This window comes from Solanum dulcamara, chromosome 10 (genome assembly GCF_947179165.1).
Source record: "Solanum dulcamara chromosome 10, daSolDulc1.2, whole genome shotgun sequence".
NCBI lineage: Eukaryota > Viridiplantae > Streptophyta > Magnoliopsida > Solanales > Solanaceae > Solanum > Solanum dulcamara.
Genome location: NC_077246.1, coordinates 61,554,863 through 61,626,951, shown reverse-complemented (window position 1 = coordinate 61,626,951; position 72,089 = coordinate 61,554,863). Strand labels below are relative to the sequence as shown.

At 35.6% G+C, this 72,089-nt stretch overlaps 2 protein-coding genes, 1 long non-coding RNA gene and 1 pseudogene across 3 annotated transcripts; 1 reads left to right on the top strand and 3 right to left on the bottom strand.

Moving 5' to 3' along the window:
* Positions 1-9,476: 9,476 nt before the first annotated feature.
* On the bottom strand, positions 9,477-11,432 carry LOC129870601 (uncharacterized). The gene is made up of 6 exons (XM_055945419.1): positions 10,770-11,432; positions 10,608-10,666; positions 10,409-10,488; positions 10,199-10,278; positions 10,019-10,111; positions 9,477-9,907 (listed from the first exon to the last, which is right to left on the bottom strand). Exons 1-6 carry the CDS (start codon positions 10,855-10,857, stop codon positions 9,753-9,755), a joined length of 555 nt encoding a protein of 184 aa, XP_055801394.1. The 5' UTR covers positions 10,858-11,432; the 3' UTR covers positions 9,477-9,752.
* Positions 11,433-18,806: 7,374 nt separating this feature from the next.
* On the top strand, positions 18,807-20,486 carry LOC129870853 (uncharacterized). Its single transcript, XR_008762140.1, has 2 exons — positions 18,807-19,042; positions 19,922-20,486. It is a non-coding gene; the product is annotated as an uncharacterized LOC129870853 (long non-coding RNA).
* Positions 20,487-38,194: 17,708 nt separating this feature from the next.
* LOC129871581 (uncharacterized) lies at positions 38,195-45,005 on the bottom strand (annotated as a pseudogene).
* An 8,819-nt stretch (positions 45,006-53,824) lies between these two features.
* Positions 53,825-54,867, bottom strand: LOC129871438 (uncharacterized). Its single transcript, XM_055946351.1, has one exon. It carries the CDS (start codon positions 54,743-54,745, stop codon positions 54,032-54,034), a length of 714 nt encoding a protein of 237 aa, XP_055802326.1. The 5' UTR covers positions 54,746-54,867; the 3' UTR covers positions 53,825-54,031.
* Positions 54,868-72,089: the final 17,222 nt, after the last annotated feature.

Below are 72,089 nucleotides of genomic sequence, written 5' to 3'. Positions count from 1 at the left end.
ATAAAACTCCATCCAATCAACTCAATCAAATCATATCGACAAGTCTCATTTACAACCTTGTCAACTAATCAACTCTATCACAATCAAACCTCTCCCAATCATACAATCCGATCAATCCCAATCATATCTTTCAAGAGTAGATTAAATATGCATTTATAACAACATACAAACCTATCCAATCATTCCTCTATTCATTTAACAAATCTTTTGGGACTCATCACAACTCCAAGGTTCTAAATCAACAATTCAAAGTGAGAAATCACATATAAGGAAATTTAACATATTTAGCATAGTCAACGTAGTTAAGAAAAAATCAACGAAATATATATATTCAACCTCTCATCTCAATTAAATCATACCAACATCACTTTCTTGACTCCACAACATCAACATAAAGAAAAATTAGGGTAATAGATGAAAAAGACCTAGTTGGACATAAATCTATCATTAAACTCCATTCTTATGAACAATAAATTTCAAGGAAGATGTAGGGCACATGGGTGGAATCAACCCATATTTTGGGTAGCCTTACATACCTTATTGAATACTTTGAAGAAGACCTTGATGTTGGGTCTCCAATGGAAGGCTTGAATTCTTGAAGCTCTTGGAGGCACTCTTTGTTGGAGAAGGGTTTGGAGAAGAAGAAGAAGAAGAAGAGGGGGAAATGTTAGGTCTTTTAGAGAGAGAGAGGGACTGAAAATGGTCCTAAAAATGTTCTAAGGCTGTGTATATATAATTTGGGGAAATACCCAAATTGCCCTTTCTCCAAAATCTGGAAAATAGGCCAAAAACACTCTTGGCGCGATAGTGGCGCGTCGCACCACTGCAGCTCCAAGTCGAATAGGCTTAAAACCTGCACATCTGCTAGTGGCGCGTCGCGCCAAGGACCAAACTACTGAGGCTATTTTATGGCGCGATAGTGGCACGTCGCGCCCTTACAGCGCCAAGCCCATATTTTTTGGGTTCTGGAAAATAGGCTTAAAAACCTTGCACATCTCCTAGTGGCGCGACGCGCCAGGGACCCAACTACTGAGGCTTGTTCCTAGCGCAATAGTGGTGCGTCGCGCCACTGCAGCGCCAAGCCCAGGTTTCCAGCAATTGTCACCCAGGCCTGAAATTCCTGCAGTGCTAGTTCGTCTTAGGATAGTCATAGCTTTTGACTCTGAACTCCAAAAGTTACAATTTTGGCGGAGTTGGAAAGAAGACTCGAAGACCTTTGATTTAATAGGTCATGGTCCACCCAGATCATCCTATTTCAAAAGATATGGTCGTTAGAAGTCAACCCCTTAAATGAACTCATTCTAAAACTTAGCTAAGACGAATGTTTTGGGCTTAGCTTGGTTCTAGGGATCCTTTATGACCCCACATCACCTCTAACGCTCTTTAATTACTTGGGAACTCATCCTAACTCATGAATACACTTCACAATAATTGAGTTCGACCCTACACGAATATAAGAAAGATCTGAATCTTAGGGAAACATTTTGGGGGGTGTTACAAAGGATTTCACGGGACTATTCTAGTCTATGTCTCAATCGGGAACCAAGAAAGAGGAATAGGAGGGGGAGAACTCTAATCTTGGCAAATACCAACCTAAATCACAAGCAATATATACTAAAAAAATCTCTAATAAAGCGCACTCAAAGTGGAAGACCGTAGCCTACGTCGAAGCTGATCACGAATGCTTCAAAACCACCAAATTAATGTTCTCCACCTTGAAAACACCTCTAATTACTGCCACGCTAACAAAATATCAATCACGACGTCAATACAGATGTTTTGATACCAAAATCATATTTTTCAAAGACAGAACCAAAATCGGGTCTAAAATGGTATTATGGGATCCACACCAGGAATCCTGAATTCGGCTCTATGAGAAGGTTCATTTGAACTTACTGAACTTGTGATCCTAAATGTAGCACAATTTGGTGCTCAAAAATGAAGAAAATAGCCCATGGAAAAAAGGACCATTAAAGCTATAAAGAAAGAGAAAGAGCAATCCCTTTATCACAAAATTACCTCAATACTATGACTTTCGAAGCCCCCTTGAATACTCCACAGTGTATCCATGATCAATATGAAAATACTGGACTTCAAATCACCCAAAACAGAGACTTCTAGCTCTAGTTATCGCATTTTGAAGTTTGGAGGAGTGGCTAGAATGTAATTCTCAGCTATGGTCGCAAAAGCCAACAAATTGCCGCTAAAGTGACCATCACTTTAGCCAACACTTGGTTGCAAAAGCGACACCCGCCTAGGAGGCTCTTGTCTTTAAAGCAACAATAGGGTTGCTAAAGCGGTTGTCACAAAAGCCCTCATTTGTCGCTAAAGAGACTGTCGCAAAAGCCAACTTTTAGTTGCTAAAGCGGCTGTCGCAAAAGCTTCTGCCACAAAAGCCAACATTTGGTCGCTAAAGCCATGGCACCAGAAATCAGAAAAAAGGCTAAGTGTCCCAAAACTTTGAACAAGCATTCGAAAATCATTCGAAGTTCAAATGGCACAAACCAAAAGTGCAAACCACTTTGAAACGACATTTCAGACTCAAAAGCACACACAAAATATCCATACTAGGTCATCTCGATAAAAAGTGGGTCTCACACCTAAGCTTCATTTTAAGCCAAAATCCACAAGAGGGCTCAGAATGAGACTGGAAGCCTTAGGAACCTCACAAAAGGTCATTTTAAACCAAACTCGACATTTAGAAGCTAACCACGCTTATGGAATTTCAATCCAAGCACGTTTCCAAGAATGTTGACCAAAGCAACCTTAGGCCAAATTCCAAAGGCTAAAGCATCAAATAGCCTCAAACTCGCATCGAAAGCATTGATACTCGTGTTAACCATGCTACTGGCCTAATTTAGCCATTCCAGAACTGATGGAATCAACAAAACTCCATTTTGAAATCGTTTTCTTAGAGCTTTGATCGAAAACCGTTCAAACTCCAAGAGTTCCAAAATAGGGAAATGAGCATAAAATCCAAACGAACAACTAGACGACCGAACTGTTAGTGCCATTAAGTCATAATTGACTTGAGGTCGCTATAGAAAAGCTCTAAATGCCAAAAAGATCATAAAACAGAGAAAATGATCTGGAGGGTCATTACAACTCGTCTCTCCTTCCTTTTATTGAATCAAAAATGCCCTTAACCTATTAAGAATAATTCAAATTTTTATGTCCTTCTACCTATTATATAAAAATGCCCTTAACATATTGAAAATGACTCAAAATTATTTACTAATTTTAATTATATTTCAATAATTTCTTCTTCTTTTTTTACTATACTTTGACAATTATATAGTTTTCTTTGATTTGTAAATCTCTTTTTTGAAAATTTCTTGGTTGTTTGTTTTACCAAATATAAGTCTTTGCTTTTAAGTAAATAAAATATATGAACTAACGAGTGAATTAACCGATGTATGGTGTTTAAAATAATATTGTCTTAGTCACGGAGAAAGAGGAATTAATTATGTATGCACACAACAATATAAATTTTTGTTTAAACTTTTTTTTAAAGAAAATGTTTCTTAAGAAAGAGTGTAAATATAGTATCACTTAACATAAGTTATACAAAAATCTCAGTAACTTTAAAAGACTAAAAATATTAATTTATGGGGGAAAGATATATAACTAAAATGCTAATAGTAGTAAAAATGGATTAAAATATTGGGACTTAATTTATTCGAATTTGAAAGGTAAAAATATGTTTTAAAAATATTTTGATATTATAAAAATAGTATATTTATAAATTTTAATAAGATATTTTAAGACCGTATGAAATACCTATAACACCCCATTTGTTTGGAATGTTAAATTAACCCGTACTCTTTGGATGTTGCTCCCCCAACCCATGTATCATCATCAATCTTGATCTTTTTCATAGTGAGCCTTTGTCCTTTAGCAGTGATAAAGGACTGAAAATGTTTACTTTTTTTATCTCAATTTACGTACACTCTTTAACTTGACATAAGTTTATCTGTTTAAGAAACAAATAAGATTCTTTTAAATCGAAAAGGCTTGTCATATTTATTTTTGATATATTTGCCTTTGGATGGTTTAAGTCTCATGTACCCATTGAAATGTTTGTCAGATGGTCAAAATGGAAAATGGCTTTACCAAATTTCATCTTATTGAATTGGTTTCTGTTTGCAAACCATATGTTATACATTTAACTCATCTGTAGCATCATGGTCGATCAACCATTCACATTCAAGCAGAAATTCATTTTTTAATACACAGAAAATACCTTGAGGGTTTTAATTTGAACTAGTGCCAGGAGGTGGTTTTGTCTCTACCAAAAAATCGACTGTCAAAAAGAGGAAATCAAGGCATGAAATGAGGTCTTTGATTCTTCGCGATGTAAATAGATAACACCAAGCACCTGCACAAGTAGTCTATTGAAATCTTAATTCACCACATTAAAAAAATCAGCAGCAACATCACAGCACGTTAAGGCTCAGAGTTTAATGAATATTTTCAGTTAGCTCTCACGTTCATTCTCATATGCCAAACCAAAGAGCATTTTTATCAAAATGGTTCAGTGTACATGTAAGGAAACACATCTATACAAGTGTAACATTGTTGCTGATATGTAAAAAACCTATTCTGCATTGCGCATGATGGTGTGCACAACCATGGAAACAATCATTAGATTGGAAGGCAAGCATATGACAGCTATGTTACCAGCAGCAAATTCCAGGGGTCTCTGTTCGCAAAATGGAAACCATCTCTTCGTACTTGGAAGCATATGCAAAGACCCATAACTGCATGGCACATGATGAATGCGAATTGCATTCAAAGTTAATTTCTCATGTTAAATGCATATTGCACTTTTAAAAGTAAATTCTCATATAACTAACTTCCCTGACAGGTAAATGCATGTACATATACAGACACAGACAAGGCAGAACACAAAACACGCACACACAGATACAGTTGCGAGACTACCTCAACTTCCTTAACTTCAAAGTCTTCAGTATCTGCCAGACAAGAATTTTCATAAGTTTCTGATGTTGCACTTGAACCTGTTAGCCTGGAAAAGTCAACTATTAATTCCTCCATCCTGTATTCTGTAAACTGACAGGACATAGAGGTAGAAGTTTGTTGAGCTACTATATCTGAGTCAAAGATATCTTTAACCTAATAAATAGGATTTTCCTTCCCCCTTCTTTTTAAAACTATGGGCAATTAGAGGGAATAAGTTGGAACCATAAGATGTGATTCTACAATAAATATATTAAAACAAACAGGTGATTTTCATGATGAAAGTTATGAACTTTAGTTCATTGAGAAGGAAAATTTTTAAAATCTTGTCACGGCAAAACAAAAAATGGGACAGAGGAAAAAGGTAACTCCCAAGTGGCTGCGTGGCATTTGGTTTTCCTCTTATTTCTCCCTTTATTGGAGGACATTATGATACGAAGTAGGAAGCATTCAAAAAGAATACATATATAAAGCAATGAAATATGGATCAAAATGAAGGGGAAAGAAATCCTATAGTAGAGAGCAAAATGGCCACCGCCACCCAAAGCTAAATATTCCGTGGAGCAGACAATGAAATAGCGATTGACACCTACTTAGGCAACAGTGTCAATGTCATAAGTAATTGATTGGAATTCCAAACGGTTCTAAGCATTATGAAAAAACATTATCATAAAAAGCAAAAGGAACTGAATAATCAAAGTCAGAAGCAGAAACAGTTCCAATCATGCCAGGATTGGGATAATGAGATAATAAATGCTTAATTAGTGGAAAATATTAAAATTCTTGATCATTTCATCTTTGGTATCCACTAAGAATCTATATTTCATAGCTTGTATGGTTATACTACTATCACCAGCTAAAATTTTCATCATCTTAAGATGACAGTAAATCAGGTAACCAACAGATTAAAAATGTTGAGAGAACCACTATTTCAGTTCTCCTTTTGATCATCAATACCACAAAAATAAAAGGATAAGGACATGCTGAACCAGCCCACTCACGTCTTGATGTATTAAATAAATTTATTAGCGACAGCAAACAAATGGAAATTTGTTCTCCAAACTTTAAACGTCTGGTACAAATACACGGAAAAGAGAGATACCTGTGGGACAAAATATGACAGGTTATTTGTACATTGTCAAATATAAAAATCAAATCTTGATGACAAATCAGAGCTCAAAGGCAAAGATGACATGTTTTAAGTATTCTGCTCAGAATTCCCTGATATCTTCTCTTCGTTGTTGGCTTTAAAGGTGCATCAACTAGCCCACCAAACACAGTACCATTATGGTCCCCCACAACCTATAAGATTTAGACGACCTGAGAGAAACACAATTAGAGTCTCATGCCAGATTTAACAATCTGTAAGTCTCTATGTCTTAATGACTATGTCCACCATTCACAGTGATGAAAAACCAAAAGACACCAGGGATCGATAGAAATATTTTTAACTTCAATAATGTAGAGAGATAGAGCACTCAGACTCATACAAAAAAAGCAACCAGCAAGAAATCAAAATTTATAGAAAATTTCATTGCATTAGAAACTAAGGTCAAACATGATTAACGTAGAATATTACAAACAGTTAACAACAAATTAACATGAACATGAACATGAAAGTAAATATTTCAATCCTCGCCATCTTCTTTTTCCTCTCCATCTCCATCTTCGTCATCCTCGCCATCTTCTTTTTCCTCAGCATCTTTCTATTTCTATTCCTCTTCCTCTTCCTCAGTGTAGTCGTCATAAATAGCATAGTTGAATCCAGCCTTCCTAGCAGTGGTTTCATCAACCATCAAAAAGTTTTCCTCTTGTAATTTATAAACTGCAGTGACTCTCAAACTATCAGATTTCATATTTAATAGCTCCGTAGCTAGTTTATCAAGTAAACCAAGATTGCATTGTTTAAAACATGTGCTAAGGGTGACAAATAGGTCCATAGTTGGGGCCTTCTCCTGTATCAAGCTAATCGCGGTGATGTCTTCCACTACCGACACCTTCACGAATATTGGATTATTTAGACGATTAACTTTATGAAAGATTTCATCCTCCTCAGCGCTTAGATTATTATTAATCTTGGTATATTCTTCTTTTGCTTTTTCTAGTTGTTTTTCCAGCTCACGAATCTTTAGTTTTTTCTGCTTCAACCTTGTTTTATCTTCATCACTCAAATACTCATTTCCCTTAAGTTTGAGGCGCTTGTATTTATGTTTCAAACACCTCATTTCAATATTTTGGACATTCAACAACTCCTCTCGGCATCTGGTACGGTGTTGATCATATTTCATAATTTCAACTCACAAATCAGTCCAAGTAATTGTAGACATCCTGTAAATATATAAAAAATGTTACCCAAATTTGTATTTTAAAAAAATAAAAATGTGTAGATGTAAAGAAAAAGTCAGGCGTGGAAATTGCAAAAATACATTAATAGTATTACTTCTCTTGATATAAAAATATAATGCACTTAAAAATATATCATGTAGTTAGTTAAAAAGGACTCCTAAAGTCAAACGGTATGAAAAGTTAGTTCATATAAGCAAAGGTTTAAGAAATAAAATTGTAGTCAAGCAAAAATACATAAATAGTATTACTTCTCTTCTCGGACTGAAATTTAGAATGAAGAAGCTTTTCTTGGGACTGAAATTTAGAATGAAGAATTAAGTTTTTCTTGGGAGTATTTATAGAATGAGATCTCTCCCCTCACCCCCCCCCCCTCCGCCACCCCCACACACATATTAACACAACACGAAATGTATTTTAACCTTTTTCAAGACACAGTCAACATGATCTCTAAACATGAAGGCTGCATGTGATTTTTGAGCAGTTGAATTTTGACCAATATACAATCATTGATTGGTCAAGAATGTGTTTTAATTTTTGAGTGAGATATAAATTTACGAAATAATTAGTGAAGTTTATAACTTTTTCTCAATCAAGAATTCTTTTGTAAGTTTAGGATCTTATTCTATCATAGATCATACTCGCACAATTTTTATCGTTATTATGATTTGGTGCTAAGAGGTCATGCGTGTGTCTTGGTATTCATGAGTGCTTTAGAATTTTGTCACGATTTTATTGGAGCGGCACTACTCCACACTCATATAGGTTCAATCATCAAGTGTATTTTAAATAGCAATACACCTCCTATGAAAAATTTGAATTGGATTAAGAGTTCTAAGTCAGCCTCACTTTACGTTGTAGTATTTTACACTATATTCACACATCATAGAAGGGACATAATTGATCAACTAATGACTTGTTATTACTCATATGAACCTATTTTCTAGGAACTCCAATCACTAAAAAGAAAAGCACAAACTGCGGGGGTTAATTTTGCAATTTGCGACTATTTAATTTGTTATCACGACGATTTTTAAAATCTTGAAATGAAGTCGCAACTAATTTGTGTTGTTTTTTAAACAACCGTCATAACATTTAGCTCAAATTGCGCCTTAACCTTAGCAGTCGTTTGGTTCAAAAATAAGTTAGGCTTGGATTAATTATTATGAGATAAGTTATGCTATGATTAGTTATACTGAGATTAATTTTTTTTGCTCTTTTGGTTTGTCGTATTAAAACAAATAAGCATTAGATACTTTGTAAAAAATAGTTATTTATTTACAAAACTACCCTTCACCTTACTTAGTTTTTTTATATATTTTTTGTAGAGCTTTAATTATTCACTCTAAAAAACAAAATCAAAAAGAATCTCAATTATAAGAATAAAATGGGAGCAATCTATTGAGGCTAGTGGAAAGCCTCTCTTCTTCACTGTTATAAGCAAAAAAACTAACCAAAAATAAGAATCAACATTGGAGCAAACACTGCGTAAAATAGCCTAAACTGGATTGAAATTTGGTAATTTTGGTAGTATTTCTCGTTGTAAAAATAATATTTCTACCAATTACAACGAGAAACAAAGTTTTAGAAAAGGACGCAAGCAGTTGAATAATTTACTATACTAATTATTAATTTATTTGTAATTTATCAAAATTTCGTCCGATGAGCAACAAAATTTTCAGTGGTCTTTATAAATGTAGTAGAAAGATATGAAAAATGATAAATGAAGTAAATTTCAAGGATATTTTTTTAATTTAATTGTTTTATTTATGGATAAGTTATACTGATATTTTTTCTTCGTTATTCCACCAAGAGGAAGGGATAACTTATCACAGTACTATTTCTTAATCCTGAAATAAATTATCTCATACTTTATAACCAAATAAGAATTAAAAAGGTACTAAAAAGTTGTTCTATGACTATTTTCTTTTATCCATCACACCAAACGAGCCCTTAGGGTTTAATACTATGCTTTTTACAACTTTTTTTTCTTGCTTCAATTTGCTGGGTTAAGACCACCACAATTATTTTTGAAACTTTTTAAAAGAAAATTCTTTTGCAGAGGTTTTATCATCCATAATTTATTAACATTTTTTTTATTAATGAATATATAGATAATTCATAATTAAACCTATTAAATCACTGTAACAAAGCCAAGTACTTTTTTAACAAGGAAACATCACCATTTACTTGAATCATATAAATGTTGAGCAATATCACAGTTCACAAAATTCTAGATATATCTTTATGCCCAAATAAGATAAAAATGATAATACATCTCCTTTATATACACAATGTTTAATTTAGATCGTTATTTCCTTCTGGCACGTCAGTTGTTTCCCCAAGCCGAACCTTCGCTCTTTAGACATTATTTCCCCAAACTGAACCTTGAACTAAAAAACATCTTTACACTGAAAGCACCCCTGAGCTTAAACTGAGATTGAAGTTTTAGATTTACCCCTGGAGCTCTTAGGTTGTCTCTTCCATATGTAAACATGAGAGTCTTCACTTGCACTTATGACATACTTTCCGTCTGAACTAAACGAAGCTGCAATGTGGCTGCTTGTATTTCGAAAACCTGATGCTACCACAAAATACAACATTTGGTTTAGAGAATACATGGATGTTGTTTTGAACTCTCCAAAAGAGGATGTTGTTTTGAGCTCTCCAAAAGAGTATATCAGAGAGAAAATACCTCTAAACTCATACATCATTTGTGATCCATCAAATATTCTGATACGAGAATCAGCTGAAGTTATAAGCACTTGTGATGATTCCATGGAGCAAACTGCCAAATAAATGTGTTCAGCTTTCAATAGAACTTGTAGAAAAGAAAACCGTACATTGACACAGTAGCTCTAGAAGAGAGAAATACCTGTAAACCAGTGATTTTCTTGAGTTGAGAATTCTTCGTAGGTTGAATTCCAATATTGTCTTTTTGTTCCAGTTTGCATTCTGAATAATACACACACATAGGAAATCAGCTACTGTTTTCCACCACTACTAATTTATATTTTTAGAAAGTTCCGAGTAAAAGATTTTTGCAGCAATAAGAAAGAAAAATATAGGTAAGAGAAGGCTTTACCCTCCACCCTTCGTTGCTTCAGGCAGCCTTTCAATAGAGTACTTGTGTTGAGTGATGTACATAATTGGTACACCAGGGACCTGATCATTCAACATTAGATGTCAGTTTCTTTTAGATAAGGAACAGAAGTCAATAGTTAAACAGCAGAAGAGAGGAAAAAGGAGTACGCAAAAAAGGGATACAAGCTAATCTGGCATACCTTGCTTATTCTACGCGTCAAATCTCGATCGCATGTTGCGACAGTATCGCACTTGTGTTATAGACGAATAAAATTATCTACACACACGGTATGACTACAAATTGGTTTACACAACTATATGAATTCGGAGAACATTATGCACAATGGATTAAGATCATACCTGTGCAACTCTCTCAACAATACAATCATCAGCATATGTCCCTTTGTGAGTACAGGGAAGCCTTTCATGGGGACAAAAACCCAAAGCCATATGTTTTTGCCACCAATTTCACTGCTGTTGACAGGGAGATGATGAAGAAATAGATCTGTTCTTTGCAGAGAACTTCCAAAATATTATAGAAACTTAATCCATTGGTACTAGTGTGTGTATAGGACGACCTTACTTGAACAGGATCTATTCTATAGGCCCGTACCACTGTATCCTTGAATTCTAAGGAGTTGGGAAATTTCCTGTGGGAACGCTGGATATGTTTCAATTAAAGAAAAAAATGCATGAAACTTACATTTCAAAGGAATTTGATGTTTGTCCCGTCATCGTATAACCAATAAACAGGACCTGCACAATAAGATTCTTATTTTCTATCACAAATGAAAGAAATATGTTAAATGAAACACATTAAACAAAAATATAGATTTCTAAATGCAGACGACTGCATTCAAACTCCACATAAAGGTTGAATTTCTATCACTCATATAGGTCGATGCCATTTTCCACGGCAAGATTGAAAGTTCGCTGAAGTTCAGAGTCCGTTGAATCTTGATAACCCCAGAGAAACTGTTTGGCCCATATCCAAGTACCAAACCCTATGGAGATACTGTCAATGGTCCCATCTTTACCTATAAATGTAACTCAATTTACATTTATTTTAGGCGGAATGACTTGGGAGACCCCTGTATTTGGCTCCGTTTGTTAGTTGAACCCTCTTATTAATCACTTTACAAACTAAACCTTTAACTCATCAGAACACAATATTTTAAACGTCTCTGACCAATGACCGAGCTTATATGACATTAATACTGCTGAGTTGGAAATATGCATGATTACACGCATTTTAAAGTGAGTTAGAACAATCTTTTACTTTAAAAAAATCAATTTAACAAAACTTCTTTAAAAAAAAATATCTTCTTCAACTCTCCCCCGCCCACCCACAACTTTCTTCTTCTACACCAGCCCTCTCTCCTCGCCCCTCACCCCAGCCCCCAACTCTCTTCTTTCTCCAGCCCTTTCTTTTCTTAATCATCGAATTTACCCACCATATCCACTCTTATCCTCCTTCTCTTCTTCTCCATTCCATTCTTATTCTTATTTGTTGATACAAATCAGTCACCCCTAATCCCTTCGTTCTGCCCCCACCCCCACCCTTCTGAAATTTTTGTTTTTTAGGTTTAAAAGATTGAGATCATTATTTTGTTAGTTGGTTTCAAAGAGGATATGGGGATAATGTGAAGGGTGATTGTGAGTATTGAAAGTTTTAAAACTTCATTGATAAACTTGAAAAATAACAAATGGGTCTTATGAATTTGTAACATTAATCAAAAAATTTGATTGGGGTTCATTGAGTTTGTGTTGGTGAACTTGTAGTTGAATTTACAAGTTAAATCGGAATTTATTTAATTTATTGGACATGAATTTGGTGCTCCATTTGGGGCAAAATATGAAGAAGATGGCTATTTGATTTCAGAAATTACAAAATTGATCCCTTTTATTTTTTATTTTTTTAACACTTAATTTCTTACGTGGCATTAAAAATGACGTGAAATTCCATGTGTAATCGAAATTTATTACACACGCACTGAACGGAGGAGAAAAGGGCTTAAAATGTTGTGTTTTGATAGGTTTAAAGGTTTAGTTGTGCAATGGCCCTCTAGGTCATTTTCGAGTTAATGCATTCATTTCGTCGTTTAGAGTGTTCCTATAGCGATCCTAAGTAATTTATGACTTGCTGGCACTGACTACTCGGTTGTCTGATCGTTCTTTTGGATTTTATGTCTGCTTCTCTGTTTTGGAGCTTTTGAAACTTAAAAAGTTGATTTCGATCAAAACGTCAAGTGCCAGTACCGAGGCTTTTGGTACAAGTTTGGACCATTAGACATTTTAGCCTTTGAATTTTAGCCTAAGTTTGAGTTTGGTCAACATTCTTGAAAAACGAGCTCGAATGAAAATTTTGTCAACGCAATTAGTTTCGGAATGTCAAGTTTGGTCTAGAATGACCCTTCGTGCGCTTCCTGAGGCTTCCAGTGCAATTTCGATGCCCATTATGGAATTGGCTAAAAATAGCACCTAGATGTGGGACCCACTATTTGTCAAAATGGCCTCGTATCAGAACGTCGAATTTGGTGGGGTAAAATATCTCATTTGCACGCACGAATCCCGAGCATCCCATTGGAGGTTTTGGACTTGGACAAAACCAGCTGTTGCAGCATTTTCTAGTGTAGGTGGACACTATTTATCATAATCGTGATATAGCCTTCGCAATCTCGAAACCTGGTCTTCACGATCACGTGGCCATTGGCCATGATCGCGAAGGAGAGTTGACTAGGTTGACCACATTTAGGCATCGCGATCGCGAGGCCTGACCTCCGCGATCACGATGGTCATTTTCATGGGTGGTCACGATCGCGACACTTGTCTTCGCGATCGCGATGCACAAGTTCGTCTGGTGTTTTAATTTAAGACCAGACGCGATCAACTCACAATTTCAAAGTTCAAAGTGCAATATCTCTCTCAGTTTAAGTCCATTTTGGGAGATTCGCACCTTGGGCTGTCTGGAATCTTTGTGGCGTTGGAAAGTGTCGGGGAGGCTTTGGTAGAGGTAAATTCAGTCAAATAGCTGCTGCCATTATTGTTTTGTTAAAGCTAAAATTGTGATTTTCTTGCATGTTCTTGTTCCCGCTGTTCCATGCCCCGAATTGTTTTTCATTGTGGAAAACAAGTTTGGAGAGATAAATTGGACTTTTTCACGGAGCCAATTTCGGAATTATCGGAGCGGGTCCCACATTCCCGTTTTTGACTCTAAAATAGTCTGTCTCCGATTTTGGTAAATTTAGTGTCGAAATGACCGTATTAACGTTGTGATTCTATTTTTGATAGCATGGTAGCGTTTTGAGGCCATGTAGAAGGGAAAAGCTCCGGTGAAGTGATTTGAAGCACGCACAATCGGCCTATAGGTAGGCTACGACTTCCCTCTCTTTAGACTGAGCATGACTAAGTAATTTATGTTGAATTGTGTGGATTTGGGGGTATTTTGGTAGTTGATCATTTTAAATTCCTAGTGATCTTGGGTCCATTTATGTGCCCAATAGCCAGTATAACACATGTTTATAATCAAGTTTGAGAACAAATTCTTATAGCTAGATCATTTTGAGAGTATTTGTGTGTTATTGTAGCTAACCAACATGATTAGACACTTTCAGGGCTAACGAAGAGAAATGGACCTTAAAAAGGACATCATGATGAAAGTGAAGCTTGAAGAGGAAGTGGGGAAAGATGGTGAAGAAAATATGTTGTACTGGAGCATCTCTGCGTCGCACACTTTGCTTCAGGGATTGATGCTTAATTTGGAATTAATTATGTGGCTAGACAGAAAGGTCCGCGTCACAAACCTTGCTGATGATAGAAGGAAAATCATCGAAGGGAAAAAACTGAGAAATTCCACATTGCAGCAACATGTCCACATCGTGGACTTCAGTGCAGCTAATTGATCTTCACATTTTTCGAGGCTATAAGTAGTATACTTATACATTTTATTAAACATCCAGTTTTTATTTCAAGGTTTTGACGAAGAAGAGTGAAGGAAGAACTTCTCTAAGGTTATTTTTCTTCTTCTCTTTCATTTCTTTATACCATTAATTGTTTCTTTGATTGTATTCAAGATTATGAGTGGATAAATCTCCCTATTCTAGAGTTGTAGCCACAAGATGAGGGTTTAATATGATTTGCTTTGGTTAAAAATGGGATTTTTCATACAATTACTCTTATATTCTTGTTTCTACTATTTTAATGTCTGATCACTATTAGAATAATTCGTTGTCTACCTGGAACTCGAGAGACAGAAATGAGATAGAACACTAGAATATAGGGAACATGTTTGTTCTAGAATTGCCTAGGATAATTTGTGTATAGGATGCCCATGACACATACCTATATACCATGTTCGGTTACTAGACAAGATGATAGGATTAAGGCATCTTTATTGGTTCATGCTTATTCATGCTCAACGATGTAGTTAGGTTGTCAACAAAGGTAGACAATTACTGGTCGAGAGACCATGATTGTAAATCCAACCCTGTAAATCAGTAATTGAAAGACCAATTGGATGCCAAAGTAAAGAATATTAGGCTTGAAGTCTATAAATGCTAAAACCCCGGAATTCATTCGTAAATTGATTAAACCTGGTTAAAAAATTTTGAATCATTTTTTGTTTGTGTTTTTAATAGGTTAGAATTAGATATAATTAAAATCAACTCTCTGCAACACACACGAATAATCTAGCTCATTGAGAAGCAAGCAAACGCCTAATTAAAGTCCTTTGGGTTCGATAATCCAGCTCACAAAAGAGCCACTATACTCCTTATGAGACCACGTGCACTTGCGTGTGCTTTGATAGCAACAAGTTTTTAGCACCGTTGCCGGAGACTTTAAATTTGGTAATTGTTTACTTTCAAAGTTTCTTAGTTATTTATGTTAGTGTTAACAACTTGATCTTAGCTGTGATTTTTTGCAGGTATTCTTAAAACAAGCACACTGGAAATGAGTGGAGAAATTGTAGAACCGTTAGCTGAGCCCGAGAGATTCTTACATCAACAAAGGAGGAGAGCGACTGCTCAATATCCGGTACCACAAGTCAATTTGGAGAATAATCAAAAAGTGCCCATAGAGGTCCCTGCAAATTTGGCAGCGAGAATTGTTAGGGATGTGGCAAGCAAATGTTACCAACAACATCCAGAAACCGCCTGCTGGAGGTAGATTCGAACTAAAGCAGAATATGGTGCAACTCTTGCACACTAATGGCCAGTTCACTAGATTGCCACATGAGGATCCACAAGTTCACTTGCAGAATTTCTTGGAGCTCAGTGACACCTTTACACCAATTGGAGTGTCACATGACTATGTAAGACTAACCTTGTTTCCATTTTCTCTGCTATGGAATCAAGAAGGTGGTTGAAGACGGAGCCACCAAACTCAATCACTACTTGGAATAATTTAGCTGGCAAGTTTCTGATTAGATTCTTCCCGTCAGGGAAGACATCTAAGCTAAGGAGTGAAATCCTGAATTTTAAACCGAAGGCTAGAGAGAATTTGTACCAAGCCTGGGACAAGTTTAAATCTTTAGTTGTCCTCACCATCATTAAGCTAATGAGGTGTTGGTCCATAACTTCATTGAAGGATTGGAAACCCAACACCAAAATTCTTCTTTATTCTGCTGTAGGTGGACATGCTCTGGAGAAGACTTATGATGAGTTCTTTGCACTGCTAAACCGCATATCTCAGGGAAATCCTGAGTGGAATGGGGGGAGCTCTAGACCTGTAGTCCAAAAACAGGCAGGTATGCTTGAAGTTGATGATGTGACATCCTTAACAGTTCAGATTGCAGCGATGCAAAATATGAAATCTACACACTTTAACAACTTGGCATTGGAGCAGCAACAGACTCCAGTAAATGCAGTACAACAGCATACAACGTGGTATGAGGTGTGTGATAGCAGTGAGCATATGTCAAAATATTATGGAGCACATCCAGAAGCAGTCAATTTCGTAGGTAATGCATAAAAGGGTGGAGGCCAAAACTATGGCAACACTTATAACCCTAGTTAGAGTATCCACCCAAACTTCTCTTGGGGTGGAAACCAACAAAATCAGCACCAAGGACAAGCTCAATATAGACAACAGGGATGATGACGGCACTACAATCAATAAGGCCAGAATAGCCAACAAATAAGAAGTTCTGGGAATATAAGTATGGAAGAAATGCTTAAGAAACTCATAGCTGACCAAGCTAAGTTAGCCGCTGATGTTCGCTAATACCAGATCACAACTTAGAATTTAGAGAAGCAGGTTGGATAGTTAGCCAGTACTAAGAACTCTCTCCAGCAAGGTGGTTTACTAGTAACACTTACACAAATCCCAAGCAGATAAATGCAGTGAGTACCCGAAGTGGATGCCCATTAGCTGAGTTGGCTCCACAAAGCATAGTTAATGAGAGTAAACGTAAAGAGACGACTGTTGAATCTGGTGAGCCTAGTTTACCCAGGGTGGATCAAAAACCAAAGGCAAAACCACCCTCTCCATTCACACAAAAGTTCAAAAAGAAGGAGGAGGAGGAGAGTTTTGAGAAGTTCATAGATATGTTAAAACAGGTACAAATAAACTTACCTTTAATTGATGTTTTGTCGGGTATTCTAAAATATACTAAGTATGTCAAAGACATAGTGGCCAACAAGACCAAGTTGGCAGAGTATGAGACAGTAGCACTCACTAAAAAGTGTAGTTCAAGAATTCTGAATAAGGTAAAGCTCCCAGCTAAGCAGAAAGATCCAGGGAGTTTCCCAGTACAGGTAACAGTTGGTAAGTGCAGCAATGCAAGAGGTCTCTGTAATTTGGGTGCTAGTATAAACTTGATGCCAAGAAATTAGGCCTGGGATAACATAAACCGACTACCATTTTATTACAATTGCAAGATCATTCTGTGGCAAGGCCAGATGGTATCATAGAGGATGTGTTAGTCCAAGTGGGATCCCTTATTTTCTTTGTAGATTTTATTGTTTTAGATTTTGAGCCTGACCCTGAGGTCCCTTTCATCTTGGGACACCCATTCCTAGCGACAGGAGGAGCACTAATAGATGTAGCTGCAGGTAGATTAACAATGAGGGCACATGAAAAAGTCAAGGTATTTGATGTTTATCAAGCATTGAAATTGCCCACAGTTTATGAGGAGTTGTCTGCTATAACTGTCATTGATGAGGAAGTGGCGGCTCAGTGTGTATTGGCGAAATACCCCTTAGAGAGAGCATTAGTGGGTCAAGATATTGAAGGTGACATGGAAACGAAGGAGCTAGCCAGCGTGCTAGACATCCCAAACGTGAATATGTGGAGGAAGAATGTGGAACCACTAGACATAGTATTGGGTCCTTCACCCAAACCATCTTTAGAAGAAGCTCCTAACTTGGAGTTGAAACCATTTCCAACCCATCTCAGGTATGTTTTTCTTGGTTCCAATGATACTTTACCTGTAATTCTTTCTTCGTCTTTATCTGAAGTGCAGGTCACAGAAACTCTAAAGGTGCTAAAAAGGCACAAAAAGGCAATCGGATGACAGATGGCTGATCTACATGGTATTAGCCCAGCTTTGTGCATGCATAGAATCTTCATGGAAGAGGGGCGTAAGGCAAGTGCACAACCACAACGTAGACTAAATCCTTTCATGAAAGAGGTAGTGAAAAAAGAGATAATCAAGTGGCTAGACACAGGTATTATATACCCTATCTCAAACAGTAAGTAGGTAAGCCCAGTCCAGTGTGTGCCAAAGAAAGGGGGGTGACTATGGTAACGAAAGAAAAAAAATGAGTTAATCCCCATCAAAACAGTCACTGGATGGCGCATATGCATGGACTATAGAAAGTTGAATGAGGCCATAAGAAAAGACCACTACCAGTGTCATTCATTGATCAGTTGTTAAATAGGTTGGCGGGACAAGAATACTATTGGTTCTTGGATGGGTATCCAGGCTATAACCAGATCACCAGAAAAAGACTACTTTTGCTAAGGGCAAGCCTATGGTTTATCATGAGTAACTTGTGATTTTGTTTGAGAGAGTGAGCGAATTCTACTAAATACCCATTGTTGATTGGCATTGAATGTAACTGTGAGCGTATATGGGAAATTCTTTCTTGGTGAGGGCACATATTTAGTGGAGGAGTGGTAATTATGCATGAGTTTTGGCTTAAAAATTATATGAGTTTGCTGCATTACAGAGTCAACACATGAGGTTAGGTTATTTTGGGGCTAGCACTACAAGAAAATGGCTTATTAAGGACCAATATTTAGTGACAAAGTTATAAATATGGTCCATAAAATATACTTAAAGGAATGATAATATTAACTGGTCCCTAATTTACTATTTTATATTCTAAATACACAAAGACTTGTCCTAAAATAAAAATTATCAGCGAGTCGGAGTCATAATATAGCAGGGACGGGAACAAAAAGTAAAACACTAAAAACTTTTCTCTCTCTAGCAATAAACTAGCTAAAATACCCAAATCCATTTTGCTAAAGCCTTAGATTTTTTTTGCTCTCTCTCTCTAAAACAACACTAAAATCCCTAAAATATGTCTCTCTCTATAGCAATACGATGAAATCCCTAAATCCATATAGAGATTAAAGCTTAAAGACAACAGCAAAACTTTTCATACACCACTGATATCTACATCAAGAAGTAAGTTTCTTCCTTCTGATTCATCTGGTCCTTTTCTAGTAAAATCAAAAAAAAAAAAAATCTTGGATGATTGAATACTATATGACTAGGCTCTTATAGATTCTTCATCTCCCATGACCCTGAATCATGTAGGGTCTATATTGTTACTTCTTAAAATTCGTTTTAGAAGTACAAAATCTGGTATGGTTGTCATGATTTACGGACCAGCTTTCAACTGGTCAGAGAATGATTTACAGACCAACTTTAAACTCGTCATGGAATGAATATACAGACCAGTTTTAAAGTGGTCTCAAAAAGTGTTTTAACGACCAGCTTTTGACTGGTCTAGGTATGTGTTTAACGACCAAATTTCAGTCCCCCAAAACTACTATTAGGCACCAGAAAATATGGTCCTTACAATACTTTTAAGGACCAGTTTTACAATGGTCGCAAATATGTGTTAGCGACCCGTTCACAAAACTCGTCCCTGAATGTGAATAGCGAAGGAGGCTATAAAGACCTGATATGTTGGTCGCTATTGCCCTTTAGAAACCAGATTCACACTTTTAGGGACCAATTTTCCCTTCGCTATTGAGAAGTTTTCTTGTAGTGTAGTCAATCGCGTGAACAACGTTAAACATGCTTGTGTGAAGTAAACTATCTGTGCAATTATTGTAGTTTGGTAGAACAGCCTTGGATGCATTTTGTCAGAATTGTATGCATACGATTGGGAGTTTGTTCGAGGACGAACAAAAACTATAAGTTTGGGGTGGTGATCTTGGGTGCATTTATGCGGCCAATAGACAATATAACCCATGTTTATATTTTGAGAACGAATTCTTAAAGCTTAGATCATTTTTAGAGTATTAGTGTGTTATTGTAGCTAACCAACATGATTAGACACTTTCAGGGCTCAACGAAGAGAAATGGACCTTAAAAATGACATCATGAAGAAAGTGAAGCTTGAAGAGGAAGTTGGGAAAGAAAGTGAAGAAAATATGTTGTACGGGAGCATCTCCACGTCGCGCACTTTGCTTCAGGGATTGATGCTCAATTTGGAATTAATTATGTGGCTAGAAAGAAAGGTCCGCGCCAGGTCCGCGATAGAAGGAAAATCGCCAAAGAAGAAAAATGAGAAATTCCACAGTGCAGAAACATGTCCGCATCGCGGACTTCAATGCAGCTAATTGATCTTCGCATTTTTCGAGTATACTTGTACCTTTTATTAAACATTAAGTTTTTCTTTCAAGGTTTTGACGAAGAAGAGCAAAGGAAGAACTTCTCTAGGGTTATTTTTCTTCATCTCTTTCATTTCATTTGAAACTAATTTCTTTATTCCATTAATTGGTTCTTTGATTGTATTCAAGACTATGAGTGGCTAAATCCCCCTATTCTAGGGTTGTAGCCACAAGATGAGGGTTTATATGCTTTGCTTTGGTTAAAAATGAGTTTTTTCATACAATTACTCCTATATTCTTGTTTCTACTATTTTAATATCTGAAACCATACTATAACATACCATGAAAAATCACCATCCAAATAAGCTGTAAAAGAACTTTGGCACATAGTATTCCATATGGATAAAATATCCACCTTGACAAAAATTAAATAAACTTTTAATATTAGTTAAAAGTTAAAGACTAATTCTATCCCAAAAAAAAAAGAAATTATTTAAAAATAAAATAAAATTTAAAATATTTTAATTTGTTCACGCACTCCACCACCTCTTCCCCTCTCCCCCACAATCCCTATCCTTTTATTTTTTAAAATTTATTAAATATTTTTAATAAAATATCTTTAAAAAATTCATACTTCACCCCTCCCACATTCCTTCCTATAAAATGTTATTATTTTTTAAAAAAAATACAATAAAATTATACTCATCCCATATAACCCTCCGCTCTTAATTTATATTTTTCTCTAGAGGTGGGCATTCGGTCGGTTTGGTTAAGTTTGAGAAGTTCGGTTTGATTTTTTGGTGTTCGGTTTAGTAAAAATAAAAATCTAAACCAAATTGAAATTAATTCGGTTCGATTTGATTTTTTAAAATTTGGTTTGATTTATTTCAATTCGATATTTCGGTTTACACCTATCATATTAGAAAATTTTGAGATTAGCAGATTATAAAAAAAATAGAAGAAAAAAACAAAGATGAAATGAAAAAATATTTTTTAAGTTATGCAACTAAATCTAGATGAATCTAAACTAAGCAGCAAAACTTAAAAGTCTATTTAATATGAAGTATTTAGAATCTTGTTGGTTTATGAAAGAAAATGAGATATCTTTAAGAAAATAAAAAAATGGAAAAGAGCTTAAAATGCCCTTGAACTATAGAAAAAGATACAAAAATGTCATTATTCATCTATTGGGCCTAAAATGACCTTGACATCCACCTTTAGGTCCAAAATTGATCTTTTCTTTAAAAGAAGGGTAAATCACCTAAATGTACAGTATTCAAAAAATATTTACTATATACAGCAACATAATTATTTTAACCATATATAGCAAATTGTTTGAATTAAATTAACTCTCACCTGCTATTTTCTCTTTCCCTGTTTTTCTCCAAATTTGCTACACCAATATTCTCTCCAATCTTCTCACCCATAATTTTCTCCAAAATTAGAGCAATATTTAGCTTCATAGATTCTCAACTACAACTTTTTACAACATTTGTACTCCAATTTTGGAATTAAGTGATGTGTATTCAGTGGAATCTCACTTCTCAAAAGAAAACTTTTTGTTCTCCATAGACAAAAAGAGGAAGAAGCAAACATGAACAACAAATAGTACGATATTCAACAATATTCATGTGAAATTTTCTCCATAATTTTTCATTTTTATTACTGATTTTCGTTTTTTGATTGCAGCGATTACTTGTTCAAACTGTTGTTAATCGGTGATTTTTCTGTCGGCAAATCCTGTCATCTTCTCAGATTCGCCGTATGTTCATCTATTTAACTTTGATCTCTTATGTTTACAGTTTATTTGTATGTGTGAATGAACGTTTCATGTTATATAGTGATTAATGTGTATGTTATTACAGAAGAATGGCAAAATTTAGGTGAATACAGATTTGAATCAGTTGAAGAATTGTGATTTCTGAGTAGAGATCTGTGACTACTTAAAGGTTTGAATGGTTGAATGTTTAATTGCTTGAAGGTTTGAATTAAATTGCATACCTAATTCATTAGCGATACATGATTTGTATTCAATTGTGATTCAATATGAAAGTTTATTTTTGTTTCTACGTTTATCACAATTACTTGTTTACTTGTTTAATGTGTGTGTAATACAGTTTTTGTTCAAGTTTAATTCATTTTTTGTGGCCTACAAATCACTAAAGGTTGGTTTCATTAGATACAAATTTCATTCATGTCTAATTCTCTTCTAATTCAAGTTTAATGTGTATGTAATACGTTTGTTGTTCAAGTTTAATTCATTTTTGTGGTCTACAGATCACTGAAGGTTGGTTTTGGTAGCTACATGTTTCATTCGTGTCTAATACTCTTCTAATTCAAGTTTAATTCATTTTTGTGGCTTACAGAGAAGGCTGGTTTCATTAGCTACAAGTTTCATTCATCTCTAATTCTCTTTTAATTCAAGTTTAATATGTGTGTAATTACTTTGTTGTTCAACTTTAATTTATTTTTGTGGCCTAAAGATCACTGAAGGTTGGTTTCATTAGATACATGTTTCATTCGTATCTAATTCTCTTCTAATTCAAGTTTAATGTGTGTGTAATACATTTGTTGTTCAAGTTTAATTAATATACTGTGGAGAGGGAGGCCACTTTGCTAGGGAATGCACTAGCCAATCCGTGGACTGATCATGTATATGATCTTTCTCTTTTTTCTATCCATCCTCTAAGTACTTATTTTCTTTGCTGTGACATATTTTTCCAGTTGTTATTTGATTAGCTATATAATCAGTTAAGTTTTTGGTTGATGGATTTATATACAAGTATATAAAAAAGCTGAAGGTTCAATTCTTGCACTTCAGAAAAATCTTTTATGCTTATAATAAATATGATACTATATACAATACACAGAGACAGTCATATATTTGTGCTTTATTGGAAAAACTTGAGAATTCACATGATGCCTGATGCTGATTAAGTTGAGTGACTTCAGTTGTGAGCCTGATAATAAGTTTGTCCTACTATATTGCCCTTTATTTGGAATCTTTGTGATCTTTGCTTGTGTTTATATTTCTATTTTTCTTATTTATTTGTCGAGAATATACTACTTTCTTGGTCAAAGTAACAACGACAACAACATAGCCAAATAAAACACTGGTTTAATTTTCAAATCAGCATTTTCATTGGCATCTTCAAAAAAATATGCAGGAGAAAAACATGGCTAATCTGGCTGTGCTACTTTACTTCAATGGCCGATGGGATTCTAGCAACAAGTATATTAATTACTTGGCAGATGGTGTGTTGATAAATACCGATTCAACATTTGCTAGCCTCGTTTCTGTGATTGTTGCTCAGTTGTCAATAGATACATCAACAAGTAAAGTTGAAATTAGATATAAGATTGATGAAAGGTCTCCTCCAATTCAAATTCATAACGATATGGGAGTAAAAGTGTATATTGAAACAAAAAGGAACATAGAGATATGTCAAAATACCCTTCATGTGTCACAACCACTGAATCGGTCAACTTGGAGAGTGATTCCACCTTAATTCCACTATTATGTTCAGACACTTCAGAAGACATGAGGATTACACACAATTCATACTTTTCTAATGCATTTAGTGGTATCGGTGATGCGTTAGAGTTAATTGGTTTTGGATCATGTGAGGAAGTTGATGAGCAAGAAGAAATACAACCAGGCATCATTATTAACCACAATCAATCTTTTTTTGAGAAAGATCAAGTTTATAAAAATAAATATGTCCTTACCAGTGCACTAAAAAGATATTCCATTCTTAAACACTTTGAATTCAAGACATTGAGATCAAGCTCAACATGGTAAGACTCAAATTCAAGTTAGTTTATACTATTGATTGTCTATTAATAATTTGTTTTCAACAGCTATTCAATACAATGCCTCGGAGAAAACTATAGTTGGAATTTATGCACTTCAAGCGTGAATAAATCTCAAATGTTTGCTATTAGAGATTTTGAAAGCAAACACACGTGTTTGTTGCTACATAATTCATTATCGGAAAGACAAGCAACAAAGACAGTTGTTGGGAGTATTATTGTTGCCAAATGTATTGATCCATTTGCCAACTATACACCAAGAGATATACAAAATGACATGTTACAGGAATATGGTGTGTGGCTCACATATATGCAAGCTTGGAGAGCTAAAAAAAGCTCTTGAATTAGTCTGAGGTGATCCAGCTCAATCATATGCAAAATTGCCAAGTTACTTTCACATACTAGAGGCAACTTACCCTGGTTCTTACATAAGATTGCACAAATCAGAGGATGACCATTTCCTATATGCATTTGTAGCTCTGTTTACATCGATAAAAGGATGGGAGTATTATAGACCAATTGTAGTTGTTGATGGAACTTTTCTAAAAGGAGCATACAAAGGGACAATGCTAACAGCTAATACCTTAGATGCAGCAAGTGAGACTTTTCAAATACAATACTAATGCTTCTATAAATGAAATTCTAATTTGTATTAAAAGTCTGTACAATGTATTAAAAGTGTATTACACATGAAACAAAAATGTATTAAAAATATATTAAATATTATACCTGATGCAGGGAGTATACTGCCTCTTGCTTATGCCATAGTTGATTCAGAGAATGATGCATCTTAGAGGTGGTTTTTTGAACAATTCAGAGAGGCATTTGGTCAAAGATCAGAGATGTGTATCATTTCGGATAGGCATGCAAGCATTATTAAGGCAACTTCAACTGTCTATGATGAAATACCTCATTTCGCGTGTATATGACACTTGTTGCAAAATATAATGAAAAACTTCATAAAGAGTCAGCAAAAGGTAACATAATTGTTCTATTCTATGGCAAAAACATACACCACGATAGAGTTTAATCAACATATGGAAATTGTTGAGAAGATATACAAGAGGATTAAAGACTACTTGTTGAACATTGGATACAACAAATGGTCACGTGTTCATGCTCAGGTAAATAGGACTTGGATGATGACATCAAACATTGTAGAATCAGTCAATTCAAGAACAAGACATGCCAAGGTTCTTACAGTCTTGCACCTCCTAGAACTCATGAGACAACTTGTTTAAAAATGGAATAACAATAATAGGTTAAAGGCAATATTTTCAAGATTTTACCTTGGAAAAAAGTATGAAAAAATTCTACAATGTAACAAAACTACATCGGAGAAATTAAGAGTATGGTATCTGTAAATTTTCTTTTGCTAATATTTTTTCTTCTGATTCACATGTAACATCTCTCTTGCTTATATTTCTTCTTATTTTTCATAGGTTAGGGAGACAAATGAATATATGTATACAGTACTTTATGGCATTACATGATTCACGGTATGTCTTCAACAACGTACATGCACATGTGGGAGATTTCAATTGGATGTGCTTCCATGTCCACATGCTTTGGCTGTTTTAACAAAAAAATACACTGATTATGAAAAATATTGCTCTGATTACTACACAAGAGAGAATTTATTGTTGACATACCAGTTTTACTTGAATTCCCTCCCAGATGAAAGTACTTGGAATATACCAACACACGTTCTTGAAGAGGTTGTACTTCTACCACTTGGAAAGAGACCTCCTGGGAGGCCAAAATATAAAAGACACAAACAATTGAGAGAAGATGAATTCAAAAAATCAAAAATAACATGCAGTTATTGTGGACAACAAGGTCACAACAAGAAGACTTGCAAGAAAGTTAGGCCTTTGGATTAAGAATAAAGAATGACATTTGAAATAAAGAATAAACTCTATTTGTTTTAGGGCATTAGTTTGCTACAAGAATTCATTTTTTAGTTCAAGTTTAATTCATTTTTTGTGGTCTATAGATCACTGAAGGTTTTTTCATTAGCTACAATTTTCATTCGTGTCTAATTCTCTTCTAATTCAACTTTAGTGTGTATGTAATTTATTTTTAGATCAAGTCTAATTCATTTTTGTGTTCTATGGATTACTGGAGGCTTTTTCAATAGCTACATTTTTCATTCATGTTTAATTCTCTTCTAATTCAACTTTAGTGTGTATGTAATTCATTTTAAGTTCAAGTTTAATAACAATTTTGTGTTTCTGTAGATCACTAAAGGTTTTTTAGTAGCTACACTTTTCATTCATGTTGAATTCTCTTCTAATTCAACTTTAATAGCAATTCCAGGTAAACAGGAAAGAATCAGCCTAACCAAATCTGACTACACATTCTATACTAATTCTTACAAGGCCTTGTTAGTTCTACTCTATTTTTTTTTACTTCTCTCTTGGTTGACCTGGGGGCTTCAATTGTATTTCCCCACATTCTGGGATATATGACAACATATTAGGCTAGAAACAACTTCTGAATGTCAGAGGTGAGATATATCTAATCAAAGCGAAGCTGATCGTTTTAAGACAGGTTTCAGCTGCTTGTCCTCCTCAAGTGAAATCATTCCCAAATGAGATGGATCTTCAAGCATATCTTTGCCACCAAATAACCAGCAATTGACCATGTTTGGTATTTACGAGCTTGCTTGCTGTCACGACCCAAGCCTAGGGCCTAGACGTGACATGGCGAATGAGGAACCCGAAAGTACCTCAAACAAGCCTCTTAGCATTCTTTTAGCCTTTCATAGGTAATGATGATAAATAGACAAGCGGAAATCATAATATTAATAAATCTTCAACTTACATATGTCCAACAATACCTCTAACTATTAGATTTAATGGGGCTAAGACAAGTTCCTAGCTCACCCTCAATCATAATAGAAGAAATGCCATAATAAAATATCTTAACATATCATAAACTAGAAAGACAAAGGAGTATTGTTCCCGGAACATGGGAACTCACCAAAAGTAGTCTTCAATGGAATATCAACTAGCCACGTGGAGGAGAACGAGGAGGAGCACCGATCCCTACATGGTGATATCATGTAGGCAAAAGAGTATGCGTTAGTACTTTGAATGTACTAAGTATGTAAGGATGCATGAACATTGAGAAAATATTATAACATTTATGTAATATGGAACATAATGTAATACATGCATAATAAATCATATGGATATCCTTTAAAACATTCATTTTTTTTTGTGGGAAGCTAACCATAACCGACATTTAAGACCATGCGAGCTATTACATGGAATCCAACATAACCCCCTACGTTGGCCGGGGAGACTACTTGCCAGGTAGAACTCCGTCAATTTCATTCATTTCTTTAACTTTAACTTTAAGGGCTATTTATGGATCCATTAGCCTAAGCCTACAAGGGCTCCTATGTTGGCACATAGTTAATGAGACAAGGGGTTGCTACTAGGATTCCCTTATCGAATCCCACCTCAATGCCTCATTCGGTGCTAAGTCAATCCCACGGAATAGTTTAATACTTCAAAATATTCATAGCATATAACTTGAGAATTAAAACATCATATTAGGTAGAATAGCTCATTAAAACATTTGATAATTCAAATATACAAGAATTGTCCTTATTGCATAAAGAATCCATCATTCATATCATTTCATCATTCTTTCATTTCATAAGACTCCCTTTTTGATCATAGATATTGTTTTCATAAACATTTATTTGGAGTCAAAGCTTTCAAGTCAAACTTTATAAAAAAAAACATAGTAAAACTAGGTGGGTTCAAATCACTTTAACTTGCAAATATGTATGTAAATAAATATACATAAATACTTTGAAATCCATTAATTAAAAATCATGATTTAAACAACCCACCATGAATTTCAAGAGCCTTTAAATAGATAAATAGAGGAATTACTTGTAAACCATCAATTCATATATATAAAATTATGTTGCATCAAAATAGACCAATAATCATTAGTTTAACCATGATTCATACTATTAAGTAAAAATAAGAATTACCATAAGAAAATATTACTTGAAATCAAAAGACTTAATTGAAAGAGTTTTTTTGGACTACATGGGTGGAAGAATTCATGGATAAACACCACATAACTTAGAGTAAAGCTTAAAGAAAATAAATATAATTTATCATATAATCAAAATAATTTAGACATGAGAGTGGAAGGAATACTCTCATTGAAACCTTACATACCTGGAAACCGAAGCTTTAGTTGGTACCGGAAGACTTAATGAACACTCTTGAGTCCTAGCTTCTCTCCTTGCCGGAACGTTTTGTGTACTACCCGGAATATATGAATCACCGGAATAGTATTTCTTCACTACTAAGAACTAAAACTATATTTGAGAATGTGTATAGAGAGAAGATTTGCTTGAGAAAGCTTGATGAATAAAATGAGGAAATAAGGTGGGTATTTATAGGTGGGAAAGATGACCTAACAATAAATAAAATAATTATAAATAAAAATCTGAAAATTTAGTGGAATATATTGATGTCATGGATGATGTTAAATGGAGGACAATTTATGTCATGAGTGATGTCAAATGTATCTAGATCTTTCTATGGTAGGTGAAATGAGTTATCTTTGACAGAATACTCTTTTTTGGGAGCTGCGTTTGAATAAGATAAATTCCTTATTAGGATTTGGTGTCTTCATAAGAATTGTAGATATGGAAGTCTAGTTTCATATCGTTTAAGAATCAACCAATTTGGATAAACCTACAGTGAGATATGATTTTTCTTCTATAAACACTCATTTCCGTAACAGCATCCTACCTTACACAGATTAATTTATTTGACCTACTTAACCTCCGAATCTTAAAATAAGGTCTGCATAAAAGTTGTAGGTAATGATCTTGTGGTTACTCAGAAATTTGAATCACTCAATTTGGATATTTCTATGAAAAGTTATGACCAAAATACAGAGACTGTATCATGTTTAGGCAAAAATTGAAACATCGTATACAACGTTTTTAGGGGATATTACATTATCTCCCCCTTGGGAACATTCGTCCTCGAATGACAAAAGACTTAGCTTGAGTAGAGTAGAGTATTAACAAACAACCTATCATTAATGCAACAGTGTAATTTAAAATATCATTTTAAAAAAATATTTCATAATTTTGCAAGCATATGACAAGAAAAGTTGAGATGTAAAGATTTCAAGTAATTGAGCAAGGACAACTTAATACCTTAGGTTTGGGTAGAGGGGAAAAGATGAGGGTATCTCTTAATCATATCCGCTTCCGCTTCCCATGTTGCACTTTCTATTTGTTGATTCCTCCAAAGGACTTTAACAGATGCAATTTCTTTGTTCCTCAATCTCTTAACTTGCCGGTCCAAAATTTCCACAGGAACTTCTTCATAGGTCAAGTTTTCTTCAATATTCACTACTGCCATAGGTACAATGGAACTAGAATCACCCACATGTTTTTTCAACATAGACACGTGAAACACCGGATGAACCATGGCCATTTCCAATGGTAATTCCAACTCATATGCAACCTTACCAACACGTCTCACAATTCTATAAGGCCCTACATATCTAGGGCTCAATTTCCCTTTCTTACCAAATCGAACCACACCTTTCATGGGTGAAACCTTCAGATACACCCAATCATCCACATTAAACTCAAGATCCCTTCTTCTAGTGTCAGAATAGGACTTTTGACGACTTTGAGCCGTCTTCAACCTCTCTCTAATGATCTTCACCTTCTCTAAAGCATCAAGTACCAAATCGGGGCCCAACAAGGTCATCTCACCTACTTCGTACCAACCTACCGGTGATCTACATCGTCTCCCATACAAAGCCTCAAACGGTGCCATCTCAATACTTGAGTGGTAACTATTATTATAGGCAAACTCGATGAGAGGTAGATGATCATCCCAATTCCCTTTAAACTCCAACACACAAGCCCTTAACATATCCTCTAGTGTTTGAATCGTCCTTTCGGCTTGCCCATCCGTTTGAGGATGGAATGCTGTGCTCAACTTTACCTTAGTACCGAGGCCTTTTTGAAATGATCTCCAGAAGTGAGAAGTGAATTGGGTACCACGATCCGAAATAATGGATAATGGCACACCATGCAACCTCACCAACTCCCGAATATACAACTTGGCATAGTCTTCGGCACTATAGGAAGTTTTAACCGGTAAGAAGTGAGCTGACTTAGTCATTCTATCAATAATTACCCAAATCGAGTCATGACGTTTCCGAGTATGAGGCAAACCCACTACAAAATCCATATTCACATTTTCCCATTTCCAAGTTGGGATTTCAATGTCTTGGGCTAGGCCACCCGGTCTTTGATGTTCGGCCTTCACTTGTTGACAATTTGTACATTCGGACACAAACCTTGCTATGTCCTTCTTCATGCCACCCCACCAATACAACTCCTTTAAGTCTCGGTACATTTTTGTTGAACCGGGATGAATGGAGTATCTAGAATTATGAGCCTCCATCAAGATCAAACTCCTTAGGCCATCAACATCTGGAACACATATCCGACCTTGGTAGTATAGAACCCCATCTCCCCCTTGGGAAAAGACTTCTATCTTCTTTTCCTTTACCAACTTCTTTAACTCGATAAACTTTGGGTCAAGATCTTGCTTTGATTTAACATCCACCACCAAAGAGGATTCAGAACTATTTTGAACAACCATACCCCCATCATTAGTACTACCCAACTTCACCCCTAATCTAGCCAATCGGTGAACATCTTTCACCAACTCCCTCTTCCTTTCATCCACATGGGCCACACTCCCCATAGATATTCTACTAAGTGCATCAGTAACCACATTGGCTTTACCCGGATGATAGTGCACACTCATGTCATAGTCCTTAAGGAGTTCTAGCCACCTCCTTTGCCTTAGATTAAGGTCCTTTTGGGTAAACACATATTGAAGACTCTTATGATCAGTATATACATCCACATGCACCCCATAGAGGTAATGCCTCCAAATCTTCAGAGCAAAAACAACAGCCGCCAATTCAAGGTCATGGGTAGGGTAGTTGCGCTCATGCACCTTTAATTGCCTAGAAGCATAGGCTATTACCTTGCCTTTTTGCATTAAGACACAACCTAAACCAATCTTTGAAGCATCACAATAAACTACAAATCCTTCTAATCCTTCTGGGAGAGTCAAAATAGGAGCAGAGGTAAGTCGATCTTTTAAGGTCTGGAAACTCTTCTCACACTCATCTGTCCATATGAATTTGGATTTCTTTTGGGTCAATTTTGTCATAGGAGATGAGATGGAAGAAAAGCCTTTGACGAACCGTCTATAGTACCCGGCTAGACCTAAGAAGCTCCTAATGTCTGAAGGAGATAATGGTCTAGGCCAATTTTTGACTGCCTCTATTTTCTTAGGATCAACCTTGATTCCATCACCGGACACTACGTGACCAAGAAATGCTACCTCCTTTAACCAAAATTCACACTTACTAAATTTTGCAAATAATTGTTTATCCCTCAATGTTTGAAGCACAACTCTCAAGTGATTTTTATGTTCTTCCTCACCCCGAGAGTAAATTAAAATATCATCAATGAAGACTACTACAAAGGTATCAAGGTAAGGTTTGAACACCCTATTCATCAAGTCCATAAACACCGCTGGTGCATTCGTCAACCCAAAACTCATCACCACAAACTCATAGTGACCATACCTTGTTCGGAAGGCTGTTTTGGGAATGTCACACTCCCTTACCCGTAGTTGGTGGTAGCCGGACCGAAGGTCGATCTTGGAGAAGTGACTTGCCCCTTGTAATTGATCAAACAAGTCATCTATTCTAGGGAGTGGGTACTTGTTCTTAATGGTCATCTTATTTAATTGCCGATAGTCTATGCACATTCGAAGTGACCCATCCTTCTTTCTTACAAATAGAACGGGAGCACCCCATGGCGAAATACTTGGTCTTATGAACCCCTTCTCTAACAAGTCCTTTAATTGTTCCTTCAGCTCTTTCAATTCTGCTGGGGCCATGCGGTAAGGAGGAATAGATATAGGTTGGGTATCGGGGAGGATATCAATACCAAAATCAACTTCCCTTTCGGGAGGGATACCGGGAAGGTCATCAGGAAAGACATCGGGGAATTCATTGACTATAGGAACTGACTCAAGAGAAGGACTTTTGGAGTTGACATCCCTAACCCTCACAATATGGTAAATACATCCCTTAGAAATCATTTTGCGAGCCTTAAGATAAGAAATAAACTGACCCTTAACCACCGAATCACGACCCTGCCATTCAATAACAGGCTCATTTGGAAATTGGAACTTGACTCGACGATTCCTACAATCTATGGAAGCATAAGATGCATGTAACCAATCCATCCCAAGAATGACATCGAAATCTACCATATCTAGCTCAATGAGATTACAAGGAATAACTTTATGCAAGATAGACACAAGGCAATCCCTATAGACCTTTCTAGCAATAACTGACTCACCAACGGAGGTAGACACCAAATAGGGCTCTAATAACATTTCAGGTAAAACATCAAATCTATTAGCAAGGAATGGAGTAACAAAAGATAAATTTGCACCCGGATCTAATAGTGCATACACATCAAAAGAAAAGACCTTTAACATACCGGTAATGACATTAGGTGCATCCTCAACCTCTTGTCTCCCATGCAAGGCGTAAAAGCGGTTAGTGCATTGGACACCTCCTTGGACTTGTTGACCATGAGCAATTTGGCCTTGAGTCCTACCACCACCATCTCTACAATCCTTAGCATGGTGGCCCAGCTTGCCACACTTAAAGCATGCATTGGAACCAGCTAAGCATTCCCCTTTGTGAGTCCTTCCACACTTCTTGCAAGCAGGGAAAGTTTGAGTAGCAACATTCTCTCTTGGAATCATTGGTTTACCACTCTTGTCCTTGTTGAACCTTGGAGTAGGAGTATTGGTGGAACCTTGTCCCACAAATCGTTGCCCACCTTGACCTTTGCCATTGTTACCATAATCGGACCTTTGAGGGTTAAACCCTCCACCATCCACTCTAGCCTTTTTGAACCCCCTTGATCTCTCTCTAAGCTTCTCTTCTTCAATTTGTTCTGCGTAAGTCATTAACCGAGAGATATCCATCTCCTTGATCAACATGGCCGTTTTGCACTCCTTGGACACCAAGCTTGAGACACCGGAAATAAACTTGCTCATCCTAGCTCTTGGGTCAGAAACCATAAAAGGAACATACTTTGACAACTTAGTGAATTTGAGAGCATACTCCCTCACGCTCATACTCCCTTGACGGAGGTTGATGAACTCTTGGATTTTGGCCTCCCTTAGCTCTAATGGGAAGAAGTGGTCTAGGAAGGCACCTTTGAACTCTTCCCATCCTATCGACCCTATTTCTTCATCCCTCTCAACAATCCATTGTTCGTACCACACTCGAGCCACACCTTTGAGTTGATAGGCCACTAGTTCGGCCTTCTCATTTGGTGGCACACCCATGATAGACACAATCCGATACACCTCATTAATGAACTCCATAGGGTCCTCATCTAGTTTAGAACCATCGAACTCGGGCGGATTCATCCTTTGGAAATCCCGAATCCTAGAGGCTGGATTTTGCATTTGGGGAGGAGGAATACCTAGATTCCCTTGGTTAGCTACGACTTGAGCTAACAAAGTAATAACACTGCGAAACTCGGCATGGGTTACCCCATCCTCATGATGTTGGGCATTAGGAATCGGAGGAGTTTGGTCCTCATCGTCAACCCTTGCTCTTTGAGGTGGTCTTCCACGAGTCATTATCTAGAGAACACAAAATGGGTCATTAGTTAAAGGAAAGCTTAGGACACTCTAAGGCACGACATGAATTTGAAAGAAGTGAAAATTTTCCTAAACGCCTCATAGTCTCTTATTCATAATTGTGGCGCGCTTCACAACCATGAACAAGACCCTATTCGACGCGGTATGTTGGACTCCAAGGATCATTCAAAACCTCGGGCTCTGATACCAAGTTTGTCACGACCCAAGCCTAGGGCCTAGACGTGACATGGCGAATGAGGAACCCGAAAGTACCTCAAACAAGCCTCTTAGCATTCTTTTAGCCTTTCATAGGTAATGATGATAAATAGACAAGCGGAAATCATAATAATAATAAATCTTCAACTTACATATGTCCAACAATACCTCTAACTATTAGATTTAATGGGGCTAAGACAAGTTCCTAGCTCACCCTCAATCATAATAGAAGAAATGCCATAATAAAATATCTTAACATATCATAAACTAGAAAGACAAAGGAGTATTGTTCCCGGAACATGGGAACTCACCAAAAGTAGTCTTCAATGGAATATCAACTAGCCACGTGGAGGAGAACGAGGAGGAGCACCGATCCCTACATGGTGATATCATGTAGGCAAAAGAGTATGCGTTAGTACTTTGAATGTACTAAGTATGTAAGGATGCATGAACATTGAGAAAATATTATAACATTTATGTAATATGGAACATAATGTAATACATGCATAATAAATCATATGGATATCCTTTAAAACATTCATTTTTTTTTGTGGGAAGCTAACCATAACCGACATTTAAGACCATGCGAGCTATTACATGGAATCCAACATAACCCCCTACGTTGGCCGGGGAGACTACTTGCCAGGTAGAACTCCGTCAATTTCATTCATTTCTTTAACTTTAACTTTAAGGGCTATTTATGGATCCATTAGCCTAAGCCTACAAGGGCTCCTATGTTGGCACATAGTTAATGAGACAAGGGGTTGCTACTAGGATTCCCTTATCGAATCCCACCTCAATGCCTCATTCGGTGCTAAGTCAATCCCACGGAATAGTTTAATACTTCAAAATATTCATAGCATATAACTTGAGATTAAAACATCATATTAGGTAGAATAGCTCATTAAAACATTTGATAATTCAAATATACAAGAATTGTCCTTATTGCATAAAGAATCCATCATTCATATCATTTCATCATTCTTTCATTTCATAAGACTCCCTTTTTGATCATAGATATTGTTTTCATAAACATTTATTTGGAGTCAAAGCTTTCAAGTCAAACTTTATAAAAAAAAACATAGTAAAACTAGGTGGGTTCAAATCACTTTAACTTGCAAATATGTATGTAAATAAATATACATAAATACTTTGAAATCCATTAATTAAAAATCATGATTTAAACAACCCACCATGAATTTCAAGAGCCTTTAAATAGATAAATAGAGGAATTACTTGTAAACCATCAATTCATATATATAAAATTATGTTGCATCAAAATAGACCAATAATCATTAGTTTAACCATGATTCATACTATTAAGTAAAAATAAGAATTACCATAAGAAAATATTACTTGAAATCAAAAGACTTAATTGAAAGAGTTTTTTTGGACTACATGGGTGGAAGAATTCATGGATAAACACCACATAACTTAGAGTAAAGCTTAAAGAAAATAAATATAATTTATCATATAATCAAAATAATTTAGACATGAGAGTGGAAGGAATACTCTCATTGAAACCTTACATACCTGGAAACCGAAGCTTTAGTTGGTACCGGAAGACTTAATGAACACTCTTGAGTCCTAGCTTCTCTCCTTGCCGGAACGTTTTGTGTACTACCCAGAATATATGAATCACCGGAATAGTATTTCTTCACTACTAAGAACTAAAACTATATTTGAGAATGTGTATAGAGAGAAGATTTGCTTGAGAAAGCTTGATGAATAAAATGAGGAAATAAGGTGGGTATTTATAGGTGGGAAAGATGACCTAACAATAAATAAAATAATTATAAATAAAAATCTGAAAATTTAGTGGAATATATTGATGTCATGGATGATGTTAAATGGAGGACAATTTATGTCATGAGTGATGTCAAATGTATCTAGATCTTTCTATGGTAGGTGAAATGAGTTATCTTTGACAGAATACTCTTTTTTGGGAGCTGCGTTTGAATAAGATAAATTCCTTATTAGGATTTGGTGTCTTCATAAGAATTGTAGATATGGAAGTCTAGTTTCATATCGTTCAAGAATCAACCAATTTGGATAAACCTACAGTGAGATATGATTTTTCTTCTATAAACACTCATTTCCGTAACAGCATCCTACCTTACAAAGATTAATTTATTTGACCTACTTAACCTCCGAATCTTAAAATATGGTCTTCATAAAAGTTGTAGGTAATGATCTTGTGGTTACTCAGAAATTTGAATCACTCAATTTGGATATTTCTATGAAAAGTTATGACCAAAATACAGAGACTGTATCATGTTTAGGCAAAAATTGAAACATCGTATACAACGTTTTTAGGGGATATTACACTTGCCTATGAATCGGACAAGTTTTCCATCATAATATTCAGGTCACCCATCCTTGGACAACCGCTGTTCAGCAAGTTCAATGGCACGCCTTGCAATTTGAGGCCTCCCGGTCTTGATACATACTGCTGTGAGGAGCCATAGAAGCACTGTAGCCAGAGACAATCAAATATGAGAGGGACCTAACACAATCTTGGAGAAGATACAAGTTTAATTCATTTTTTGTGGTCTATAGATCACTGAAGGTTTTTTCATTAGCTACAATTTTTATTCGTGTCTAATTCTCTTCTAATTCAACTTTAGTGTGTATGTAATTCATTTTTAGTTCAAGTATAATTCATTTTTGTGTTCTATGGATTACTTGAGGCTTTTTCAATAGCTAAATTTTTCATTCGTGTCTAATTCTCTTCTAATTCAACTTTAGTGTGTATGTAATTCATTTTAAGTTCAAGTTTAATATCAATTTTGTGTTTCTGTAGATCACTGAAGGCTTTTTCAATAGTTATACTTTTCATCCGTGTCGAATTCTCTTCTAATTCAACTTTAATATGTATGCAATTCATTTTTTATTCAAGTTTAATTCATTTTTCATTCAAGTTTAATTCATAATGCAGGTTTCAGTTTGATAACACTACTGAAATATTTTTTCATTAACGTAGCTATGTATTGGCATTATAAAAAAGAAGAAGATATATTTTACATGAACAAAAAACTATATTAAAAGTGTATTTTACATGAACAAAAATCATCTTAAAAAAATAGCTATGTATTGCATTATAAACTTTAATATGTATGCAATTCATTTTTCATTCAAGTTTAATTCATTTTTCATTCAAGTTTAATTCATAATGCAGGTTTCAGTTTGATAACACTACTAAAACACTTTTTCATTAACGTGTCATCAAACATGTCCTAAAAAATTAAAATTAATTCTAATAATACTAAATGACAAGAATTTGAAAACATCACTATGACTAGCTTTGATAAAAGAAAAATGGGACAAGTTCAAATCATCAACAAATGCACGGGGAGATGCAGTTCTACTAAAATCATGAAGAAATACTATTATTATGCTGATAAATCCTTTTCTAGACAGCAACTAATTGAATATTGCAAGATATAATATCAAACTTGAGACCAAAATTAACTCTATTAGGTAGTTCTTAAGAGGACTGTTGTAGGCTTAACTAAGGGACATATGAGATGCAGTCATGACGTATTCGTAATTCACATGGTCAAGAAACAAGATTTATCATTTAACGGATGAGAATTTTAACAATGAGAAAGAATTGAGAAGAAAACAGGCGAGAAAGAAAGCTATGTATTGCATTATAAACTTTAATATGTATGCAATTCATTTTTCATTCAAGTTTAATTCATTTTTCATTCAAGTTTAATTCATAATGCAGGTTTCAGTTTGATAACACTACTGAAACACTTTTTCATTAACGTAGCTATGTATTGGCATTATAAAAAAAGAAGAAGATATATTTTATATGAACAAAAAACTATATTAAAAGTGTATTTTACATGAACAAAAATCATCTTTAAAAAATAGCTATGTATTGCATTATAAAATTTAACATGTATGCAATTCATTTTTCATTCAAGTTTAATTCATAATGCAGGTTTCAGTTTGATAACACTACTAAAACACTTTTTCATTAACGTATCTATGTATTGGCTTTATAAAAAAAAAGATATATTTTACATGAACAAAAACTATATTAAAAGTGTATTTTACATGAATAAAAATCATCTTTAAAAAGATAGCATAAAACAATCTTCAAAACCTAACTAATACATCAGCTATAAACTGTTTTTAGACAACATAGTTTTCATAGACATTTTAACTAATATAACTACATTTATTTATTTATGTGGTCTTTCGTCTTCACTTTGAAGATTACTCTTTTGCTTCTTCACTGAATATTCTCATAGTAGAGCCCCAAACCTCTTTCGGAGACTATCTGCACTTAGTTGTTGATTTGCAATATCCTGGCCATTGCTCACTAACTCCGCAAATACAGCCACAAAAACTCCATAGTCTCTACAAAATTTAAAATATAAAATCATTATAAAAATAATATTGAGTTTAATAAGACCAATACAAAAGATAGTATTTATTTGATAAACAATTAAACTTACAATGAATCTTCTTGTTGTTTAGGAATTCCTTCAGTTATGAACTTAGATTCAATGAGCTCAAACTCATTTTTTCCATTGTATTTAGGTGATTCCTTCAATTCAGGACGCTTATCATAGGATTTGACCACACTCAAGTAGTATGGTAAAATCAATGAAATCATGCCAGCAGTGTTTTGAGTCAGAAAATTGTAACACCCCAGAACTTTTTTCGCAAAGACTCGAACATTTCTCCACGTGTGTGTAGATTCGAACCGAAGGACTTGTAATTATATACATGAGTTAGGATTAATTCCTAAGTATTTGAAGTGTGTTAGATGTGTTTAGGGGTCATAAGGAATCTCTAACACCAAGTCGATTCCAAAGAATCCCAATCGATTAAGTTTTTGGACGAATTAGTATAAGGGTCAACTTTAAATGACCATGTCTCCTAAAATAGGATGAATTGGATGGCCCATGACCTATTAAATTAAAGGTCTTCGAGTCTTCTTTCCAACGCCGCCAACATTGTAATTTTTGGAGTTTGGAGTCAAAAGTTATGACTATCCTAAGACGGACTAGTACTGCAGGAATTTCAGGCCTGGGTGACAACTGTTGGAAACCTGGGCTTGGCGCCGCAGTGGCGCAATGCGCCACTATCGCGCCAGAAACAAGCCTCAGTAGTTTGGTCCCTAGCGCGGCGCGCCACTACGAGATATGCAGGGTTTTCAAGCCTATTTTCCAGAACCCAGAAAATATAGGCTTGGCGCTGTAAGGGCGCGACGCGCCACTATCGCACCACAAAATAGCCTCAATAGTTTGGTCCCTGGCGCGATGCATCACTATTGGGTTGCAGGGTTTTTAAACCTATTCGACTTGGCGATGCGCCACTATCGCACCAGGAGCATTTTTAGCCTGTTTTCCAGATTTTTGGAGAAAGGGCAATTTGGGTATTTCCCCAAATTATATATACACTATCCTTGGATGTTTTGGGACCATTCTTTTCATTCCCTCTCTCTCTAAAAAGCCCTAGAATTTCCCTCTCTTCTTCTCCAAATCCTTCTCCAACAAAGAGTGCCTTCAAGAGCTTCAAGAATTCAAGCCTTTCCATTGAAGACCCAACAACAAGGTTTTTTCAAAATCTACTCTAAGGTATGTAAGGCTAACCCAAAATATGGATTGAGTTCTTCCATATGCCCATAGATGTGTTGGATAAAGAGTGTGAAAGATTTGAACCTTCTAGGAAGGTTTTCTTGAAATTTTCCTAAACCCTAGAATATTTTCATATGCTAGAAATTGATGGATGATTTTAATGACTTGAGTTACTAAATAGTTATCTTTCATATTATTGACTACAAATGGACCTTTGCATATAAATTAATATGTATTGATGGTATTCTTGAGTTGAGTTTTGTTGAGAGTATGGATTCATGTTTCCTTCACATGAACCCAAGATGAGATTTCTTTTTGGTCATAATTGTCTTGAGTTTGAGATGGATGGTTTGGGTATAGGTGTTGATTGGAATGAGAAGAATGAATTGGAATAGTTATGAATGTGAATGGCATAAAAATAATTAAAACATTGGTAGAGCTAAAATGTCACTTTGATTTCTATAAATGGAATGTAGAATTAAATAAGGATTTTGGAGTAGATATTTGATGATGATGTGAATGATGATATATGATGATGATGCGATGATGATGTTTGATGATGATGTGAATGATGATATATGATGATGATGCGATGATGATGTTTGATGATGATGTGAATGATGATATATGATGATGATGCAATAATGATGTTTGATGATGATGTGAATGATGATATTTGACGATGATGTGAATGAAGAGGCTATGTTGATGAGGATGTTGTATGATGAAGTAGATTGGAGCCTAATGTGATTATGTGACATGTGATTTGCATAATTTGAGTTGATTGGAGTCTTATGAACATTTTGAAAATAAATGATCTCTTGAGAAGGAGTTTTAAATAAATGATTGTGAACATTTTTGCATAAACTATTTATACGCTATTTTGAGTTTTAAAGAATGATTATTTCCATCTATGATTTTAAAAAGGAGTTTAAGCATGAGTTGAGTTTGAGAAGTCTTTTAATTAGTTTTGAACATGAGTATTTTGAGTATAAATGAGTTGAACATTTTTACTTTAAAAATGCCGATTTTTGAGATTGAGTTGAGATTGTATAAATTTTAAAGAGAAGAGTTTGATGATTTGAGATGAGTCTATTTGAAAGAAGGTTCAAGGAGGCCAGATTTGATTGAGTTTTGAAAAGAGTCCAATGAAACTAAATGAGTTGATTTAAAAGAGTCCAATGAGGCTAAATGAGTATTTTGAATATTTTACTCACTTGATAGATATGAGCATATTGAGTCTTGGGAGGAGTATCGAACACCGAATTGGGTAAGAGTATAGTCCATACTCGAACCAATAAACTATGTCGCCAAACGTAGGAGGGGATTGAACCGTTAAAGTCGGATGCTTCCCATGGGATCGAACCGTTAAAGTCGGATATTTCCCATTTTACTATCCTGACATGATAGGACTTGGTTGGATTGGATCCATGATTGGTTGATCATTCATACCCTGGCAAAGTATGAACGGATATGGAAACAACGTAGGATTGTTGTACTATCACTCGCTCATATGGTGATAGTTGTCGGTTAGAGAAACTCCCAATTGAATGGATTGTGCTTGATATGATTGGTTTGATTGTGATTGTAGATGATTGAGTTGAATTTTAAAAAATTGCATGATTTAATTTGCATATTTATTGAGTTGAGTTCTTTGAGTTGATTGTTGAATTGATTGTATATGATCGGATTGGATTAGATGATATGTGATTGGATTGTGTACGATTGGATCGGGTTAGATGATGTGTGATGGATTGGATTAGGTGATATGTGATTGGGTTGAATAGAATGATATATGATTGAATTGGATTGAATGATTTAATTGAATTGTATCGTACATGATCAGACTGGATTGGATGGTTTATGATTGGTCTTTGTCTAAAATGTATTCTTACTTTAGACTTATGATACTTTGATTGAGTCTCTCTTATCTTTCTAATTTGAGATATTTGAACCGACGTTATTCTTTCATGAGGTACGTTTCATTCTGCCATATTACATACTCATACATTCTATGTACTGACGTCCATTTGGACCTGCATCGTTTCATGATGCAGAGACAGGTTTAAGAGATCGTCAATAAAAGCACCATTGAGGATCTATACACACTCAGCGTATTAGTGAGTCCTTCCCTACATCTGGAGGACACCGCTTATATCATTCTTGCATCGAGTTAGCCCTTTTCATTTTGATTTGAGGTAGCCATGAACATGTCATTGGCACCAATTAGATAGTAGTGATAGAGGCTTCATAGACCAAATAGTGATGGGTCGATTGAGTATTTTCTTTCCTTGAATTATTCTTGTCAAACTATTTTAATGACAAAGATTGAAGTTTGATTTGTTGGCCCATGGCCTTTCTTTCTTGAGTTAGATTGTTGATTTGGGATTTGCCCACCAAATATTCTCTTTATTATAAGTCTTCCGCTGATTGAATGAATGAACGGATGTGTGATCAGGCTATGTGGTTCGTTTGGGAGCCAGAAATGGTTCCCGAGTGCCGGTCATGTCTAGGATACCCTCTCGGGGCGTGACAAAAATTCACCCCCCACCTAATCGGAAATGAATCATACACCTTCAAAGACCTATCAACAATATCAAACACAACAAAAATCCAATGATAACCCTCTTTAATGATTACTGGAAAGAGAACATAATCCACTTTGTCCCATGGGGTGCTTGCCAACAATTGGTGTCCTCATATATACTCAGTAATAGCATCCGAAGCTTTGATTCCAAATTTCTTCTTATTTTCATGAGCTTCATAAAGTTGAAAATAAGATTGAGAAATCTTTGTCTTGAATAGAAAATCAGTAATTGTAAATCGAACATTATTGTTGGTTTCATACTTTCCCTTCTTTCTAATATAATAAAAAATGACGTCAAGATGCTGCAAAAGATTAAAAATGATGTCAAGTGTCAAATAATACTTCAAATCTGTAGCAAGTGTCAATTTAGTGAGCTCATTAGAGCTTGTCCAAAAAATTGGGAGAAGAAGTTGATTTAGAAAAATGAGGGTGTTCAACTAGAGTTTACATAACTAACCTCATCATTCCATGCTTGACCAGAATGTGCCAATTTGAAAAACCATTCTTTTGCTTATACATTGCAAACACCTAATTCAAATGCTGGCTTGAGGACATTAACAGCATCTGGGTATGGTTTTTTTCCCCTTTAAAGCATAAAAAAATGAAATTTTCAGTCAGTTAACTCATTTAAACTAAAGAAAAAATTTGACATATAAAAGAACAAACATAAATAAATTACCTCTTTTTTGTACCCGTATAAAGCCACGAAGTGAATGAATCTATCAAATCAGATTCATCATCTACTCCGATTACAAGTGAAAAGGGATGTTTTATCTCAAATATTTAACGTGTTACACATAAATTCCCTCCAGATTCAAAATGTTGTATATAAGGAGATTTAATTGACTTTCCTGGAAATTTTTTTCTTGCACGCTTCTTCGGTGTCACTTTCTTTTTATTTTCATCAATAGTGGCTTTCTTTTTCTTTTTTTTTCCTCAATAGTGGCTGCCTTTTTATTTTTGTTTTCCTCAACAATGGCTTTCTTTCTTAGATATGATGCTTCTGTCTTACGGATCTGGGAAAGATCTTCAACACACAACATGAAGTCATCGAGCGTTTGAAGAGTTTTTTGACAACTCTTTGCCGCATCGACATCAGTAGACGCATCACAATCTAGTTCACCTTTGTTAGTTGCACTACTATTAGGTTGCGCCTCAACTAAATTAAGATCAACATCCTCTTCTCCTATATACAAAATATTTTTTTTAATAATGCATTAAGGGAGGAGCAGGTAGACAAAGAAGTTTATTTGAACTTTCAAAATAAAACTAATACCATTTATATTAGCAACAACCTCAGATAAAACATGTTCAATAGAAATTCCTGCAACATCTTCATCTGTACATAACATGAATAATTTAAACAAAGTTGAATGAAAGTATATAAAATGTGTATTATATTTGTATTAAACCCTTCATTACCAATTTTGCTTTCAGAATTCCCAACAGTAGCAAATTTAACGGAAGCTTTAAATACTTGAGATTTTTCATGCTGAGTTGATTCTACAACTTGAGTGTCATGCCCTCTCGACACATGTATTGATGCATCAACACAAGGAGAAAATGTTGTGTGTAATTAAAATATATTACAAGAAAAATATGTGAATAAAAACAATTGGGAAAACCAAAAAAAAAGTGCAGTAGTTGTTGTTGACTATTGTTGATGCGATAGCCAAAACCTTGCACACTTTGCAGTGATTCAGAATGTTATAGATGTATTAAAAACAGAAACGAACCTCCATTGAAGTCTAATCCACCCGAAAATATCTCGCCAGCCTTTTTGTTAGATGATTCCCCAGCCTTTTGAGTACAAGAACTGTTGATGTCTCTCTTAGCAAACAACAAAGAAATATTCTTCAATAATTGTTTGTTGGAATTCATCACAAATTCTTTCATTTGAATAGATTGTAAGTCTATCTTCTCTTCAAGAGCTTTGTGATTTTCATTCTTCTAGTATATAATCAAATATAACACAAATATTAGAATAACAGTTTTGAAAAAGATAAAGCCTAAAGCCAACTTAGCTTATACCTGTACAAGTTCTTTTCTCAACTCTATAACCTCCTTGGTCAACATATCTAGACTATGCTTTGATCCTTTCGGCTCCAATTTCAAAATTTCAGAATGGTAATCACGAGGTTCAGGAAGCCTCAATTTAGATACCTCATCTTCACTTGCCATTATATGCTCACACTGAAATTAAAATACAGAAACAAATAGATGTATTAACTTGAGTTGAACTAATATATATATATATATATATATGTCATAAATTATATTAACTTTGTATAGATACCTTACATTTTTTTTAAGGGAACAGACCCTACACGAGGCTCCCACCTCTCGTGCACAGTCAGGGGTTGAGCAACACCCCCAAGCCTTAACATAAATAACAAAAGTAAAAATACAAGGAGGGGGACATAAAACCTTACCTCCGATCCTATGTTGGTTCATAAGTCGGCTAACCTACTAAGGTCGGCTAACTCATCCCCGGTACAAAAAAGGGGCTAACTATAACTAGAAAGCAGTAAACCTATGAGAGGACTCCTCCCAGTACAAATCGGCTAAGAAAGCATAAATGAGGGAGACTCTCCCCTTCCATGAGAATACAATAAAGTAACCTACACTAGTCCTATTCAAATATGCTACGACTCAGACATAGCTACATTGAAGAAGAACAAGTATACGAAACTTCTATCTCACATGGGATGGGAAAATTATCTTCATCTTTGCCTTTTTAAGCCATATCATACCAAGTAGGTCCAAAGGAATTATGTAGCCACATCAAAGGCAGGAAGATACCTTACATTTCGTAGGCATGAAGATGCCATTTTCAATATGCTTTTGCCAAGGACTTTCAGCAACTGTTTTCCACCTCAAAATTCTTGAAATAGAATCAGAAATTCGAAGAGCTAAATCTTCATCGACTCTTGAACAACACTCAAAAATCCAAATTTGAAGAGCAAGAGGCAATCCACTTAATCTATAGTATTGATTTGTTGAATTAAGCTTGTGCCTCACATTATCAAGCAACTTCTTGTAGACATCTAAACCCCACGGGTAAGAATTGAATTATTCACTTTCCACAAGGTAGAAATCTCTATTAATAATTTGGTATTCATTATTCTCATATGAGAACAAAAAATTATTAATAAAGAACAAAACAGCTAGTGAAACGGTGGAATCATCATCTATGAATTTTTTTGATAAAAACAACTCGCGTAGATGATTTTTTTGAACAGTGATTTGTTCAGAAAAATAATTGCTCAACAACCGACAAGGATAATCTGGAACATTAATAAAGAAACCATCACTAACATAATTTAAGTCTGTAATTAACCCAAATTCCCTAAGCCCAAAAAATAGCATTTTCTCATTTAATTCAACAGCAAACACATCATCTAGTGTGTGTTTTAACTCCCTATTCATAAGGCAATGAATAAGTTGGAGTTGTGTGGTCACTTTTGGAAGGTCAAGAAAGTAACCAAAACAAGTATTCCTAAACAACTCGAGCTGTTTTTCAGATAAGGAAAGTTTTATTTTCTCAATCACGTCATGATTAGTATATGACGACCACCTACTTGAAGAACACAAAACATCTGGATGTCTCCAGAATTTACGATCCTGCATATAAATAATATCAATCTATCACTATAGATAATTATATCTTAACATGAACCCTCAAATAGGACTTAAAAGATATGTGAGATTTCAAAGAAAGAAGAGTAGCTTTATCAGTGCTAATATTAGCTAGTGAAGAAGTATGGTGATGAAGCATAATGAAAACTACAAGAGAAAATAGAAGATTGCAAATTCTACCCATGACTGTTTTTATATTGGAATGTCTTTTATATGACAATAATTGATAATACAAAACAATGATCTTAGAAGATCTATTTATTGATATCAAATCTGGCTTTGGTCTTAATCTCAATAATAAGATAAGATAAATACAAAAGATTAAGGGATTATGAATCTAACGTAAGAAGTGATTTCAAAATAGAGAAACTGCACTCGACAATAAATCAGAATTTTATCAAACTACACTTGATTTAAAGTGACCATACAGAGATACTATAGAGTGTAGATATATAACAAGGAGATAATGTGTGTGTAATACACATTTTCGTTCAAAGTTTAATTCATTTTTGTGGTGTACAGATCACTGAAAACTTTTTTCAATTAACTACAGATTTCATTCATCTCTAATTTTCTTCTAATTCAACTTTAATGCATGTGTAATACATTTTAGTTCAAAGTTTAATTCATTTTTATTTATTTATTTAAAAAAATAAATAAATTTCAACACAAAAGATCTAACAATTCATGGCAAAACTCTCAACAATCACTGATATAATAAACTTGAGCAAATAAATTTAGACTATAACAAAAGTATCAAATACACAAAAAAATTTCTTCAACATCTAGCACACAAGTTCAAAACAACAACAAACTAAGAAAATACACATAAACAGATTGAAAATGCCATCAGTTAAATAATGTGTTGGTAGAATGGCATACCGGATATAAACTCTCCGGTAGAACCATTTTTTTGCACAATCGATTTTGACTTTTTGGATTCTTCTCCTGAGCAATTGTAGGTCTCACTTTCTTTGACTGAAATTGAAGAGGTAAATCCTCAAAATCATCATCACTGTCAACAAATTTCTTAGATTCCGATGCAACATCAACTTGTTTTCTTTTCGATTTAGATTTAGAACTCAATTTACTGATTTTTTTCTTACTTCTACCGCCCTTTTTCTTCACATGCAATGCTTGGAGATTTTGATTAACCTCACCACCAGCTTCTTCTGGAGATTGATTTGCAGAAATTCCCAAACTAAAAGTAGGACCGACATTCACTTCACCACTGCCGGCTGAATCAACAATTCGAATTCGTGGGCTTCTTCTAGGAAATTTCTGACCTTTCATTACAATTGTGCACCTAAAATCTATGAGTTCCATCTGAAACAAACAAAAAGATGAAGAATAAGGGAAGAATGAAGAAGAGATGAAGGAATAAGAGAGACAGACGCTGAAACTGAAGAAAAACTCTTATTGATAGAGATATAGACGCTGAACTAAAACCCTTATTGAAAGAGAGAGATAAAGCCTTTTTCTTTTCAAATAAAAAGGGGGCATAATTAGGGGTGTTCATGATTCGGTTTGGGTCGGTTATTGATTAAAATCATAACCAAACCAATTTAATCGGTTATTAAATGTCTAAAACCATAACCAAACCAAGTAAAATAATAACCACGGGTTTGGTTATTGTCGGTTTGGTTCGGTTTGATTCGGTTATTCGGTTTATGACTAGCCGAGATAATTCAAATATTCTCTCTCTACATTCTTCAAATTCTTATGAACCTCTTTTTTGCTCACGACTCACAGAGGTTCAAAACAGAAAAGGAAACAACTTAAACATTCGGGAAAAAAAGAAAACAACTTAAAATCAATTTAAAATTTGAAAAACTCCCTACAAACCTTCTCAAAATTTGACAATCTTATACTTGGGGTTGAGGAGTTGAGGTTTCTCTTGAGCCTTCACTGTTAGTCTATGACTGTGAGTCTGTGACTTTGTGAGAAACCAACGTGAGAGGAACAAAAATGTAAAAGGAAAAACAGATACTAGGGTTTTAAAGTTTTAACTTTTACTTTATGTTGCTGCCTGCTGCTCAAGTGTTTAGTGCTTATTAGAAATTTAGGATTTAGAATTGGGCTTGAGAGTTGGGATAATGGGCTTGGATTGTTGGACTTGTACCGCTGTTTAGTGTTTATTAGAATTTATAATTGGGCTTGAGAGTTGGGTTTGGATTATTGGGCCTTAAAAATAAGTATATTAATATTAAATTAATAATTAAAAGGTATAAAATATTTTTAATTATTTATGAAAAATTAATATTATACATATAAATAATTATAAATTTTAAGTATATAATTATCGGTTTGGTTCGGTTATTTATTCGGTTATTTTTTTCTATAACCATAACCAAATCAAATATTATCGGTTATTCAAATTTAAAACCAAACCAAACTGAATGTCGGTTTTTTTATTCGGTTTGGTTAAATTTTCAGTTTGATTTTGGTTTTAACCAAAACTGTGAACATCCCTAGGCATAATGTCTTATTTAATGAAAGTGTTGTTACTGATTGTTAAAAATGGTAATAAAATAAAAGTATATTTAAAAATGGTAAATATTTTTTAAAACACATTCAATTAAGTAATTTACCCATGTCACGCCCCGGAAGGGTACCCTAGGCGTGGGCCGGCACTCGAAGGCCATTTCTGACCTCCGAGCGAACCACCTGGTCCAGTCACACATTCAATCAATCACATTCCATTAGCGGAAAACTCAATTAAAGAAATATTATTCATATATGGGGCCGAAGGCCAAACATTTACAACCCAACAAGACAATAAAATAAGACTCTTCAAAATAACAGTTCGACCTCCCCACACTCCAGTCTATGAAGCCTCTATCAAAGTCTAAGAGGTGTCAATGACAAGTCCATGGCTACCAACAATCAAAGCAAAGGAAATGTCAACAAAACTGTACATGAAGGCTCAACATCCTCCGGAAACTAGGAGGACTCACCAACTAGCTGAGGGTGTATGTGGATCTTCAACAGAGCGCCGGTTGATGATCTCTAGTACCTGTCTCTGCATCATGAAACGATGCAGGCCAAATGGTATCAGTACATGGAATGTACGAGTATGTAAAATGGCCGAATACAACGAACATCAAGGAAGAATTAATCAACTCGGAAGCTCAACTCAAGAGGAATAACAACTCAATCAAATGTCCTAAGTCTAAACAAGAATATGATTTAGACGGGACCAATCACATACAATTCAACTCAATCTGACTCAGAGTACTATCAAGACCTATTTGGGAGTTTCTCTTAACCGACAACCATCACTTATGAGCCAGTGAAAGTACAACAAACTGACGTTGTTGCCGCATCCGTTCATACCTTGCCAGGGTATGAACGAATCAACAAATCATGGATCCAATCCAACCAAGTCCTATAATGTCAGGACAAATCTTTCGGGGAAGCATCCGACTTTATTGGTTCCATCCCCCCTACGTTTGGCGACGCAGTTATTGGGTTCGAGTATGGACTATACTCTTGCCCAATTCGGTGCTCGATACTCCTCCCAAGACTCAATGCTCATAAAACTCCATCCAATCAACTCAATCAAATCACATCGACAAGTCTCATTACAACCTTGTCAACTCATCAACTCTATCACAATCAAATCTCTTCTAATCATACTATCCGGTCAATCTCAATCATATCTTCAAAAGAAATTTAAATACACATATATAGCTGTCACGACCCGAATCCGGGTGTGATGGCACTCATCTCAACCCACCGAGATAAGTCAGCCTAATAACCAATGGAAAGTAAATGCGGAAGTAATTGAAATAAAGCAAGGTTTAACTTAGTCAAAAATAAATAAATAATCTCAAAATCCCCCAAGATTGGTTGTCACGTGTACAAGCCACTAATACATTACCGAAGTGCGAAAGAGAATACAGTCACAATGTCTTTGTCTCTAGAATAGGACTAAAACATAATAAAAGAGTAAGAGGTGTCCGCTAGATGAATGTAACAGCTACCTCAATACTCGGAATGATAGCCTCGGAAGTGGTAGAAAATGCTAGAAGATCAAGCAGGTCCGGGCTCACAACCTACACAAGTGTGGAAGCAAGGGGTGAGTACCAAATAACAGGTACTCAGCAAGTGGATAACTAAAACTAAGCCAAACTTGATAGACAAAAGTACTTCTGTCCTCCCAACCGAACCTCCTTAACTACAACCTGCATAAAACCAGTCCAACTCTACACTTGTACAATAACAACAACAATATAGTCCACGAATACTCATCAATAACCTCATCAATGAATCATCTCAAGTCAAGTTCAGCATATACAGAGCAATAAAGGGGTAAACACGAATTCACAACTATCAATAAAATGCGATGCAATGCAATGAGATGATGCATGTCTGTCCTATCGGTACACATCCGCTGAATTACAGTCCGGAACCCATGGGGGACATTTCTGTCCATGTAACCTGCCATGGAGCGTGTGGCCCGTCCCCTCAATATATATATCCTGCCACGGAGCGTGTGGCCCGACCCCTTTATTTCATAATACCTGCCACGGAGCGTGTGGCTCGACCCCTTTGTTTCATAATACCTACCACGGAGCGTGTGGCCCGACCCCTTTTATTTCATATCATTTTCAATCTCAACACAATATGTCAGAACCAATGCAATCAATTCATGTTCATATAATTCACGATAATAATATGACAACAACCATAATTTTTCCTATCTCACATCAACATAGTCATTTCACATGTCCAAAATAAATCCACAATCATAACATATCAATTCCACCAATACATGTCATTAGATCACCATTTTCTACCTCTCATCTTCATCTTTAAGGCCAATCATATAGTCAATAATCCAGTCTAATTCTCATTACTTCCTAATACACATAACACAGAAATACAAGCATCTATAAGCTTAAACTGAGGTTTAGAAATTCACTTGCCTTAATTAATCAAGCAATTACTCTGGTGCTTGAGCCTTTCCTTTTCGTTGGGCCTCCAAATAAGTATAATCTAATCAAATAAATAACCACAATAAGATTTCGAAACTAACAACACCCATATTATTATATGTCTAGCCTAGACCAAAAACTTACCCAAATCTATAATCAAGTTCCTAATGTTGATGTCAAATAACATGTCAACTCTCATATTTCCAAATTTTAAGCCTAGGGTTAGGTTCTAATGTCCCCAATATCATAAATTTAATAGAATTCATAAAATATAATATACCTAATATTTAATTGTCTATCTCAATATATCAAAATTTGGGAACTAACTCATTCTATGTCATTGAAGTCAAATCTGAAATTTTCTTTTCGATTATGTTCACTCATGATAAAATAAACTCACATGTCAAATTTCAGCTAAAACGGATCGTTATTCGACCCCCAAATCAAGATTTTATGTGAAGAACCCTAGGGTCATATTTTCTTACCCTAATATACCCTAAAAATATGTTCATAATCACATAAAAATTTTATGGAAAGGATGAGAATAATTACCTTAACGCCTTGGAATGAAAATCCTTATTTTTCTCTTCTCTTTTATTTTTCTTTTCCCCCTTTTTTTGTTTTTCTTCCTCCATTTTCTTTTTTTCCGTTTCTGTTCGTTTTACTCGTTTCCTTGTTTATATCTGATGGCTTAATGCCATCAGATTTTTTTGTATATATATATATATAATTTTCTTTTCTTTTCTTTTTTTATTTCTTTTCCTATTCCAAACTAATTATGTATTAAAATTTACAAATCCTACTAACCTATTTTAATAAATATAAGAAAAGTGGTATAGGGTGTTAAATAAATTAACACTTTAGTCCATCAATTAAATTAATTCTCTAAAATTATCCCTCAACAAATTAATCAAAATTATCGAATAGTCCAAATAACCCATTAAAATTTTACGGGAAGGGTCTCGTATGAAAGGAGGAGGACTCATTCTCAAAATGACCTAATGGGTCATTACAATAGCAACATCTAGATATAATCAATCATTTCCTCCATCCATATGAGAAATCTTTGAGACTCATCACAATTTCAAGACTTTAAATTTACATTTTTATAATAAGCAACATTTTTAAGAAAATAGCATCCTTTATCAAAATCTACATAGTCAAGAAGATCAATAAAACATATTTAACAACTCATTTTCATCAACTCATACTCACATAAAGGCTCATTTTGGGAACTTCTTAACGCAACAACATCAATACATATAGAATCAAATAAATAGGGGACAAAACTCATTTAAACTTAGACCATACCAAGAAACTCCATTTTCATGAACATCTAACCTCAAAGCAAGAATAGGGCACATGGGTGGACTCAACCCATGTTTTGGATAGCCTTACATACCTTAGTGAAGACTTGAAGAAAACCTTGTGGTTGGGTCTTCAATGGAGGACTCAAATCTTGAAGCTCTTGGACTCTTTTTGTTGGAAATGGAGAAGAAGAAGAAGAGAGAGAGAGAGAAGCTTCTAGGGCTTTTTAGAGAGAGAGTGAGGGCTGAAAATTTGTTCCCAAAATGTTCAAGGCTTGTGTATATATAATTTGGGACAATTCCCAAATTTCCCTCCCTCCAAAATTCTGAAAATTAGGCCAAAACGCCCTTGGCGCGATAGTGGCGTGTCGCGCCCTTACAGCGCCAAGGCCAATTTCGCCTAAAAACCTGCACACCTCGCAGTGGCGCGCCGTGCCAGAGACCAAACTACTGAGGCATGTTTCTGGCGCGATAGTGGCGCGTCGTGCCCTTACAGCGCCAAGGCCAAAGTTTCTGGGTTCTGGAAATTTGGCTTGAAAAAACCTGCACAACTTTTAGTGGCACGTCGCGCCAAGGACCAAACTACTGAGGCATGTTTCTGGCGCGATAGTGGCGCGTCGCGCCCTTACAGCGCCAAGGCCATTTCCCCAGCAGTTGTAACCCAGGCTAAAAATGGAATTCCTGCCGTGCTAGTTCACCTTAGGATCGTCGTATCTTTCAACTCCGAACTCCAAAATTCACATTCTTGGTGGCATTGGAAAGAAGACTCGACAACCTTTAATTTAATAGGTCGTGGGCCACCTAGATTTCCATCTTTCAAAAGATAGGGCCATTAGAAGTCGACCCCATACACGAACGCATCCTAACTTAGCCACGACGAACCTTTTTGGGACTTAGCTCGGTCCTAGGGGTCCTCAATGACCCCACATCACCTCCAACGCTCTTTAATTTCTCAGGGACTCATCTTAACTCAAGCACATACTTCGAAATAAATACGATGGGCCCCACACGTGTACAAGGAAGGCCCGAATCTTAGGGGAAAATTTTTTAGGGGTGTTACAACCCATTTATTATTTGGTTGAGTTCTTCTTCAGTTTGTTTTTAAATAAGAACAAATCAAACTAAATAATTTTAATATTTTAATTTAAACTCAAACCAAATATCGAACCATATGATTCATTACAATTTACACAATTTGAATCATTCAAATATCAAAATATGTGATTCATTGCACAATTTGAAATCATTCAAATAAAATACCATAATATTCCCTCAAATATATGACAAAAATGAATATTCATGGTGCCCTTTTTCTTAATAGCAAACATCAAAATACACTAAACTTAATTTGCTGCATTTTTCAAGATTCCTTCTGCACTTTTCATCAACTCGATAAATAAATTTCGATTATGAAACTAATCTTAAATAATCAGGCAACGTGGGTTCAAGAATCGAATAGAACGCTCTAATGTTTTTCAACAACGTTGGACTAAAACTGAAGGCTAGCCATTAAAAATAAGGAAGAGGAATAAGAATGTGAAACCAATTATATTTACAGAGAAAATTAGGGAGGACTTTCAAGTAAAAAGGAATGTACTTCTTTATTTTTAAAGAATTTGTAATAGAGAATATATTCAAAAAATAATAATTAATTAAAAGGGTTTAGTATTAAAAAGGTTAAATTAGTCAAACTATAACTATAATTTTTAAATATTAATGCTAAATAGGATAAAGGAATTGTTACCAAGAGCGATAGATTATTGAGAAAATTAATAACTAATTCAATATTTTTTGGGTTCTTCTTCACTGCATACATTAAAGCTAAAACAAAAGAAAGACTTGAATCTAAGAGGGGTATGCAACACGAACATCAAAGGATCTGTGGGCACAATAATCAACCGCAGAAGACATCTACAAAATTGTTTTGGCATTAGATTGTTGATCCTTCATGTAGTCTTGTTTAATGTGTGGGCATCTCATAGCGGCAAAGTGGGCAGTAATGACTCTTCTCTAACCACTTGGTAATACACTCACCATGAAACATATGAGAACAAGGCAAGCGCAGTACTTGAGTTTCCTCCCCTATCTCATCTAGACATACCAAACACTCATCGTTGCTATTTATTTCATCAGCTTCCATCGGCTCTAGCAACTCTATTGATGATTTACTAGCAGCCACCATTCCATACGTTGATAATTCTTCTTCCAATGCTACCAAAATTCTACCATCGCATTCGTGATTAATCAGTAATGTCACATCCACAGATATCTCTGACATCCCTGTAGTCATCATTCTTTGCAATTTGTGAGTTGTACATTCAATTATAGTGTGGTATTGATCTTCAAACACGCCCTTAAAAAGCATTAACACTTCTGATATAGCGCGATCAAGTCTCTGATAGAGCTTGGTATCGGAAAGATGAATAACGATTTGGGTCGGCTTGGTTGAACCGTCCCATGTTATACCCACCCATACGGATTCTTGATCATTGGGTGGTATATACAAAAACTGTTGTATTATACTGAAATTAAAGTGAATGGTTAAATAGGGTAAAGAAGAAGAATATGAAGAAGCAATTGGGGGAATAATCAGTTTTTCTTGTTTGGAAATTGGTTTAACACTGACGAGAGAGCGCTCAAAGCAGCTGTGGCATACAAAGCCTGTTGGCAACATATTGCAAAACTTGAGAGGAGAAATCAGTAGTAACTAATGGAAACGTAGTGGACCTTTAAAGTGTATTTATAATATTACTAGCAAACCAAATTTTATTAGGAATAGGATTAGTGTGTTTCTATATAATATTACTAGCAAACCTAAATTTATTTAGAAAAAGATTTGTGAGTTTCTAAATAATCTTACTAGCAAAACTAAATTTATTAAGAATGGGATTACTGAGTTTCTATATAATATTACTAGCAAAACTAAATTTATTAGGAATAGGATTAGTTAGTTTCTATATAATATTACTAGCAAACCTAAATTTATTAGGAATAGGATTAGTGTGTTTCTATATAATATTACTAGCAAACCTAAATTTATTTAGAAAAAGATTTGTGAGTTTCTAAATAATCTTACTAGCAAAACTAAATTTATTAAGAATGGGATTACTGAGTTTCTATATAATATTACTAGCAAAACTAAATTTATTAGGAATAGGATTAGTTAGTTTCTATATAATATTACTAGCAAACCTATATTTATTAAGAAACGCATTAGTGAGTGGCAAGCCTAATTTGATGAGAAAAAGGAATTACGTGATAATTTTTCCCCACGTAATGCATTATTAAGAAAAGTATAAGTACTTCCTAAGGTCCTTTTCTTTTAAAGGACGTTTTGGGAAATATAATTGGAAACTTCAAATACCTATTTTACAAATATTAATTGTATTTTTATTTAGGGAAAAGTAATTACAAAAAATTTAGCGCATCAAGAACATTTAACTAGAAAACTCATTTAGCGACAAAATTGAGGTTGGTCACTTCTTTTCATTTTCCTTTACATGTATTCCATATTAAATTCACCAATCTGTTCTTGGAGATTCGTACTTACCAGTGCTCTTCACTGAGCTAATAAGACCAAAATTACAGTACTGAAACCTTGAAAAGACATTGCATTGTTGTAACTGTGATGTCTGGGTGAGCTTACGCGCACATTGACTAATTCCACAAGGTATTTGCTACAATAATTTTAGACTTAAAAGTAGGCTAAAGTTAGAAGGTCAGAGTCTCAAAGATATAGCTACACCAAAAACTGATTATTATTTTTACAGAAAAAGGTACGGAGTTTTCATTTTATCTGCAAAATTAAATCATTGATTCGACAGCTTGAGTAAAATTGACAGGGCAAGACACGTAAGAAGCATAAGTGATTAAGCAGGTTAGAAGTGTAAACTGTTGGGTTTAATTGATAGGTTGAATGGGAAATTGAGGGAAAAAGAAGTGGAGAGGAAATGATATGTTCTCTCTTGCTTTATTAAATAAGCTTTGGTCTCACATAGGTGGTGGAAATGAAAAGTCTCCTACTTAAAAGTAGAAGCACTCCTTCATGTGGCTAAAGGGTCAAGAAGAGGGTCTCCCCTCGCGCCGTCGTCGTCGTCGCTCTGCTCGGCTCGGCTTCGGCTACGGCTACGGCTACGGCTACGGCTACGGCTTCGGCTTCGGCTTGATAATCTTTTTGGACCAAATTTTCTTTAAATTTTTAATTAATTAATATTATTTATTTATTTAATTAATTAAGTGGAAAAAAAATCCTGACCCGCGACCCGCGACCCGTTTCTTTCCCGAATTAATTTAAAATTTCCCTCCGTTTTTCCCAACGGATTTTTGAAAGGTTGCAACCTTATCCGAAAAGTTGCAAACCTTCTCAACAGGCAAACCTTTTCCCAACAGGTGCCTTTTCTTAAAAGGTGTAAACAGTCTATATATATCTGTTAATCCTCAGAATGTTCCATACGAAATTCTGAACACCATCTTCTTCTTCTTCTTTCTGCACTTCCTAAAATCGTGTGATATACATCCTTCAAGTGGTTCGCAGTCATCAAAGATTTGCAGTACCTCTACTTTGGTGAGTAATCGTTCTATCCTGGGAGGAAAGATTCCAAAACCTCGGGTACTTTGAGGGGAATAATTTCCTTAAGGACACACTGTGCATTCAGTGGGCTCGATTCTGTTTCTGCATTAATTTTTCAGATTCTGTGTTTTATTACCTTTAGTTGTTGTTACTGGTTTTAATATTTACAATACAGTTTACTAACAATCTTAAGGAAATTATTATTATTATTGTTTTCTAACCAAACTGTATTCTGTCTTTGGAGACTAAAACCTGTGTGGTTTTCTACTCCGTATGAAATAAATATTCTGATTTGAAGAGTATAAAAACTTCATTGGAATATTAAAGTTCATACTTGTACAACGATTTGAAGAGTATAAAAACTTCGTCGTTGTTTTTGTAAAAGGTCTGATATTCTGAAATATTAAGACAGTTTGTCTATTTTGACAGTGAAAAGAAATGACAAGTGATACTGCTACTACTTCTGCGACTGTTGCTGCAACAAGCCGCACTTCTGTGCCACCGACAGAAAAACCAGGAACATTTTCTGGAGCCAACTTCAAAGGATGGCAGCAAAGGGTGTTCTTTTGGCTTACCACTCTTGGTATGCAGAAGTTCACTAACGAAGATCCTCCTGTGCCCGCTGCTGATATGCCGGCCAATGAAAAATTTATGATTACTGAGGCATGGACACAGGCAGATTTTCTATACAAGGGCTACATCCTAAGTGATTTGGATGATGATTTGTACAATGTCTATAGTGCTGTGAAAACTTCTAAAGAATTATGGGATGCACTTGAGAAGAAGTACAAGACTGAAGACGCATGCTTGAAAAAATTTGTGGTTGCTAAGTTCCTAGACTATAAAATGATAGATAGCAGAACTGTTGGAACCCAAGTTCAAGAACTACAACTTATTTTTCATGACCTTATTGCTGAAGGTATGGTAGTTAATGAAGCATTTCAAGTGGCTGCGATGATAGAAAAATTGCCTCCTTCGTGGAGAGATTTCAAAAATTATCTAAAGCACAAGCGTAAGGAAATGAAGTTGGAAGATCTTGTAATTCGTCTCAAGATTGAGGAAGATAACAAAACAGCAGAAAAGAAGTTGCGTGGAAATTCAACAATTATGGGAGCGAACATCGTTGAAGATGCTGCTCCAAAGAATAAGAAAAGGAAGCAACCTTTTGGAAAGAATCAGGAGCAGAACAAGAAAAAGTTCAAGGGCAATTGTTATAATTGTGGGAAAGTTGGACACAAAGCTCCAGATTGTCGTCTTCTGAAAAAGGACAAGAGAAAGGGACAAGCCAATATGGTGGAAAATAAAGAAGGCATTGATGATCTGTGTGCAATGCTATCAGAATGCAACCTAGTAGGTAATCCCAAAGAATGGTGGCTTGATTCGGGAGCTACTTCGCATGTGTGTGCAGTCCGAGAAGCCTTCTCTACTTATTCCCCTACAGCACCTGATGCGACGATCTATATGGGAAATTCTGCAACTGCAAAGATTGAAGGATATGGGAGAGTATTTCTGAAAATGACATCCGGCAAGGTAGTGACGCTGAACAAAGTGTATCATGTTCCAGAAATGCGAAAGAATTTGGTGTCTGCCGGCCTTCTTATCAAGAATGGATTCAAGTGTGTTCTAGTTTCAGACAAAGTAGTTGTCAGTAAGAATGAAATGTATCTAGGAAAAGGCTACCTCACTGAGGGTCTTTTCAAACTAAATGTAATGGTTGTTGATGATAATAAAGTTCAAGCTTCTTCTTACTTACTTGAGTCAAATAATTTATGGCATTCACGTTTAGGACATGTAAATCATAAAACCTTGCGAAAACTGATTAATTTAAATATATTGCCTAACTTTGATTGCAATAAATCAAAATGTCAAGTATGTGTTGAATCTAAGTATGCTAAGCATCCTTATAAATCTATTGAACGGAATTCTAGTCCCTTAGAATTGATTCACACAGACATTTGTGATATGAAGTCTACACCAACTCGTGGTGGAAAGAAGTATTTTATAACTTTTATTGACGATTGCACTCGATATTGTTATGTATATTTGCTTAATAGTAAGGATGAAGCAATTGATGCATTTAAGCAATACAAGAACGAAGTAGAAAATCAATTGAATAAAAGGATAAAAATGATTAGAAGTGATAGGGGTGGAGAATACGAATCTCCTTTTGAAAAGATATGTTTAGAATATGGAATTATTCATCAAACTACTGCCCCCTACACACCTCAATCAAATGGAGTTGCGGAAAGAAAAAACCGAACATTAAAAGAAATGATGAATGCTTTATTAATAAGTTCCGGTTTACCGCAGAACTTGTGGGGGGAAGCTATCCTTACAGCTAATCGAATACTCAACAGAGTACCCCACAGCAAAACACAAACTATTCCATATGAACTATGGAAAGGAAGAAAACCCAACTTGAAATACTTCAAAGTGTGGGAGTGTTTAGCAAAGGTCCAAGTTCCTTTGCCCAAAAGGGTAAAAATCAGACCAAAGACCGTGGATTGTGTTTTTATTGGCTATGCTACAAACAGCAAAGCTTGTCGATTTTTGGTTCACAAATTTGACAATCCTGAAATTAATGTTAATACGGTAATTGAATCAGATAATGCTGAATTTTTTGAAAATATTTATCCGTATAAAACTAAAAGTGAATCCTCAAGTGAAAGATCTAAACGACCAAGAGAAGTTCAAAAGGAAAGTAAACCATCCGAAGAGGATCCAAGGCGTAGCAAACGTCAAAAGATATCTACTTCCTTTGGACCAGATTTTGTGACATTCTTGCTTGAAAATGAGCCTCAAACATTTAAAGCTGCAATGTCTTCTTCTGATTCAGCATTTTGGAAAGAGGCAATCAATAGTGAGATTCAATCAATTTTGAATAACCATACATGGGAATTGGTTGATCTTCCTCCTGGAAATAAACCTTTAGGATCAAAATGGATATTTAAAAGGAAAATGAAAGTTGATGGCACTATTGATAAATATAAGGCAAGACTTGTGGTCAAAGGTTATAGACAAAAAGAAGGTCTTGATTACTTTGACACATACTCGCCGGTAACAAGAATAACATCTATTCGGGTGTTAGTGGCACTTGCAGCTGTATATGGTCTTGAAATTCATCAAATGGATGTTAAGACGGCTTTCTTAAATGGAGAATTGGAGGAAGAAATTTACATGGAACAACCTGAGGGTTTCATAGTTCCAGGTAAAGAAAGGAAAGTGTGCAAACTTGTTAAGTCACTTTATGGACTTAAACAAGCACCTAAACAATGGCATGCAAAATTTGACCAAACAATGTTGGCAAATGGATTTAAGATTAATGAGTGTGACAAATGTGTTTACATTAAAAATACTCCAAATCATGAAGTCATTGTTTGTTTATATGTTGATGACATGTTGATAATGAGTAAAGACATTGCCAATGTAAATGCTACGAAGCGTATGCTTGCTAGCAAATTTGACATGAAAGACTTAGGGGTTGCTGACTTAATCTTAGGAATTAGGATCCATAAAACTCCACAAGGTCTAGCATTATCACAGTCACATTATATTGAAAATATACTTGATAAGTTTAAATATTTAAATTTCAATATTGCAAAAACTCCAATTGATGTAAGTTTTGCACTTCACAAGAATGAAGGTAAAAGTGACTCACAATTGGACTATGCACGAGTTTTGGGAAGTTTGATGTATATTATGAATTGTACACGACCAGATATAGCATGTGCTATTAGCAAGTTGAGTCGATTCACGAATAATCCTAATCAAACTCATTGGATGGCAATGAAACGAGTCTTGGGGTATTTGAAACACACCCAAAACTATGCTTTGCATTATAATAAATATCCCGCAGTAATTGAGGGATATAGTGATGCAAACTGGATCACCGGATCATCTGAAGTTAAATCCACAAGTGGATATGTTTTCACCGTTGGTGGAGGAGCAGTGTCTTGGAAATCATCAAAACAGACATGCATCGCCCGCTCTACAATGGAGTCTGAATTTATAGCTTTAGACAAGGCTGGTGAAGAAGCTGAATGGCTTCGAAATTTTTTGGAAGATATTCCATTTTGGCCCAAGCCTTTGGCACCCATATGTATACATTGTGATAGCCAAGCGGCAATAGGGAGGGCAGGAAATGTTATGTATAATGGAAAATCGCGTCACATTCGACGGCGATACAATACTGTTAGACAATTACTCTCTAGTGGTGTTATCACTATTGACTACGTAAAGTCAAGAGATAATATATCGGATCCACTAACAAAAGGCTTATCTAGAGAGGCTGTTGAAAGATCATCGAGGGGAATGGGGTTAAGGCCTAGGACAAGTCAACATGGCGGTAACTCTACCTAGTAGACTGGAGATCCCAAGAACTAGGTTCAAAGAGATCAAACAAAGTTATGATTGACGGTTCAACATTGTCAAATAACTCAACCCATTCTCGTGATGATGACAATGTTCAGAAACAAAGGATAAAACCTTAAGGCTTTTTAATGAGTTAATAAAGCTTTAAAGGTTTTTTAATGATTATCTAAATCTGACGGAAAATAACTAGATAGTGTGTCTATAGGACTACACGTTTAGAAATCACCTATGTGAATGTGAAGTATAAGCCGCTTCAAGGGGAATGACAGTAAAGGCCCATTCTCTATGCATTCACGAAACCAGGCGGTGTTCATGGCTGAAACGAACACAACCGTGAGAACCATAGATGGTTGATGATTGATTGTGTGACTTATGTTGTCTAGTTATACAACAAAGTTCGACGGTTCAAAGATATCGCATCTACCGATTGATCGAGTATATCCTATATAAGTTCACTATGGAAAGTTCAAAGGGAAACCTACTTATCCAGATGCAATTAATCTTCGCTTGTATTTCACACACTTATCCGTGCATTCCTTTATCTTGTAGACATTCCCCATTCATGTGGGGGATTGTTGGGTTTAATTGATAGGTTGAATGGGAAATTGAGGGAAAAAGAAGTGGAGAGGAAATGATATGTTCTCTCTTGCTTTATTAAATAAGCTTTGGTCCCACATAGGTGGTGGAAATGAAAAGTCTCCTACTTAAAAGTAGAAGCACTCCTTCATGTTGCTAAAGGGTCAAGAAGAGGGTCTCCCCTCGCGCCGTCGTCGTCGTCGCTCGCTCGGCTCGGCTTGGCTTCGGCTACGGCTACGGCTTCGGCTTCGGCTTCGGCTTCGGCTTCGGCTTCGGCTTCGGCTTCGGCTTCGGCTTCGGCTTCGGCTTCGGATTCGGATTTGGATTTGGATTTGGATTTGGATTTGGATTTGGATTTGGATTTGGATTTGGATTTGGATTTGGATTTGGATTTGGTCAATTGATATGATTGATTGATAATCTTTTTGGACCAAATTTTCTTTAAATTTTTAATTAATTAATATTATTTATTTATTTAATTAATTAAGTGGGAAAAAAAAATCCTGACCCGCGACCTATATTTATTAAGAAACGCATTAGTGAGTGGCAAGCCTAATTTGATGAGAAAAAGGAATTACGTGATAATTTTTCCCCACGTAATGCATTATTAAGAAAAGTATAAGTACTTCCTAAGGTCCTTTTCTTTTAAAGGACGTTTTGGGAAATATAATTGGAAACTTCAAATACCTATTTTACAAATATTAATTGTATTTTTATTTAGGGAAAAGTAATTACAAAAAATTTAGCGCATCAAGAACATTTAACTAGAAAACTCATTTAGCGACAAAATTGAGGTTGGTCACTTCTTTTCATTTTCCTTTACATGTATTCCATATTAAATTCACCAATCTGTTCTTGGAGATTCGTACTTACCAGTGCTCTTCACTGAGCTAATAAGACCAAAATTACAGTACTGAAACCTTGAAAAGACATTGCATTGTTGTAACTGTGATGTCTGGGTGAGCTTACGCGCACATTGACTAATTCCACAAGGTATTTGCTACAATAATTTTAGACTTAAAAGTAGGCTAAAGTTAGAAGGTCAGAGTCTCAAAGATATAGCTACACCAAAAACTGATTATTATTTTTACAGAAAAAGGTACGGAGTTTTCATTTTATCTGCAAAATTAAATCATTGATTCGACAGCTTGAGTAAAATTGACAGGGCAAGACACGTAAGAAGCATAAGTGATTAAGCAGGTTAGAAGTGTAAACTGTTGGGTTTAATTGATAGGTTGAATGGGAAATTGAGGGAAAAAGAAGTGGAGAGGAAATGATATGTTCTCTCTTGCTTTATTAAATAAGCTTTGGTCTCACATAGGTGGTGGAAATGAAAAGTCTCCTACTTAAAAGTAGAAGCACTCCTTCATGTGGCTAAAGGGTCAAGAAGAGGGTCTCCCCTCGCGCCGTCGTCGTCGTCGCTCTGCTCGGCTCGGCTTCGGCTACGGCTACGGCTACGGCTTCGGCTTCGGCTTGATAATCTTTTTGGACCAAATTTTCTTTAAATTTTTAATTAATTAATATTATTTATTTATTTAATTAATTAAGTGGAAAAAAAATCCTGACCCGCGACCCGCGACCCGTTTCTTTCCCGGATTAATTTAAAATTTCCCTCCGTTTTTCCCAACGGATTTTTGAAAGGTTGCAACCTTGTCCGAAAAGTTGCAAACCTTCTCAACAGGCAAACATTTTCCCAACAGGTGCCTTTTCTTAAAAGGTGTAAACAGTCTATATATATCTGTTAATCCTCAGAATGTTCCATACGAAATTCTGAACACCATCTTCTTCTTCTTCTTTCTGCACTTCCTAAAATCGTGTGATATACATCCTTCAAGTGGTTCGCAGTCATCAAAGATTTGCAGTACCTCTACTTTGGTGAGTAATCGTTCTATCTTGGGAGGAAAGATTCCAAAACCTCGGGTACTTTGAGGGGAATAATTTCCTTAAGGACACACTGTGCATTCAGTGGGCTCGATTCTGTTTCTGCATTAATTTTTCAGATTATGTGTTTTATTACCTTTAGTTGTTGTTACTGGTTTTAATATTTACAATACAGTTTACTAACATAAACTATAAAAAGCGATGTGTGCATTCCATTCTAAGAAGAGATGGCACTCATACTAATGACCACACAAACATAACAAAAATAAGTTGTTCAACCAATTCAAACTCAAATCCAACAATAACCAAATCTGGCAATCATACCTTATAGAACTCATGTAGAGGACGCAAAAGAACAGCTTTATCTCTACCTACACGACCTAATATCTTCAACCTTTCCCTATAGGGGACAGTACCATCCATTGGAAAAGCCTACACTTTTTCCACTTCATCATCCATGACATGGGAAAGAGTAGGAAAAGATTATTCAGTAAAAAATCTGACTATGATATTTTACCAAGAAACAGACAAGAGGTGAATAAACCATGAAATAATGACTGGAAACAAGCAGTACAAAACACAATACTACAAAAGAATGTACACAGAAACTAACAGAATGTGAAAAAAGAAAACACCAACAGAGAAACAAATATTACAAGAGGCATAATAAAAACGCTAAAATGAAGGAACATGATGAAGCAATTAAGAAGCAACAGCAGATATATACAACTAGAGAAAGTTTAAAAGAGAAACAAGGAACCAATGACATGGTAACTAGAAGTCTAGAACTTACTGTAATGCTCTCTTGAAAATGAGAAGGAAGTTCTTTTGTGTTAGAATAGGAATAGGATAGGTGAACACAATCCAACTTAGAATAGGAATAGTTTATAGTATCCTACTTGGAAAAAAATTGTTTTATAGCATCTATAAATAGGGTCTTTGCGTAATAATGTTTTTACGCAATTCAATAATATTTTTCTCCTATATTTCTCACATGGTATCAGAGCCATTGTGAGTGTTGTAACTCAGTTTATTACTTCTCCTTATGATAGTCATTGGGATGCAGTTATTCGTATTTTGCAATATATACGAATAGGAATAGAAATAATAATAGTTTATAGTATCCTACTTGGAAAAGGATTGTTTTATAGTGTTTATAAATAGGGTCTTTGTGTAATAATGTTCTTACGCAATTCAATAATATTTTTCCCCTATATTTCTCACATTTTGCATAACTTTCGGAAAGCTTAAAGTACAAGACAAAATTCATTCCTTTACCATCAGTTTCACACTGAAAAATTGCAGTAGGATATAATCGTACCTATAAAATATAAAGAAAAAGAAAGGCAAAAACAGCATCTTAGCAACTCAAATGAGTGAATATTCGAATACAAAAATGGGTCATCAGGAGGATATAAACTACATGATTACATGAACATAAGAAAGAAAAGCTTTCATACCAACAAACATGATTCTGGAGGACTGAGAATAGGGCTAAAAAACACTGGCTTGAGAATAAGTTCACAACTAAAAAGGACTGAAATGTGGTTAATGGGAACACTCTGGGGACATGTAAAATCCAAAAGTAATGGAAAGGTTAAAAATGCCTTTCAACTATGAACGTATTCCCAAGCTGGTTTCTTTTTATTTTATTTTACATTATATCGTAATTAATAGAGGTTAGACCCTAATTGTGGGATTACACTGGGTATGTTGTTGTAGTATTGTTATTAATAGAGGTTATATGGCCTCCTATACTGGAAACCTACATGGAAGTGAGTAATGTCTTGTAATTCAAAAGCCATCTGGGTGTTGACTAACTTTGACTTTGAAGAGACTCGAACACATTTCATGTGTATCTTTAGCACAAAAATTACCTATCTTTAAATTAACCATCAGAACAACTTAATGACAATCAGAGCAATGGATTAAAAAAAACACTTATTCTCTTAAAGCTAAATTAAACGGTACCTGAATATTCACTACAGGAATGGATTGAAGTGTCCCAGAGAGTTCAATGACAGCATAATTTTCTGCAAACTCTTTCTTTTTGTCCCTGCAGAAGTTAAAGTAAGTGAATGATACAACTTAAACAAAAGTAGAGGGCAGTTGCACTGACAGCCAGCATGCATACACAAACTGTGATAACCATAACGTGCCCAAGACACATGTTTAACTATGCACATATAGATTTTCCCTTAGCTTTTCTACTTTTTGTTAATGAAGTATTTCATTTAAGCCACAAATCTGATCTTCTTAACACTTTCCATTGTGAAGCAATTGGGTCTGAACATCCAACGGAACAGAAGAAATGCATCAATGTTATAACCTCGAAAAGCATATCCAGAAATCATGACATTCCAAGAAACCAAATCCCTTCTGCCATTGACTCAAAAACACAAAAAGAATCCTCCATTTAGAATTAAAATCAACTAACCCACTCTTGTGAATGCACCCTTGTCTTTGCTTTACTAAATTCATAAATGCCACACTAGTGCATGCCCTCAAGACACTTCTATATGTAAACTGATTTTTCCTCACCCCTTTGAAAGTCTTCAACAAAAGAAGAGGAGTCAAAAAAGGTTGCTGCAAAAGGGAGTAAAAAAAGGTTGCAGGCTGCAAAATGAAAGTTTAGTTTTCAACAATTAAGTCTTCAAAGGCTGCTGGCTTCTTTGACAGACGCGTAAAAAATTAACGCGTAAATTTTCTACGCGTTTTCATCCTCCTATAAATAGAGGGCTTCCTGCCCTCATTTAAATCATCCCAAAAGAGAGAGTAAGAATACAAAGAGAGTTATACACCAAGATAAATATTTTAGTCTTGAGTGTCCTCTTTAGTAGTTGTTTCTTTTACAAGAGAGAAGTGTTAATTATTGTTTTCTCCTTGTATTTGAGAGCTGTGTACTCCATATTAAATAGTGAGATCCTTCTACCCCGTGGTTTTTCCCTTCTACCAAGATAAATATTTTAGTCTTGAGTGTCCTCTTTAGTAGTTGTTCCTTTTACAAGAGAGAAGTGTTAATTATTGTTTTCTCCTTGTATTTGAGAGTTGTGTACTCCATATTAAATAGTGAGATCCTTCTACCCCGTGGTTTTTCCCTTCTATCATTTAGAGGGGTTTCCACGTAAAATTCTCGTGTCCAATTTATTTTCAATATTTTCATCATATCAAACTTTAGTTGTGGTGCTTCCTCACCCCAACAGTGGTATCAGAGCCCTCGATTATTCTGTCTATTTTATGCGAAGGTACTATCTGTGAATAGTAACTTTTCGTGAATAGTAAAATTCGGTGAATAGTACTATTCACATGAATAGTAAATTTCGGTGACGGTACAGTTTGTCACGATTGTTCGCAAAAATATTCAGAAACGATCTAGAAGGGTGTGAAGCAAATAACAATGTCGAGTACAACAAAGTTTGATGTTGAAAAATTCAATGAGACTAATTTCTCATTGTGGAAAATGAAAATAAAAGCGATATTGAGAAAAGACAATTGCTTAGCTGCAATTGAAGGCAGGCCAGCAGACTTTGCTGATGACAGCAAGTGGAATGACATAGACAGCAACGCAGTTGCTAATCTACACTTGGCACTAGCTGATCAATTGTTGTCTAGTGTGGCGGAAAAGCGGACGGCGAAGGAAATATGGGATACTCTTACAGGGTTGTATGAGGCCAAGTCTTTGCATAATAAAATCTTCTTAAAAAGAAGATTGTATACTCTTCGAATGGCAGAGTCCATGTCAGTTACTGAACACATCAATACTTTGAATACTCTATTTTCGCAACTTACAACAATGGGTTGCAAAATAGAGGGTACTGAACGTGCGGAGCTTCTACTTCAAAGTCTGCCTGACTCATATGATCAACTCATCATCAACCTGACGAACAATACAGACAGTCTAGTTTTCGATGAAATTGCAGCCGCTGTCTTGGAAGAAGAAAATAGGCGCAAAAATAAGGAAGACAGACAAGCAAGTTCGCAACAAGCTGAAGCTTTGATGATGGTGAGAGGAAGACCAACGGAACGTGGCCCTAGTGGGAGTCACAATCATGGCAGATCTCAATCAAGAAGTAAGAAGAATATCAAGTGCTACAACTGTGGCAAGAAAGCGCACTTCAAGAAAGATTGTCGGTTCAAGAAAAAGAGTGAACACCCTGAGCCATCAAATGCTCAAGGGAATGTTGCATGTACCTCGGATGATGGCGATATTTTATGTAATGAGGCAATATCAAATAATGAAGGCAGAAAATGTTTCGCTGATGTCTGGATCATGGACACAGGAGCAACATGGCACATGACGTCCCGGAGAGAATGGTTCCATCAATATAATCCTATCTCAGGAGGGTCTGTGTTCATGGGAAACGATCATGCTTTGGATGTTATTGGTATTGGGTCCATCAAAACAAAGATGTATGATGGCACGGTACGCACCATCCAGGAGGTACGACATGTAAAAGACTTGAAGAAGAATCTATTGTATTTAGGACAACTAGATGATAATGGATGTTCGTATAAGACTCATGGTGGAGTCATGAGAATATCCAAAGGAGCGCTTGTAGTGATGAAAGCAGAAAAACTTGTTGCAAATCTATATGTGCTTAAAGGTGAAACACACCAAGAAGGAGAAGCATCAACCGCGTCAGCAAGTTCATTTGAAGAATCAACGATGATGTGGCATCGTAAACTTGGCCATATGTCGGAACGAGGTTTGAAGATTCTTGCTGAGCAAAAACTTCTTCCAGGGCTCAAAAAGGTTTCACTACCCTTTTGTGAGCATTGTGTTACCAGTAAGCAAAATAGACTGAAGTTTAGCAGTTCCTCTGCTAAAAGCAAAGAAATACTAGATCTGGTTCACTCTGATGTCTGGCAAGCACCGGTGGAGTCTCTAGGAGGAGCGAAATATTTTGTGTTATTTATCGACAATTACTCCAGGAGAAGTTGGGTGTATCCAATCAAGAGGAAGGCAGATGTTTTTTCAGTTTTCAAAGAATTCAAAGCGCGGGTGAAACTTGAATCTGAGAAAAAGATCAAGTGTTTGAGGACAGATAATGGAGGAGAATACACTGGTGATGAATTTAATAACTTCTGTAAACAAGAAGGTATTAAACGACAGTTCACGGTGGCATATACTCCACAACAAAATGGAGTAGCAGAGCGGATGAACAGAACCTTGTTGGAACGGACAAGAGCTATGTTGGCAACTGCAGGGTTGGAAAAACCATTCTGGGCAGAAGCAGTCAAAACCGCCTGTTATGTGATCAATCGGTCACCATCAACCGCAATTGATCTGAAAACGCCAATGGAGATGTGGACAGGAAAACCAGCTGATTATTCTCACTTACATATATTTGGAAGTCCTGCTTATGTTATGTACAACACCCAAGAAAAATCAAAGTTGGATCCAAAATCCAGGGAATGCATTTTCTTAGGGTATGCTGATGGAGTCAAGGGGTATCGCTTATGGAATCCCACAGCCCGCAAGGTGGTAATCAGAAGGGATGTTGTATTTGTTGAAAACAAGATACAAGCAAAAGAAGGTAGCACTTCAAAAGAAAAATCAGAGACTACTACAGTTGAAGTTGAAGAAATAGAAGAAGTTCCAGTTTCTTCTGAAGCAGCACCAGAGCACGAAGAACAAGTGCAAGCTGAGATCGAAACTCCAAAAGTTCGACGGTCAACTAGGGAGAGAAGAGAACCAGCTTGGCACTCAGATTATTCTATGGAGAGTAATATTGCATACTGTCTACTAACAGAAGATGGTGAGCCTTCAACTTTTCACAAGGCTATGAAAGGCCAAGAATCATCTCTGTGAGTGGCAGCAATGCAAGAAGAAATTGAAGCTCTCCATAAAAATAAAACATGGGATCTTGTTCAATTACCACAAGGAAGGAAGGCCATTGGAAACAAATGGGTCTACAAGATCAAACGCAATGGTAATGATCAAGTGGAGAAATATCGTGCAAGATTGGTGGTGAAAGGATTCGCTCAGAAAGAAGGTATCGACTTCAATGAGATATTTTCTCCAGTGGTTCGACTCACAACAATTCGAGTGGTCCTGGCGATGTGTGCTACATTTGATTTGTACTTGGAGCAGTTAGATGTCAAAACTGCATTTCTTCATGGAGAGCTTGAAGAAGAAATTTATATGTTCCAACCAGAAGGTTTTGAAGAACAGGGAAAAGAGAACTTGGTTTGCAGGTTGAACAAATCTCTATACGGTCTCAAACAGGCACCGAGATGTTGGTATAAGAGATTTGATTCCTTCATTATAAGCCTTGGATACAACAGACATAGTTCAGATCCTTGTGTTTATTACAAGAGATTTGGTGATGACGATTTTGTTATTTTACTGTTGTATGTTGACGACATGTTGGTAGCAGGCCCCAACAAAGATCGTCTCACAAATTTAAAGGCACAGTTGGCTAGGGAGTTTGAAATGAAGGATTTAGGACCAGCAAATAAGATTCTAGGGATGCAAATTCACCGAGACAGAAATAATAGGAAGATTTGGCTTTCTCAAAAGAACTACTTGAAGAAAATCTTGAGACGCTTCAAGATGCAAGACTGTAAGTCAATTTCTACCCCACTTCCTATTAATTTCAAGTTATCCTCAAGTATGAGTCCTAGCAATGAAGCAGAGAGGATGGAGATGTCTCGAGTACCGTATGCATCAGCAGTGGGAAGTTTAATGTTCGTCATGGTATGTACAAGACCTGACATTGCACAAGCAGTGGGAGTGGTTAGTCGATACATGGCTAATCCTGGTAGAGAGCATTGGAATACTGTTAAGAGGATCCTGAGATACATCAAGGGTACCTCAGATGTTGCAATGTGTTATGAAGGATCAGACTTTAATGTTAAAGGTTATGTTGATTTAGATTATGCAGGTGATCTTGATAAGAGCAAGTCCACCACAGGTTATGTGTTTTCTCTTGCTGGAGGAGCTGTAAGCTGGATTTCAAAACTGCAATCTATCGTGGCTACATCTACGACAGAAGCAGAATATGTGGCAGCTACACAAGCTAGCAAAGAGGCAATATGGATGCAGATGTTACTGGAGGAGCTCGGGCACAAACAAGAGAAGGTTGCTCTGTTTTGTGACAGTCAGAGCACTTTGCATCTTGCAAAGAATCTATCATTTCATTCAAGGACAAAGCACATACGAGTTCAATATCACTTTGTTCGTGAGAAGGTGGAAGAAGGCAATGTGGATATTCAGAAAATTCACACCAATGACAACCTGGCAGATATGTTTACGAAGCCGATCAACAGTAACAAGTTTATATGGTGTCGATCTTCTATTGGCCTAGCAGAAACGTAACATTGCAATAGTTGGGTAGAAAGGATGGTGTGAAGACTTAATTGATTCTCAATTAAATCTTCAAGTGGGAGAATGAAAGTCTTCAACAAAAGAAGAGGAGTCAAAAAAGGCTGCTGCAAAAGGGAGTCAAAAAAGGCTGCAGGCTGCAAAATGAAAGTTTAGTTTTCAACAATTAAGTCTTCAAAGGCTGCTGGCTTCTTTGACAGACGCGTAAAAAATTAATGCGTAAATTTTCTACGCGTTTTCATCCTCCTATAAATAGAGGGCTTCCTGCCCTCATTTAAATCATCCCAAAAGAGAGAGTAAGAATACAAAGAGAGTTATACACCAAGATAAATATTTTAGTCTTGAGTGTCCTCTTTAGTAGTTGTTCCTTTTACAAGAGAGAAGTGTTAATTATTGTTTTCTCCTTGTATTTGAGAGCTGTGTACTCCATATTAAATAGTGAGATCCTTCTACCCCGTGGTTTTTCCCTTCTATCATTTAGAGGGGTTTCCACGTAAAATTCTCGTGTCCAATTTATTTTCAATATTTTCATCATATCAAACTTTAGTTGTGGTGCTTCCTCACCCCAACACCCTTCCCTACGCATAGCAACAAACATAGTAAGGGATCGTTTGGTTGGAAACAAATTATCCGAAGATAATTAATCCCGGGATAAGTTATTCCATCAGGTATATGAGATAACTTATCTCATCAAATAATCCTACTTTTTATCCTGAGATTATTACACCTTATAGCTCAAACCAAATGACTCCTAAGTGAATATCCATTTTGAGAGTAGCCAGATAAAACTTAAAGCAGTCCATGAAACCACATTTCTTTCAGGCAATTTATCAAACATGTTGCGGGGAGACATTGAATACAAAATGAACGTTTGAAGGAAACCCAATAGTTGAGCGATGATTTCAGGAGAGGAAATTGAGCAATTTACAGAGAAATTACTACATTCCTAATCATCACTCTTTTGCATGGATCGTTTTCCTTTCTCTGCAGAAAAACCGCTATAGCATATGAACGAAAAAAGAACAATGCCTTACATTATGCCCGCTAAGAGCTCCTACAAGCTTCCTTCGGCGAAGAAGAAGCCAGTTGCAGCTGCTAAGCCCAAGTGCCCAATCAAAACTGATAACTGACAATGTTAGGATGGTTTAGCCACCGTAACACACTCGCTGGCGAAGCCATCTCTACCTGAATTCCGAGTAGCTCCACACTTGCCCTTAAGTTTTCCTACAATTGCAGTGTCTGCAAAATAAGTTATTTATTTATTATTCTTATTATAGAATAAAAAATACCTCC

Coding starts and splice junctions, on each gene's coding strand:
- LOC129870601 (XM_055945419.1), bottom strand. CDS start 10,857: ATGGCTTTGGGTTTTTGTCCCCATGAAAGGCTTCCCTGTACTCACAAA. Junction 10,489..10,607: donor TGACGCGTAGAATAAGCAAG/GTATGCCAGATT, acceptor TTGAATGATCAG/GTCCCTGGTGTACCAATTAT. Junction 10,279..10,408: donor GAAGCAACGAAGGGTGGAGG/GTAAAGCCTTCT, acceptor TGTATTATTCAG/AATGCAAACTGGAACAAAAA.
- LOC129871438 (XM_055946351.1), bottom strand. CDS start 54,745: ATGTTGCCAACAGGCTTTGTATGCCACAGCTGCTTTGAGCGCTCTCTC.